This window comes from Oncorhynchus masou, chromosome 5 (assembly GCF_036934945.1).
Source record: "Oncorhynchus masou masou isolate Uvic2021 chromosome 5, UVic_Omas_1.1, whole genome shotgun sequence".
Classification (NCBI taxonomy): domain Eukaryota; kingdom Metazoa; phylum Chordata; class Actinopteri; order Salmoniformes; family Salmonidae; genus Oncorhynchus; species Oncorhynchus masou.
Genome location: NC_088216.1, coordinates 54,473,183 through 54,545,271, shown reverse-complemented (window position 1 = coordinate 54,545,271; position 72,089 = coordinate 54,473,183). Strand labels below are relative to the sequence as shown.

Below are 72,089 nucleotides of genomic sequence, written 5' to 3'. Positions count from 1 at the left end.
CTTTGTTTGGAAGGAACACTATGTGTGGAGAAAAAAATGCACGGAAACATCAAAACCTCATCCCAATGTTAAAATATGGATGGAGCAAGCATCATGGTTTGGAGCTGCTTTGTTGCCTCAGGGCCTGGACAGCTTGCGATCATCAATGGAAAAATTAATTCCCAAGTTTTATCAAGACATTTTGCTTGAGAATGTAAGGCTATCTGTCCTCCAATTGAAGCTCAACATAAATTGGGTGATGCAACAGGACAACGACCCAAAACATAGAAGTAAATCAACAACAGAAGAAAATACACCTTCTGGAGTGGCCCAGTCTGAGTTCTGAACTCAAGCCAATTTAAAATGCTGTGGCGTGACCTCAAGAGCGCTTCAACATCCTAAGAATATTGCTGAACTGAAACAGTTTTGTAAAGATGAATGGTCCAAAATTCTTCCTGACCGTTGTGCAGGTCTGATATGCAACTACAGAAAACGTTTGGTTGAGGTTATTGCTGCCAAGGGAGGGTCAACCAGTTATTAAATCCAAGGGTTCACATACTTTTTCCACCCTACACTGTGAATGTTTATATATTGTGTTCAATAAAGACATGAGAACATATAATTGTTTGTGTGTTATTATTTGTGTTTGTGTGTTTGTCTATTGTTGTGACTTAGAATTTGATCTGATCTTCATCTATGACCAATTTATGCAGAAATCCAGGCAATTCCAAAGGGTTCACATACTTTTTCTTGCCACTGTACTTATGATACCTTCAAACAGGGGACTAGATACATAAAGTGCTTTCATTTATAAACGTTAAAGCAGCAGTGGTGTAAAAATACTTGAAAGTACTAGTTAAGTAGTTTTTTGGGGGGTATCTGTACTTTACTTTACTATTTATATTTTTGACAACTTTTACATTCCTAAAGAAAATGTACTTTTTACTCCATACATTACTCCATACATTTTCCCTGACACTCAAAAGTACTCAGAACATTTTGAATAATGCCGACTTCTCCCACATGCTAAACACTTAAATGCAACAACAAAACATTAATGTTTTTTTAAACACTATAGATTGTTTACAAGCATGATGGCTGTACTTTAGGTTTATTGCAGCATGTTGATATGAAAATAAAGTTGTTGTACTTCAATGTTTGTAAACAGTGTAAATGTAACCAACCACTGTATAGCCTCATAACATGGTTAAAACTATAATGTTGATATCATGGATGGTCTGTCTTTGCATACATACAGTGCATTCGGAAAGTATTCAGACCTCTTGACTTTTCCACATTTTGTTACGTTACAGACTTATTCAAAAATGTATTAAATATTTTTTCCCTCATCAATCTACACACAATACCCCATAATGAAAAACCAAAAACAGGTTTTTTGAAATGTTTGCAAATGTATTAAATATCAAAAACTCAAGTAATTCTACTTCGTTACTTTACACAACTGCTCGTCAGAATCGAGGGAAAGAGGAACGAAGCAAAGTACAGAGAGATCCTTGATGAAAACCTGCTCCAGAGCGCTCAGAACCTCAGACTGGGGGCGACGGTTCAGCTTCCAACAGGATAACGACCCTAAGCACACAACCAAAACAATGCAAGAGTGGCTGTGGGACAAGTCTCTGAATGTCTTTGAGTGGCCCAGCCAGAGCCCGGACTTGAACCCTATCGAACATCTCTGGAGAGACCTGAAAATACTTGTTCAGCGATGCTCACAATCCAACCTGACAGAGTTTGAGATAATCTGCAGAGAAGAATAGGAGAAACTACAAGGTGTGCCAAGCTTGTACAGAGTAAAGAATCTGAATACTTAATGTACATTTTATATTTCATTTTTTAAATTTTTAATACATTTGCAAACATTTCTGAAAACCTGTTTCTGCTGTCATTATGAGGTATTGTGTGTAGATGAGATTTTTTTTAATCCATTTTAGAATAAGGCTGTAACGTAACAAAATGTGGAAAAAGTCAAGGGGTCAGAATACTTTCCGAATGCACTGTATCTATGAATTTGAGTGGTTACATTTCTCCAGGCCAATTGTTCAGTTTATTACCAAGACAGAGACGGGGTGGCCATTTGTTATTGTTTTAGCTAAGTATTCTAGCTTTAACTGCTGCTAATTGACGTTTCACCACCAACCTTTTTACCTTTTCAGCCAAAAGATGACGACAAATACGTTTTTTACTATTACAACCTTTGTGAATATCTAATCTGTCACGCCTTGGTCTTAGTATTTTGTGTTTTAGTCAATTAGCTGGTCAGGCCAGGGTGTGACATGGGTTTATGTTATTGTGTTGTCGTATTGGGGTTTTTGTAGGCATTGGGATTGTGGTTGATTAGGGTTGTGTTTAGTTTAGGTTTGGCTGCCTGAGGCGGTTCTCAATCAGAGTCAGGTGATTCTTGTTGTCTCTGATAGGGAACCGTATTTAGGTAGCCTGGGTTTCACTGTGTATTTCGTGGGTGATTGTTCCTGTCTCTATGTAGTTTCACCAGATAGGCTGTACTTAGGTTTCACGTTCCGTTTTGTTGTTTTTGTATTTGTCTCAGTATTATTTTTGTAATCGTCATTTGTTTCATTAAAAAACATGAGTAACCAACACGCTCCATTTCGGTCCGACTCTCTTGCGACAAACGAAGAACGCCGTTACATAATCAATATTTCTCACATGCTTCATAAACAACAGGTGTGGACTAACAGTGAAATGCTTACTTCCGGGCACTTCCCAACAATGCAGAGAGAAAGAAAATAGATAAATATCAAAAATAATAATATATACACAATGATTAACGATAACTTGGCACAAGTTACAAGGGGTACTAGTAATGAGTCGATGGGCAGGGATACGAGGTAAGAGGTAAATATGTACATATACTGTAATTAGCAATAAAGTGACAGATAGTAAAGTGTAGCAGCAGCGTATGTGATGAGTAAAAACAGTTAGTGCAAAAAGGGGTCAATGCATATAGTCCGGGTAGCTATTTGGTTTACTATTTCAAACTAACTTTTTAGCAGTCTTATGGCTTGGGGGTAGAAACTTTTCAGGGTCTTGATGCTTCCAGACTTGGTGTATCAGTGCCGCTTGCTGTGCGGTAGCAGAGAGAACAGTCTATGACTTGGGTGGCTGGAGTCTTTGACAATTTTTAAGGCCTTCCTCTGACACTGCCTGGTATAAAGGTCCTGGATGGCAGGAAGCTTGGCTCCAGTGATGTACTGGGCCGTACGCACTACCCTCTGTAGCGTCTTACGGTCAGATGCCGAGCAGTTGCCATGCCAGGCAGTGATGCAACCAGTCAGGCTGCTCTCGATGGTGCAACTGTAGAACTGTTTGAGAATCTGAGGGCCTGTGCCCTCTTTACAACTGTGTTGATGTGTTTGGAACATGATAGTGATGTGGACACTGAGGAACTTGAAGATCTCGACCCGCTCTACTACAGCCGTGTCGATATGAATGGGGTCGTACTCTGCCCTCCATTTCCTGTAGTCCATGATATGCTCATTTGTCTGCTGATGTTGAGAGAGAGGTTGTTGTCCTGGTACCACACTGCCAGGTCTCTATCCTCTTCCCTATAGGCAGTCTCATTGTCATCTGTGATCAGGCCTACCACCGTCATGTCGTCTGCAAACTTAATGATAGTGTTGGAGTCGTGCGCGGCCATGCAGTCATGGGTGAACAGGGAGTACAGGAGGGGACTAAGCACGCACCCTTGAAGGGCCCCCATGTTGAGGGTCAGCGTGGCGGATTTGTTGTTGCCTATCTTCACTACCTGGGGCGTCCCTTCAGGAAGTCCAGATCCAGTTGCAGAAGGAGGTGTTCAGTCCCAGGGTCCTTAGCTAGGTGACGAGTTTTGAGGGCACCATGGTATTTAACACTGAGCTGTGGTCAATGAACAGCATTCTCATGTAGGTGTTTCTTTTGTCCAAGTGGGAAAGGGCAGTGTGGAGTGCAAAAGTGATTGTGTCATCTGTGGATCTGTTGGGGAGGTACGCGAGTTGGAGTGGCTCCAGGCTGTCTGGGATGATGGTGTTGATGTGAGCCATGACCAGCTTTTCAAAGCATTTCATGGCTATAAATGTGAGTGCTACGGGGCGATAGTCATTTAGACATGTTACATCGGCATTCTTGGGCACAGGGACTATGGTGGTCTGCTTTAAACATGAACATGAAGGTATTACAGACGGGGTCAGGGAGAGGTTGAAAATGTCAGTGAAGACACTTGCCAGCTGGTCAGCGCATGCTCCAAGTACGCGTACTGGTGATGCTTCTGGCCTTGCTGCCTTGTGAATGTTAACCTGTTTAAAGGTCTTAATCACATCGGCTACAGAGAGCGTGATTACATAATCGTGTGGAACAACTGATGCTCTCACGTATAGTTCAGTGTGCTTCGAAGCGAGCATACAAGGCATTTAGCATCACTGGGCAGCTCTCGGTTTGGTTTCCCATTTGTAATCTGTGATAGTTTGTAAGCCCATGCCATATCCAACAACAGTCAGAGCTGGTGTAGTAGGATTCGATCTTAGTCCTGTATTGATGCTTTGCCTGTTTGATGGTTCATCGACGCACTTATTAATGAAGCTAGTGACTGGTGTGGTAAACTCCTCAATGTCATCAGATGAATCCCGGAGCATATTCCAGCCTGTGCTAGCAAAACAGTCTTGTAACTTAGTATCTGCCTTATTGGACCACTTCCGTTTTGAGTGTGTCACTGATACTTCCTGTTTGAGTTTTTGCTTGTAAGCTGGAATCAGGAGGATATAGTTGTGGTTAGATTTTTCAAATGAAGGGCGAGCTTTGTATGTGTCTGTAGTAAAGGTGATTTTGATTTTTCTCGCCTCTAGTTGCACAGGAGACAAGGTAGCAGAAATTAGGTAAGACGAATTTCAGTTTTCCTGCATTAAAATCACTGGCCACTAGGAGCGCCAGCCTCTGGATGAGCACTATACAGCTTGTTGAGTACGGTCTTAGTGCCAGCATCGGTTTGTGGTGGTAAATAGACAGCTACGAAAAATAAATAGTGGTAAATTGTATGGTCTACAGCCCTCAATCTCAACCCTGGATCTCGAATTCCGTGCCACAGCATTTTTTTTATTGTTCCCATCTAATCAGGGACTGATTTATACCTGGACCACCAGTTGTGTGCAATTAATTATCAGGTAAACTAGAAATCCGGCAGGCTCCAGACCTCGTAGTGTAAGAGTTAAATACCCCTAGTCTAAAGCTTATCATTATGAATACTAACTAAATGTAGCTAGTTTGACCATATTGTCAATGTTAAGCAAGCTAGCTAACTGTATTAATAGCAATGTAAGATAGCTTATGATTTCCCAGTTTCCCGTGAAGCCAGCATATGGTTGACACAGCTTGTTTGACATGAGCCAATCAGTGTTTCTCAACAAGTTCAAAGCCTGTGAATGCATTCAACAAATTTTACGACTTTACAACTGGTAATTACCACCTTCCTACTTGGTTATGAATGCAGCATTAGCTACAACTTCAGAGTCCGTTGGAAAGGATCCAATTGAGCAAAGTGAGGTGTACAATCATTGATCTACAAATCATATTCCCTGACAAATAATAGGTTTTGTGCGATTTAAGATTGCCTGAGACAGGGGAGCCATAGCTCTGCAATCTCAAGCCATGCACACACACAGAACCAGACATTGATTCATTGATTGGAGACAGCTTGTGTCAATTACAGAACATTTCCTAGGATTTTCTACCTGCAGCAACACTAGTGGCTAATGCTGGAAAACGGTAAATGCACAGTGCCTCCATTTCCACACCAAAAAGCAGGGCCTAATATGTGAGTGAGTTAAAAAGTCCAATGCAGCCATTTTTATCTCAATATCTAATAATTTCCAGGCGACAATGAAGTATATTACTGTGATTGTTTTAAAGAAACAAAAATACTTTTTTAGCAAAGAGAAATTTGTCAAGCAAGAATTTAGCTAGGACTGTCTGGGAGTAGTTTGAGTGTGGAGGGGAAAACTAGTCGTTATACCACAATACGAGTACCATTGTATGAGTTATAATAACTATAAAACCTAACGGTCAAACAAGGAAATGGTTCCAATCATTTTTCAACCATTCATTTTTCTCATAGGGGATTTAAAATAATTGCTGTGTTTCGTGTAGGCTTACCTGGTGTGACATTTTGATAACCGTGCAAATCTCTCTAGGACATGGTGGCTTTTATCAATATGGGTGAAGGTGAAGGTGAAGAATCTCTGGATTAACTATCTAATGTTAACTAAATTTAGTAATTAATAAATTGTCAAAATGTCTTTAAATTGACAATTCTGTGAACTGCCTTGTGCACATTTTTTATTGACACAATCCATGTTAGCAAAAGTGTCAGCTGGAGATGATGTGCACGGGCTTGCAGGGATTGGTAGTCTTGCATGATATCTACTTTGCATTTTCAAATCTGAGAGTAAATAGAGCCGAATATATTTATAAAAGTCACCTTGTCCAAGAGAGATTTACATGGTTATCAAAATGTCACGGGAGAGTAAGCCTACACGGAGCACAGCCTTTACTTCAATAGTGTTTTTAAAAAACTATTGAAACTCTTCCCCTGTTTGACCGCTAGGTTTTCTGGGTATTATGACACCTCCACTGTGGGGCTCAATAAGCAGAGATTTTTGGAACTCTCTTTTGTAATGGTCTATTAACTAATTTACCGCCTGGTGTTGTCACAAGTCAGGCCAAAAATCCCTCCCACCAAAACAGGCTACAATTTCAGGCGGTGATTTCAAACAGCTCTTACACTAAAATGGCATTATCATAACAGCCTCAGTGTATCGGGCGCATGGACTCTACAAGGTGTCAAAAGTTCCATGCTGGCCCATGTTGACTCCAATGCTTCCCACAGTTGTGTCACATTGGCAGGGTGTCCTTTAGGTGGTGGACCATTGTTGATACACACAGGAAACTGTTGAGCATGAAAAACCCAGCAGCGTTGTAGTTCTTGACATAAACCCTGGTACCTACTGTACTACCATACCCCGTTCAAAGGCACTTAAATATTTTCTCTTGCCCATTAACCCTCTGAATGGCACACATACACAATCCTTGTCTCAAGGCTTAAAAATCCTTATTTTTCCTGTCTCCTCCACTTCATCAACACTGATTTGAAGTAATTTTAACAAGTGACATCAATAAGAGATCATAGCTTTCATGTCACGAATATTACCGAAGGTGACTCCCCTTCTTGTTCGGGTGGCGCTCGGCGGTCGTCGTCGCCGGTCTACTAGCTATCACCGATCAGTTGTTCTGTGTTCCTTTGGTTTTGTCTGATTGGTATCACCTGTTTCTTGTTTGGTTGTTAGGGTGGGGTTATATATAGTTTGTTCAGCCCGCTTCTGTTTCGTGCGGGCTTGTTCGTCTGTTCTGTGTTTGAGTGCATTTTGTTTGTATTTTGGGTTTCGCGCTGTCCGTTATTATTTTTGATAATTTGTTTTCCTACTTTTGTTTATGTTATTTTTCCTGGACATTAAAGCGTGTTTTTTCCCACATCTTTTGCTCTCTGCGCCTGACTCCACACCTCCTCACTCATTTGTCGTAACATTTCACCTGGATGCACCTGGTCAGTCTACAGTGCATTCGGAAAGAATTCAGACCCCTTAACTTTTTCCACATTTTGATACATTACAGCCATATTCTAAAATGTATTGAATTGTTATTTTTCATTAATCTACACACAATACTCCATAATGACAAAGCAAAAACAGGTTTTCAGACATGTACAGTTGAAGTCAGAAATTTACATACACCTTAGCCAAATACATTTAAACTCAGTTTCACAATTCCTGACATTTTAATCCTAGTAAAAATTCCCTGTTTTAGGTCAGTTAGGATCACCACTTTATTTTAAAAACGTGAAATGTCAGAATAATAGTAGAGAGTGATTTATTTCAGCTTTAATTTATTTCATCACATTCCCAGGGTCAGAGGTTTACATACACTCAATTAGTATTTGGTAGCATTGCCTGTACATTGTTTAACCTGGATCAAACATTTCAGGTAGCCTTCCACAAGCTTCCCACAATAAGTTGGGTTAATTTTGACCCATTCCTCCTGACAGAGATGGTGTAACTGAGTTAGGTTTGAAGGCCACCTTGCTCCTGCTACTCCCGTGCTTCACGGTTGGGATGGTGTTCTTCAGCTTGCAAGCCTCCTCATTTTCTTCCAAACAGTTCTATTTTTGTTTCATCAGATCAGATGACATTTCTCCAAAAAGTACGATCTTTGTCCCCATGTGCAGTTGCAAACCATAGTCTGGCTTTTTTATGGTGGTTTTGGAGTAGTGGCTTCTTCCTTGCTGAGCGGTCTTTCGGGTTATGTCGATATTGGACTCGTTTTACTGTGGATATAGATACTTTTGTACCTGTTTCCTCCAGCATCTTCACAAGGTCCTTTGTTGTTGTTCTGGGATTGATTTGCACTTTTTTCGCACCAAAGTACGTTAATCTCTAGGAGATAGAACACGTCTCCTTCCTGAGCAGTATGACTGCTGCGTGGTCCCATGGTGTTTATACTTGTGCACTATTGTTTGTACAGCTGAACGTGATAACTTCAGGTGTTTGGAAATTTCTTCCTTGCTCCCAAGAATGAACCAGACTTGTGGAGGTCTACAAAAATAATTCTGAGGTCTTGGCTGATTTCTTTTGATTTTCCCATGATGTCAAGAAAAGAGGCACTGAGTTTGAAGGTAGGCCTTGAAATACATCCACAGGTACACCTCCAATTGACTCAAATGATGTCAATTAGCCTATCAGAAGCTTCTAAAGCCATGACATAATTTTCTGGAATTGTCCAAGTTGTTTATAAGCACAGTCAACTTAGTGCATGTAAACTTCTGACCCACTGGAATTGTGATACAGTGAATTATTAGTGAAATATACTGTCTGTAAACCATTTTTGGAAAAATGACTTGTGTCATCCACAAAGTAGATGTCCTAACCGACTTGCCAAAACTATAGTTTGTAAACAAGAAATTTGTGGAGTGGTTGATAACTCCAACCTAAGTGTATGTAAACGTCTGACTTCAACTGTGTGATATACAGTGCCTTGCGAAGGTATTCGGCACCCTTGAACTTTGCGACCTTTTGCCACATTTCAGGCTTCAAACATAAAGATATAAAACTGTATTTTTTGTGAAGAATCAACAACAAGTGGGACACAATCATGAAGTGGAACGACAAGTGAGGATGGATTGACATGTCGTTTAGAACTGTAGCAGTACACATAGCATTCAAAGGAGGATTGAGGAAATAACAACACCATGCATTCACCAAACATTGCACTGAGGAAAACAGATTTGTTTTATAGAAATGGTCTGATTGGGAACTGTCATCGTCTATCAATTACAGAATCCCAAATTAATAAACTGGTCACTGAGTGTATGGCTGTGTGGTTTTCCCTTGCCTTGCATTTTGCTGTCTCTGTCATTCTGCAGTATTCCTGTCCCTGTCCTCAACTGTGTAAGTGTATTTTTAGTCTCCAACCCTGGTGAAGCTGTTGAACGCTACCTGGGGGGTTGATGTGCAATGACACGCGGGAGGTGGTGACCATGCTGAACACCACCCAGAGCTAGGAGCAGTTCAACGAGAACGTGAAGCTCTGTCAAGCAGTGAGGGATACACACACACACCCACATACACATACCAGTATGTCACCCACCTCGTGTTTAATGGTCTTGGCCAGGGAAGAGTTCCATCTTTTCTAGGCAGTGTGTATATACCAGCAGATTTTCTGTATCAAAAAACTAAATACTTTGTTCATTTGCGAAGTCCATTAAGAAAGCACGTGTGGTTTCTGACCCTAAATGTCCCTCTCTCTGTTCTTAGCCTTTTTAAAGTCCTTTCTCTCTACATGTGGTTTTAGACAATCTGGTTACTCTCTGCCCTCAACAACTCTCCCCACCCATCTTAACTTTAACCATTATGAGTCAAAGAGCAAAACCAGCACTGCACTGGGTAGAAAGAAAGTAGATTTCAACAACCCTCTCGGCTAACTGCCTTGTTCAGGGGCAGAACAACAGATTTTTACCTTGTCAGCTCGGGGATTCGATCTTGCAACCTTTCGGTTACTAGTCCAACACTCTAACCACTAGGCTACCTGCCACCACATATGTATGTAATGTAGACTGTAATCTAAAGGTTGGCCTTTTGCTCATTATGCAATTGTAGTTGTATGCGTGGTCTTCCAGGCTTTATGTTATAGAAGGCTTTCTTTCTCAGTGTGCGTGTGCGTGTGTGTTGCTGTTTTCCTGTAAGTTGACTGGTCCCTTTTTCACCTGTGGGGACATGATGCTACAGCATGTTGCTGAGGTCTTGAAGATCCTGGGTGGAGGTGCACTCTTCTTCAGCTTCACAGAGGTCAGGAATTACCCAGACTCCCTACAAGCAAATACACACAACACTCACTCATCCCTAAATGCACATATAGGTCAACACTACCACCTCATATCAGCATTCACATACACACGTGTACACACGCACACACAGTTCTCATGACTATTGTTCTGTTTCAGATCTTGTGTGTGTGGTTAGTAGCCTGTTACAGGAACCAGAAAAAGAGTCAACCCCAGGGCAGGTAGCTTGGCGGGTAGGAGTTTATGGCCAGTAACTGACAGGTTGCTGGATCGAATCCCAGAGCTGAAAAGGTAAAAATCTGTCAATCTGCCTGAGCAAGGTAGTTAACCCACTGTTCCTCGATGACGTGGATGTCGATTAAAGCAGCCCCCCGCACGTCTCTGATTCAGAGGGGTTGGGTTAAATGTAGAGAAGACACATTTCAGTTGAATGCATTCAGTTGTACAACTGACAAGGCATCCCCTTCCCCATTCCTATAGAAGCTGAGAGTGAAGAGGCCCACAAGTAACACAAGCATTATGTACACCAGGGCACCAAACATACACACAAACAAAATACAACATCAAAGATACATGTACACATACACACAATGTGTCAATATGAAAAGAAGAACACACTCACAGCCTGATGCTTCTGGTACCTTCTGGTTATTACATGGGAAGTCATACAAACTCACATCATGCTGCACACACACACTAGAAAGCTCTGGGAAAGAGAAGGCAATGTTGGTCTGTACAGTCTCATGTATGATAGGATGGTTCCACAGCTGTCTAACTCCACTGTATGTCAGTGTTTCTCAATTTATGGTCTGTGCAGCACCTGCAATGGTTCCTGGGATAATGCTGACCGCTCCTTCAGACGCTATATGAATTCAATCTGTTCTCATTGGATGTTTTTAATCAACACAGTTTTCCAAATAGGTATATCTGGGTTTATATTCACCAGGCACCAAATGGAGGAAAACAGACTGAAGCAGGGAGGGACTACCTGAACTTTCCCAATAAGAAACAGTTGTTTTCATTTTCCGTTGCAAAACATTTTGCTACTACGGGTACTAATGAATACGACCCTGTACTTGTTTGTCCCTGGGACCAAACCGGTTGAGAACCACCCCAGTTTGATTCCCGTAGCCCTCTGTCTGTCTGTGGGTTTATCAGAAACAGAACCCTGAGCACCAACTACCAGCATTGCACTGTGTGTGGTGACATGCAGAGATTTTATTTTTTTACAAAGAACAATCTTTTATAATTTAAGAGGTTTTGTCTATGCCACAGAAAGTGTTGCATTTGTGCTGATTTTATATAAACGTACGTGAATCTTTTGTAGCTTAAACAAATAAGTATTTGTGTGTGGTTTGTGGCCATCAATATTTCTTTACCAATAAAAGGGGTGCCCTATAGATCATGTCACATTAGTGCCTTGGGAGGGAAATATATTTTGTGACAAACTATTGATTGAGGTAATACTGAATTGGGTTAAATGCAGAAGACAAACTTCAGTTGAAGGCATTCAGTTGTACAACTGACCCTTTCCTTTCCCTAGTTGTCACACATTCCTTAATTTAACAACAGTGTCAGTGTGGTATCAGTCTGGAAAAGGGGGGTGGTTGGCAGGAAGCCTACAGAGATGCCTCAGACAACAAGCTTTTTGTATATTCATGTTGATGACCAAGAAATGCCAAGTTGAAATGCACTCTTGCTATTTTTATAACATAAGAAGTGCACCAGTCAGGTAGTCTCTCAAAAGTTGAGACACGCTGTAAGCCTGATAATTCAAATGAACTTTGAATGGAATTGATGAGTAATGTATAATGAAGTGGGAAATTGAGATTTACAATACACAGCAATGGGCAGCCCAACGTTTTTTGGATGATCTATCTTTTTTGGATGATCTACCTTCAAATAAATTGACACTGATAACGATTGTGAAAAATGTTTACTCAATTATGATCCTTCAATCTGTGCCAAAAATCTGAGGTGAATTCTGTATTTATCTTGGTTCTAACTATTTTGTTTCCTTTATTGTTGTGTGTAATTGTTTTGTAAATAACTTGAAAAAGTGTTTTCCTAGTGACACTTTGTTTTGATTACCTTATTTATTTGCCTGTCATTGGAGAAAATTATTTGCTAATTGTTATTATTTGCTACTCTACACCAATGGTGTAGAGTAATTAAGTAAACATATTTTAAAGTACTAATTAAAGTACTAGATAAATAAAGGTTAAAACTTTAAAATACTAAAATAGTTTTTTTGGGTGTCTGTACTTTACTATTTATATTTTTTAAACATTCCTAAAGAAAATAATGTAGTTTTTACTTTAACATTTTCCCTGCCACCCAAAAGTACTCCTAACATTTTGAATGCTTAGCAGGACAGGAAAATGGTCCAATTCACACACTTAACATCACTGGTCATCCCTACTGCCTCTGATCTGGCTAAACACACATGCTTCATTTGTAAATTATGTCAAGAGTGTTGGATAGTGCCCCTGGCTATCCGCAAATTTAAAAAACAAGAATATTGCCGTCTGGTTTGCTTAATATAAGGAATTTGAAATGATGTATACTTTTACTTTTGATACTTAAGTATATTTAAAACCAAATACTTTCACTCAAGTAGTATTTTAATGGATGACTTTCTGTTATACTTAACTTAATAGAAAATTACTCATCTTTACTTTTACTTAAGTATGACAATTGGGTACTTCTTTCCACCACTGTCTAAGTCAGCCTTTCTTAAAGATATGGGTCAGGACATGTAAACATTTTAAATAAATAAAGGGCACTCATTAAGATATCATATTAACATGGCTTAAGTCATGGCAAAATGGGTAGAATGTCAGGACATTTGCTGTAAAACTGAAGAAATAAATATCTCTGCTCCATAGCAAAATGAGTTGAATTGCATTTTTTTTTATTGCTAATTGTTCTTTCCACACCATGGCATGTGTAGAATTTCAGGAAATTAACACTTAACTGTATCTCCACTGTCAAGAGCAACGCCACTAAAATGTTTTGCCCGCAAGGTGAAGAGGGCCACCTCACCAAATCTCACTTAGGGCCCCCAAATGAGGCATATTTTCATAAGCTTCAGTCCCAGGAAAACACTGAATTTCTCATTTGGGTCCCAGGGTGAAAAAGTTTAAGAACCCCTTGTCTCATTGATCCTATCTTGGAGGAAGTTTCAAACTATGGATATGGCTTTTAATCACCTATCTAAATACAGTTAATTTGTTTGTCACTTTCACAAAACAGCCAATAGGACACACCTTTTAGAGAAAAGAGTTAAGGAACGAGTTCTATTCAGTATTAAGTACTGCACCTGATGGTAACCCTGCTAAAAGTCCTTGGTTGTACAGTACCTATGCACAGCAGTGGGTTGGAGTTAGTATGTTCAGACAGTCCCCAAGCGGTCACAACACAGGCTGCGTTTACACAGGCAGTCCAATTCTGATTTTTTTCTTTCTCCACTAATTGGTCTTTTGACCAATCACATCAGATCTTTTTCAGAGCTGATCTGATTGGTCAAAAGACCAATGAGTAAAAAAAATATCAGAATTTGGCTGCCTGTCTAAACGCAGTCTAAGAATCAGTGACCCTGAGATTCCAAACGCTCCAAGACTGCTGCCACTTCACATCCTCTGACTCAACGCTCTCACTTCACTTCATCATGATTGACAGAATGACTCACATCTGTCTTGACGAGGGTGGGCTCAGTCCTGGTATTGACTTCCTGTTCTAGATTGTGGCAACGTCTCAGCTTCCCGTTGCCTTCTCTGACCCAAATGGCACCCTATTCCCTATATAGTGTACTACTTTTGACGAAGGCCCGGTTTCCCAAATGCATCGTTGTAACGATCTCCTTCGTTATTAACATTGCACTTAAACACTTGTAATCTAACACCTGCCTCAGACCATTCCTAGAACAGCTAAGTGCGCCGTTAGATGCTTTTTTGCCCTCCCGCGTCACTGTACACACACAAGATCTCGCTAAACATAGAATCACATAGTTTATCTGTATCTCTGTGACCGCTGATAACTTCAGAACAAAGTTGACACAAGATAGAGGAGAGCCTGTCTCTCTTAAGAGATTTTTTTTATTTTGTATTTTGCTAAATATGACCTCTTCATTCAAGACAGAATAAATATGTTGTTTCAGGTGACAAACATGTTTTTGTTTAGTTAATTTTTCCTCAACTCTCTAATTTTATAGCAAGTCAAGCTAGCTAGGCAAGGTTGAAGATAGCATTGTAGCTAGCGATCTCCATTAAATAATTATAAAACAAACATCATTAGCATCAAACTTTAACGTGAGGCAACAGTCATAATATAATTGGTTTAACAGCCAATGTGTATTATTTAACAAGGGGGCGTTGCGTTACCACTCCGTTGTGGACATCCCCACTGAAATGCATGACATCTGGCGCAACGTCGTCGGAGTGCTTATTGGTAATGTGAAGAGGTTTTGGAATCGCAACGCCCCCTTGTGGTTGAAGGCTCCGTTACGCCAGAGTCAGTCAAAGAACAGGAAGATATCAAACCACAGAAGATGAAAATGTTGTTTTCAATCATGGCTTAATGGGATAGCTAGCAACTTGTAAACAATTACCCATTCCTATAAGTGAGTACTATTTTAATAATGTTAAATACACATTGGCTGTTAAGCCAATTACAAACTCAGCAAAAAAAGAAACATCCTCTCACTCTCAACTGCCTTTATTTTCAGCAAACTTAACATGAGACTAACAGAAGTTGAATAACAATCAAAAGTAGCAGTCAGTATCTGGTGTGGCCACCAACGTCATTAAGTACTGCAGTGCATCTCCTCCTCATTGACTGCATCAGATTTGCCAGGTCTTGCTGTGAGATGTTACCCCACTCTTCCACCAAGGCACCTGCAAGTTCCCGGATATTTCTGGGGTGAATGGCCCTAGCCTTCGCCCTCCGATCCAACAGGTCCCAGACATGCTCAATGGGATAGAGATCTGGGCTCTTCAATGGCCATGGCAGAACACTGACATTCCTGTCTTGCAAGAAATCACACACAGAACGAGCAGTATGGCTGGTGGCATTGTCATGCTGGAGGGTCATGTCAGGATGAGCCTGCAGGAAGGGTACCACATAAGGGAGGAGGATGTCTTCCCTGTAACGCACAGCGTTGAGATGCCTGCAATGACAACAAGCTCAGTCCGATGATGCTGTGACACACCGCCCCAGATCATGACGGACCCTCCACCTTCATTCCTTCGACGATAAATGCGAATTTGACCATCACCCCTGGTGAGACAAAACTGTGATTCGTCAGTGAAGAGCACTTTTTGTCAGTCCTGTCTGGACCAGCGACAGTGGGTTTGGACCCATAGGCAACGTTGTTCCTGGTGATGTCTGGTGAGGACCTGCCTTAGAACAGGCCCTCAGTCCAACCTCTCAGCTTATTGCGGACAGTCTGAGCACTGATAGAGGGATTGTGCGTTCCTGGTGTAACTCGGCAACAACAACTGCCCATCCTGTACCTGTCCTGCAGGTGTGATGTTCAGATGTACCAATCCTGTGCAGGTGTTGATACACGTGGTCTGCCACTGCGAGGATGATCAGCGGTCCGTTGTGTAGCGCTGTCTTAGAGTTCTCACAGTACGGACATTGCAATTTATTGCCCTGGCCACATCTGCAGTCCTCATGTCTAAGTCACATTCACGCAGATGAGCAGGGGTCCTGGGCATATTTGTTTTTGTGTTTTTCAGTCAATAGAAAGGCCTCTTTAGTGTCCTAAGTTTTCATAACTGTGACCTTATTTGCCTACTGTCTATAAGATGGTAGTGTCATAATGACCGTTCCACAGGTACATGTTCATTAATTGTTTATGGTTCATTGAACAAGCATGGAAAACAGTGTTTAAACCCTTTACAATGAAGATCTGAAGTTTTGGGATTTTTACAAATTTTTACAAATGCTCTTTGAAAGACAGGGTCCTGAAAAAGGCGTATCTTTTTTGCTGAGTTAATATGACTGTTGCCTCCCGTTTAAGTTTGATGGTAATGACGTTTATTTTTATAGGATAATCATTAGGTGGAGGTCGCTAGCTACAGTGGTATCTAAAACGTAGCCTACCTAGCTAATTAGCTGCTCTGCTCTGCAGTGCAAGCAAGCTTGACATGCTATAAAAAGGTAAAGCAAGAAGTTGAGAAAAAAAGTTAAACGTTATCACCTGAAACAATATATTGAATGAAAAGGTCATATTTTGCTAAATCTCCTCCATCTTGCGTTACAAACGCCAAACTTGTCCGTTCATTAGCGGGGCAAGATCTGAAGATCACATATCGTGTACTATGTCAGGATGTAAACAGTGGATCAACTCCATTGCTATTGGGAAACCAGGCCCAGAGCTCTATGGACCTTGGTCAAAAGTAGTGCACTATACACAGAATAGGATGTAATTTAGGACTGTCCTTATCTCTCACACGTGTTCCTTCTGCTGTTGTACCTGCCTTTCAACTCACTGTGGACTTGATTACTTTAATGGTTCCTTCTCCGCTACAACTTTCCAATTAAAATTTCATGATTCAAGAGCTTGGCTTGTACTATACAGTCCTTTCATTCCTCACTTCTCCAAGTTGATGTGAACCTGTAGTCATTTCAGATAAAAAACAAATTGGCGTACAAGAATGAGATTTCTTAACACACTTTGAATGATCCAAGAAACTGAAAACGAGGGATAGAAAATGTGTTTCCCAATAACATCTTGGGCATTTCTGGTATACAAAAGGTACGATTAGAAACGGCTATTTTAGTTGATGATTGGAGCAGCTTTATTAGTCTTTGCAGCACTTAAACATTGCAAGGTGTTCTTGGAATGAAAGGGAGGGATACTTAGTACAGAACAACACATTATTTGGCCCGTAAACATGTTCAACAAATGCCACTTAGCTAGCGTGTCCTTCCATGTGCACTAAAAAAAAAAAAATGAAGGCCCAGTACAGTCAGTGATTTTCCAGTGTTGTGTGTGTACACACAGTGGCAAGAAAAAGTGTGTGAACCCTTTGGAATTACCTGGCTTTCTATATAAATTGGTCATCAAATTTGATCTGATCTTTATCTAAATCACAACAGAGAAAAATAGTGTGCTTAACTTAACACAAATGATTGTATTTTTCTTGTCTATATTGAATACATCGTTTAAACATTCACAGTGCAGGTTGGAAAAAGTATGTGAACCCCTTAGGCTAATGACTTCTCCAAAAGCTCATCGGAGTCTGCTAACCTGGAGTAAAATCAATGAGATGAGATTGGAGATGTTGGTTAGAGCTGCCCTGCCCTATAAAAACACTCACAAAATTTGAGTTTGCTATTCACAAGAAGCATTGCCTAATGTGAACCTTGCCTCAAACAAAAGAGATCTCAGAAGACCTAAGATTAAGAATTGTTGACTTCGATAAAGCTGGAAAGGGTTACAAAAGTATCTCTAAAAGCCTTGATGTTCATCAGTCCAAGGTAAGACAAATTGTCTATAAATGGAGAAAGTTCAGCACTGTTGCTACTCTTCCTAAGAGTGGACATCCTGCAAAGAGGACTGCAAGAGCACAGTGCAGAATACTCAATGAGGTTAAGAAGAATCCTGGTGTCAGCTAAAGACTTACAGAAATCTCTGGAACATGCCAACATCTGACAAGTCTAAGATACATAAAACACTAAACAAGAATGGTGTTCATGGGAGACACCACAGAAGATGCCATTGCTGTCCAAAAAAAACGACACCATTGCTGCACGTCTGAAGTTTGCAAAAGTACACCTGGATGTCCCACAGCGCCACTGGCAAAATATTCTGTGGACAGATTAAACTACAGTTGAGTTGTTTGGAAGGAACACACAACACTGTGTGGAGAAAAGGGCACAGCACACCAACATCAAAACCTTATCCCAACTATAAAGTATGGTGCAGGGAGCATCATGGTGTGGGGCTGCTTTGTAGCCTCAGGGCCCGAACAACTTGCTATCATCGATGGAAAAATGAATTCCCAAGTTTATCAAGACATTTTGCAGGAATAACGTTAGGCTATCTGTCCACCAATTGAAGCTCAACAGAAGTTGGGTGAATCAACAGGATAACGACCCAAAACAGAAGTAAATCAAACAACAGAATGGCTTCAACAGAAGAAAATATGCCTTTTGGAACAGCCCAGAGTCCTGAACTCAACCTGATTGAGACATCCCAAGAATATTGCTGTACTTAAACAGTTCTGTAAAGAGGAATGGTCCAAAATTGTTCCTGACCGTTGTGCAGGTCTGATCCGCAACTACAGAAAACGTTTGGTTGAGGTTAATGCTGCCAAAGGAGGGTCAACCAGTTATTAAATCCAAGGGTTCACTTACTTTTTCCACCCTGCACTGTGAATGTTTACACGGTATGTTCAATAAAGACATGAAAACGTATAATTGTGTTATTAGTTTAAGCAGACTGTTTGTCTATTGTTGTGACCGAGATAGATCAGATCAAATGTTAAGACCAATTTATGCAGAAATCCAGGTATTTCTAAAGGGTTCGACATACTTTTTCTTGTCACTGTGTGTGTGTGTGTGTATATATATATATATATTTCCACACAGAGGTTGGAATAATACTGTGAAAGTGTGAAAATAATAATGCCCTTTTAGTGTAAGAGCTATGAAAGTAAGAGCCTGAAATGTCAGCCTTTTTTGGTGGAATGGAATTTTGGCCTACCTGGCGACATCACTCGGTGGTAAATTCGACCAATAAGAAAATGTTCCAAATCTCTCTGCCAATAACAGCTACTTTTCAGTTTTCCCATCCCCACTCACACTACTGACAGTCCTAGCAAAATTTTTGCTTAAATTTTTGGTAGAAAAATATCACAGCAAGGTACTTCAATTGTTAAACAGAAAATATTTGATATTGTAATAAAAATGTATGCATTGGATCTTTAAACTATAATATTAAAATAACCACACAGGAGGACAGTTATTCCATGTTGTATGTGTGTTTGCAACCTGGTCTCAGAGCATTTCGTATAATTCTGTACGTAAAACTGAGACACTCCATTTAATATGATGAGTCACGTTTCATATGGTATGAATTAATTTGTGGACTTCAAATAAAATGTTACGAATTTGCAAAATGTATGATATGTTAAGAATTATATCTACGTGGCTAATGTTAGCTTGGCTAGGGGTTAGGGTTAAGTTTAGGAGTTGGAGAAGGGTAGGTGGAAAGGTTAACTAACATGCAAAGTAGCAAGGAGTTGAAAAGTTGCCAATTAGCTCAAAAGTTGTCAGTGACAAGATTTTAAATAACCACCGGTCTTATGTAACCATACCAAACATAATATATCATACTAATTTGAGTGTCTCGTTTTTAAGTTTATTATGTTACGTCTAGTCTATGAGACCAGGTTGGAGAATTCATTTGAGGAAGGTGAGGGGAGTCAATCCTTCTTCAGGTTCATATCCATGTTGGTCCTTGAACTCCACTTCTCTACTCCTATACATTCTCAAGGGGTGCAACTGGCTTCTGTAGTATTTTTTTTTTTTTAAAGGAACCACAAGAGGGATCTGGCCTGAAATGCACTGAATGACAATATACACCAAAATGGAGTCAGGGTTACCATTCCTCACGGTCCCATCCTTCGATGTCATTCACTGCATTTCAACCATTTGTCACTTCCTCCTCATCCTCCTGGAAGTAAGGATGTTCTTGAGCGTTTAGGGCAGAGATTCTTCTTAGAGGGTCAAAGGTTAGCATTTTCTGTGGGAACAAACAGAAAGGCTTGGTTTACAAATGTGACAATTAAAAAAAAAAGTAGCAATTAAAAGTAGGGGTTGTCCTATCTTTATCATAGCTTTTACAGGTGTTGGTCTGGGTAAATAAATACACTTTTAGCCAGGATTCACATATACAATTTTACCATTTCAACACTCCCAAAAAGTTATTTTTTGACCAAACAGAATACACCCCACAGCTGGTTAGAAAACCAAAAGTTTCACCAAAAGCAGCTCTGCCCCCTGCTCATTGATCTCAGGAACGTAGTCTGTGATTGGGCGGGGGCTGATAGGACTGAAGTTGTGTCGTGAGAGGGTGACATCAGCAGGCCACTCCTCCATGGGTGGCAGGCCAATCACACTGTGGAATGGCAGACAGAAAGGAACAAGCCAACCAGTCAGACAAGTGTTTCAGAAAGAATTAACAGAAGTTAGACTGATCCAAAGTGGCAAGGACTGAGTCCCGAAATGCACCCTATAGGCCCTGGTCAAACGTAGTACACTATATAGGGAATAGGGTGCCATTTGGGATACACAAGTGGACATTTCTGCCCATACTCACTTGAATATCTTTCCCAGTTGGTCCATTTCAGAGTCTCCAGAGAACAACGGTCTACATGAGAAAGTTTGGATTTGGGTTAATGCGCTGTTGGCAAACTTCCCCTGCTGTGACAAGCAGTACCGTCTGTCTCTGTCCCCATATAGTCTTGTTTTATTGTGCTGACCTACGGCCATGTCTGTGGGAGATTACAGGGCCAGGGCTGACCCTCCCCTGTGTACACTGGTGTGGCCTGGCCGTTAGCGTGGAGCCATAATGATAAGAGAAGAAACCCTGAGTCCTAGTTAATTGGAGTGCCACAGCAGTAGACTGCTATACTTCGATTTGACCAACTGGTGGGAGCATAATCATAGAAATGAGAGCTCGGTCACACTACAGACAAACAAATTAGGTTTTTCTTGCTCAGTTTCCAATGTGGTAACTTGCTGGGTGGGATATAATCTATTAATCCAGTGGGCATCTTTTATAATATCAGATTTACATACATAACATAACATATACCATAACATACAATTTATAACACAGAGAGAAAATTATTTAAAAATAAATGTCCCAGTATGTCAAATAAGCATTCTCTGGCCCTGACCACTCACTTGCGTCGGAACATCTCAGCAAAGATGCAACCCGTGCTCCAGATGTCCACCGGCGTGGCGTAGGTGGACTGGAGCAGGACCTCAGGAGGCCTGTACCACAGAGTCACCACCTAGGGCAGACATGGAGGAGAGAGACATCAATGGAGGGACAGTTGAGAGTAGGAGAGAGGTATGAATGTGTATGAATATTTATGCCAACTGTAAAGCATAAGTAAGCATTATGGTGAATGCACATAAAGACCCTTTCCATTCTCAACCAGTTTGTGTGTGTCTGTGTTCCTACCACAGGGGTAAGGGCCATGTGGCAACTGTAGATCCTGGCCAGTCCAAAGTCGGCCAGCTTAACCTGACCACGGCTGGTGACCAGGATGTTCTCTGGCTTCAGGTCCCGGTGTACCACACGGTTCGAGTGTAGGAATGACAGGCCGCACAGCAATTGACGCATCAGGTCCTAACACACAAGGGGACACATTTAACATGTGTACCAGGCTCGGTCCACACAACGGTCCAACATATCCAGCCAGATAGAGGGCAACCTGTGGACCTGCCAAACACTGAGATCATTTAAACGTTTGTTTTGGATGTACCTTCCTTTTAACATGGTTTACAGGGACCTACTATGTTTATTTAACATGGTTTACAGGGACCTACTATGTTTATTTAACATGGTTTACAGGGACCCGAGGGGGCTTCTCACTCTGATGTGGCTGGGGGGCAGTCCTGGGGCGGGGGCCTTCTCTAGGTAGGTCTTCAGGTCCTGGTCCACGTGTTCAAATACCAGGGTGACTTTAGTCTCCTGATCTGTCCTCAGGGTGGCACACACGTCCATGAGCCTGATGTACAAACACACACACACAGACAATGAGCCTAGCGTACACATACAGTCAAACTTCACACACAGACACGTCCATGAGCTCAGTGTACACAGTGTGTGATAATTCATCTGAACGTTCCATGGTTGAATTTAGAATTCCCCAAGGTTCTGTGCTTGGACCCCTTATTTTTCTTTATACATGCTACCCCTTGGTAATGACATGCACTTTCATTACTATGCTGATGACACCCAATTGTATTCATCTTTTAAACCAGACGATACTTTAAAGTCAGCCCGCCTTGAGGTGTGCATCACAGACGTTAAATACAGTTATAGTGCACTGGCATTGTAGCTTTTTTGTATATTTTATTTAATGATCTCGAGAATGGATGTGCTCATGGTGGCAATTAATGTCTGTTTTTATGTGGTGAAGCCAAACAAATGTCCACATTACATGGACAATAAAGTTTCTAATTATAAAACATCCAACTTCTTGCATTTAAACTTTCACAAGACTCATTACACCAAACATGGTTGTTAAACATCTTAGTGTCACCTTTGATCCCGGCCTCACTTTTGACAACTACATAAAAAGCATATCCAAAACAGCATCCTTTCATCTCAGGAAAATTTCCAGAATTAGACACTTCATCTCTCAAACAGATGCAAAAAAAATTGGTCCATGAATTTGTTTAATCTCCAGTTGCTCAGACTACACTATTAAAAGCCTACAACTTGCAAAGAACACTGCAGCTAGCATTTTAACCAACACTAGAAGGCACGAGCACATCACTACAGTTTTATCAGCACTACACTGGCTGCCTGTAAAGTATTGGTTTGAAGACCTTAATCTTAACATTTAAAGTGCTGCATGGCCATGGCCTCTTATCTGACAAACGTGCTCGTTCCACACCACCCAATGAGGGTGCTCCACTCCCAAGGAGACAGTTTGAGTTGATGAATCCTGCACATCCCCAACTTTTAAATTTGTGCTCGTCCACAACAGCACTGAAAAATAATATAGGGGAAACACTGATGTGTGGGATCTCTTAATACACAGTCAAACAGACAAGCTCATGGTCAATCACCATAATTTGAATGAGAGGCGAGTCATGCCATGGTGAGTCAGTCACTAGATGATAGCCTTTATAGAACCTGCTTATCATAGACATACCAGTCAGTTTTAGGCATTCCAAAGTTTTATGCTATGTGGGTGTAGGGTTTCACAAGATACAGGTGATCAGGTCAAAACTAAAGTCACAGGCTACAAGTCGCAACAAAAACAACACAATGTGTCAATGAAAGCGTTTGACTGTGATTGTTCGTGTTTACGCATTTCAAAAGGTGCTATTAAGTATGAAGTAGAAACATTATTCCATTATAACATTATTCCACGTTATTCCATTCATTCCCTTTTTACCACTACAATTTTACAGTAGACAGTGAGACTGTGCGGTTTTGTCAGTTAATCCTAGATCTACACAAAAGATGGCGTGGGATGTGAACTAATCTCAAAATTAGACCTCTTTCCTGGCTGGAGAACATCACTATAAATAAAGATTCAATGATTAAATGTGTTCTTCAAACCTCTTTGGAATGGAATGATTGCCAAAGTTTTTGTATGCATTTTTAGCAATACCAACTACCCACTGAAGACATTCTTTAAAAAGAAAGTACACTTGGTCATAAGACTTTATATGGGCAAATAAAATTCATAGAATAAAAAGGAAAGTTTTACATCTTCTTAAGTCTGAGGGTGGTTTTAAACTTATAGTCTTGGAATTGTATGAACAGACAACCCAACTCGTTTACTTGCGACATATAGTTAAATGCACTAAAGAGGAACAATGGGAACATATTGAAGATGCGCACACTCATCCCCAGAATCTTTTTACATGTCTATTTTCAAAAGATACAGCTAAGAACATTAACAACTTCATAGTTAAGAACACTACTATAACAATATGGAAAAATATAAACGTATTCTACACAAACCAATATCACTTCCTAAAACCACAACCGTATGGAACAATCCTTGGATAGCTTTTCAGAATTCACAGATAAGAATGGTCCACGTGGTAAACTAAAGTCAGAGAGCATATCCAACTGACAATCTCTTAGAAAACAAATTTACTATTGGAACCAAGACTTAAGAACTGATGTTGGCACAAGATGGAGGGAAAGTTGGATCATAACTAACAATCACAGTTAACGAAAATGTGAGCTTAATCCAGTATAAACTAATGTATAGAATGTATTATCCAAGAGACAAAATTACAAATTCTACAACAACGGCAGAGTCATGTCTTAAGTGTAAAACTAATAATGACTCAATAATCCATGCTTTCTGGGAATGCTATAAAGTCCAGAAGCTGTGGGCAGAACTAGAAAGTTTGTTGTCAGCAGTATTACAATGTAAACTTACTTTTAATCCATCTGTCTGCATATTTCAAGACATGGCATATGGGGGTGTAGTGAGATACCCGGTGGGTTGGACGATTCTCTTCTCATCACTCATCTTGAAAAAACATATACTAAAAACTTGTAAAATCAATCAATCTGCCATCATTAACACAATGGAAAAATCGAATGATTTATTATTTAAACACTGAAAATGTGTGGGCTACGGAGAGAAACAAAATGGTGCAGTTTCAGGCCATGTGGCGGAAAGTGATGCGGGCGCTGGAGATGGGGGTGTGTGCTAGTGGGTCTGTGTAGGCGTGATGTTGTTGATGTTTTTATGACGTTGTCGTTTGTATTGTTTATAAAAAATGGTTTAAAAAAATGTGTTCTTACTTGACCACGTTCGGATGATCAAACTGCTCCAGTCTCTTCAGCAGGGCCACTTCTCGGACCGTGGAGATAGGGAGGCCATCTTGGTCCGTCTGGACGCGAACACTCTTCAGAGCAACAAACTGGCCACTCTCCAGGTCCCGAGCCTTGTACACCGTTCCGTACGCACCCCCTCCAATCTCTGCCACTGGCTCGTACTGGACCCCACTGCCCTGGGCCATGGTCTGGTTGACACACAGAAAAATAGCTACGTATGAATACATTTTCCTTCTGCAGTAAGACACTGTCCCCTCCAATCCCCTCTCTGTCACCGTGCTCTCCAAAATGGAGGTGCACCTGTCTTAGATCCAGCCCCCTCCTACAATCTTTCACCTTCTTGTGCACTAGACCTCATTAGCTGGGGTCACCTCTGCATTCCAGAGCGGAAGAGGCTGTCGGAAAGTGCGTGTGTGTATGTGACTGAATGGGGTTGGAATCTGACCTGATATTCAATGAGACAAGATTTCAGTCAACAAGACATTCCAGTGGTCAACAACACAGCACAGGCTCCCTGCAAACATAAGTCAGAGAGGGGGAGAGAGAATGACTCAGAGACATTAGACATGGCGCTTTGTATTCCATACAGAATTCCATGCAGAAATAAAGGAAGTTGTGATCAGACTGCATACTGTACAAAGTATGTAAACAAGGAAGGAAGTAGGCTAAATGCAGGAAGAGTAGCCTAAGCCACCTTATAAAAGTATGTAAACAAGGAAGGAAGTAGGCTAAATGCAGGAAGAGTAGCCTAAATCGCCTTATAACAAATAATATATGGGTAATAATGTGGTCAATGTTGTATTGACAGGGTGTATGCCATATAAATTATGTTATCTAAGGGTGCAAACAGAGGTAGTTCCACTGAATGGAGCCAAACAGAGGCTGGTTTCTCAGACAGAGATTAAGCCCAATCCTGGACTAAAAGGCTAATTTAATATAGATTATCCACTGAGAATGAGTAAGGAAGACTAGGCTTGAATCCAGGATTAGTCTTAATCTAGGTCCTGGAAACCAGCCATAAATGCTTTTACCAAAATGCCATCCTTAGCTCCTCCTAGAGCCAGCAAGTATACAATAGGTGCGTGCTCAGCCCCCTCCTGTGCTGACTGTTCACATATGACTGTGTGGCCATGCACACCTCCAACTCAATCATCAAGTTTGCAGACAACAACAGTAGTAGGCTTGATTACCAACAACGACGAGACAGCCTACAGGGAGGTGAGGGCTCTCGGAGTGTGGTGTCAGGAAAATAACCTCTCACTCGACATCAACAAAACAAAGGAGATAATCATGGACTTCAGGAAACAGCAGAGGGAGCACCCCCCTATCCTCATCGACGGGACAGCAGTGGAGAAGGGGGAAAGTTAAGTTCCTCGGCGTACACATCACTGACAAACTCAAATGGTCCACCCACACAGACAGTGTGGTGAAGAAGGCGTAACAGTGCCTCTTCAACCCCAGGAGGCTGAAGAAATTTGGCTTGTCACCTAAAACCTTCACAAACTTTTACAGATGCACAATTAAGAGCATCCTGTCGGGCTGTATCACCGCCTGGTACGGCAACTGCACCACCCACAACCGCAGGGCTCTCCAGATGGTGGTGCGGTCTGCACAACGCATCACCGGGGACAAACTACCTGCCCCCCTGGACACCTACAGCACCCGATGTCACAGGAAGCCAAAAAGATCATCAAGAACAACAACCGCCTGAGCCACTGCCTGTTCACCCTGCTACCATCCAGAAGGTGAGGTCAGTACAGGTGCATCGAAGCTGGGACCGAGAGACTGAAAACAGCTCCTATCTCAAGGCCACCAGACTGTTAAACAGTCATCATTAGCAGAGAGGCTGCTGCCTACATACAGACTTGAAAACATTGGCCACTTTAATAAATTGAACACTAGTCACTTTAATAATGTGTACATATCTTCCATTACTCATCTCATATGTATATACTGTATTCTATACTATCTATTGCATCATCGCCTATGCTGCTCTGACATTGCTCATCCATATATTTATTATTATTCCACTCCTTTACTTAGATTTGGGTGTATTAGGTATTTGTTGTTGACTTGTTAGATTACTTGTTGCACTAGAAGCACAAACATTTCGCTACACTCTAAATAATATCTGCTAACCATGTGTATGTGACCAATAAAATGTGATTTTATTTAAAGGTGGTCAGTCACATGGTTCACAGGTGTACATTATCAATAGGCCACGATGGGGCATATGCAATGCTACATCAAAGACCATCTGTAATTTGTTTTGAATTATTTACTGATGTGGTCCTACATTCTACCCAAGAAAAAAAGGTATAACAACTTTCATTGTTAAATCTACACACCTCCAATAAACAATTTAATTATATGTAGTTGTCCTAGTATTTTCTCATCAAATAAACTTAAGCAAGCAAAATTAGCTAATGCTATCAAAATATTGGACATAGCTCGTGGCATAAAGCATGAAAACGAAAGCACCCCCTCGACACGTGGTGTTCCTCCATAGTTCTATTCTCAGACAACACAGAGAACAGGCCACAACACTTTTCAAACGCAGTTGAACATCTGACGTGGCAAAAAGTCGTATATGTTAAAACATGGTTCTATACTTATTTTTGGCATAGCAAAGCATGTTTTAGCGGCAATAGCAAATTCATGCAACAAGTTGTGTAGAACTTGTGTGATTATGACTTGATATGTAAACAGTGCCCCAAACTAGCAGGAATACATTGCAACAAGCGACATTTGTTTAAGAAGTATTTTACAAGATGATGTGAACATAATGTTTCCTAAATTGTATGTAATAGGCTACTTACCACGTGTCTTTACGTTTTATTTAACGTTAGCAGGCTACACTGCTACATTTAGTGCATGAACGAAATCATGTTTTTCACTTGGTTCTTCTTATCAAACCACAGTCGACACAGGTTTTACACCAAACTGGCAGAAACTGTTGCGGATGTCTTCGATCAAATCATTCGATTTAACTTCGGCCTTACTTCTTTTTTCTAAACACTGGCAAATCTCTAGGTAAGGTGGAGGCGCTTCCTGTAGCCATGCAAGGCGGGGCCAAATATCCATATACCCTCTTAAAAAATCATGACAACTTTGTAGCATGTTTTTTTATTTAGGTGGCCATCCACTAGTACATTACACTCTGTAGAATGATACAGCTGCCAATTACATGTTCAAGTCTTCATAAACATTATGAATGAGTGAGTGCACAGTGCAGGGAGAGGCAATAAGTGGGTATTTTAAAAGTATTGAATTCTATGATGTGCTAATTCTTAGTATTTTTCCTCATGTAAGACTACAAATTTGGTTTATTTCCTCCAAAGACAATGTATATTATATACATTGAAGAAGAGGGTGTGACTCCTTCGCCCCGGGCGCGCGCAGAGCTCCATGGCTTGGTGAATGAGGACCGTGCACCAAACCCCTCCCAGCTCTTTCTTACGCTGCGATTGGCGGGGAACTGCTGTTGCTAGGCTCATACACCAGCCCTGCATTCCAAATGAAGTACTCAGAATGAGTAATTTGATTTTTAGTTCAATTAAATTAATACTATACCGTATTAACAGAAACACAATTCATAGTATAGGGATATAAATCATGCCCTGGGCCTTTGCAATAAAGTTAATCATCATATAAAAAAAGAAACGTGAAATGACCATACTTGGGGATATTTTTATATACTAGACTAGGCTATAATAGGTACGGCAAGATGTGTTTAGTGAAAATCTTTCAATGCATAATTGTTTGGTCCATATAAATAATCACATTCTTTACCCATCTGCCACTGAAGGCAATGGTCATGTTCCTGCCCCACTATGCTGCATTCAAGACAACTCAGAAACTCTGACATTTTCAACGTGGAAACTTGTTATAGAAAGATGAGCTCCAAGTTTCCCACTTGGAAAGTATCAGAATCAACCAATAGGAAGCTCTATGCAAAAGATTCACAAAAAATGTGAAATCGGGAGGCTTTGGTGTTTCAGAGTTGTTTTGAAAGCACCACCAGAAGTTGCATTCCATCAACCAATGGTTGCGTGCCACATCATCGACTGTGCAGTCGGCATCAGATTGCAATATCATATGTTGGGTTTAGCTGATAGTTAAACACATATCCAAGTGTTGTGATATCTGGCAGGCATATGCAATGTAGTTGGACAGGAAAACAATCAATATCAGAGTCACAGACTACTTCAAACCAAAGGTATTCCAAGGTCCAAAAAGTTAAACCCTTCCCGAAATGGACCATGGGCTTTCCAACCCGAACCTGATATGCATATATATATATATTTTTTTTAAATGTAGAGACCTGTTCCGAACGGACCCGAGGACAACTAGACCTGGTCGGATCCAGACCCGATCCGATCAGAGTGAGGGAAGCAAAAGAAAAGGCATTTTTATACCTACTTTATTAACCGGGAACTGATAAAGTGTGAGAGGAGGGATAGAGGTACCGCTCTAACAGCCAGGGGAGGGGCCGTACTATTAGGTAGTGACAGGGTGAGCAGGGAGGGAGAGACAAGAGACACCAGCCAACTCGAGCAATAGTAGACTAATAGCTGCCAGAGCTATGTTACTTATCATCAAATATGATTATGCAGTACCTGTTTTGACTGCATCAAACCCGGGAGAAGATAGAGCGGTTAGAGTGTTTGGACAGTAACCGGAAAGTTGCTTGTTGGAATCCCAAAGGCAGCAAGGTGGAAAAATCTGCCGTTCTGCCCTTGAGCAAGGCAATTAACTCCCACAAAACCTGCTCGGTTGAATGCATTCAGTTGTACAACTGACTAGGTATTCCCTTTCCCTAACAGTTTATAGGTTATTATAGGTAGTTGATGTCATCAATAGGCCTGATTGACAGTTAGCGTTAAGTGATTCTCTTTATTTTGATAACATTGATATCTGAAAGGACCACGCCCATCATGTTATTCATACTCTTCTCATCCACCTCCTGTTTACTCATAAAAAGGACTTCCTTTCTCAGATTATCCAATAGTAAATCATCAGGGAAGTTGATCAGTTGTAATAGCTCCCCCCTAAAGCCATTCATTCAGCGCTGGAAGTTTTGGTGATACTATAGACAAAGATGCAGGGTGGTACAGTATGCTTCTCCATTAACCGTTAACTGCAGTGGGCTAAATCAGGGTCACACAGAGTGTTTCCTGGAAGTCTTAAACAAATCTAATTTGAAACAAAAGTATACACCTCATACACATGGTTATGGGCTTCAAAAAAAGAAGACACCTGTACCATGTCAAATACAGTATAGCGCTAACATGTATTACATTTTGAGTTTGCATCCCAACATTACGCTTTATGTATAGTACCAGTCAAAATTTTGGTCATACCTACTCATTCAAGGGTTTTTCTTTATTTTCTATTTTCTACATTGTAGACTAATAGTGAAGACATCAAAACTGTGAAATAACACATATGGAATCATGTAGTAACCAAAAAAGTGATAAACAAATCAAAATATATATTTTATATTTTGAGATTCTTCAAAGTAGCCACCCTTTGCCTTGATGACAGTTTTGCATACTCTTGGCATTCTCAACTGTGTCATGAGGTAGTAACCTGGCAAGCATTTCAATTAACAGGTGTGCCTTGTTAAAAGTTAATTTGTGGAATTTCTTTCCTTCTTAATGTGTTTGAGATAATCAGTTGTGTTGTGACAAGGTAGGGAGGTATACAGAAGATTACTTTAAGACATGAAGGTCAGTCAATCTGGAACATTTCAAGAACTTTGAAAGTTTCTTCAAATGCAATTGCAAAAACCATCAAGCGCTATGATGAAACTGGCTCTGAAGAGGACCGCCACAGGAAAGGAAGACCCAGAGTTACCTCTGCTGCAGAGGATAAGTTCATTAGAGTTGAGTTTGGGGAATATGGTAGCCTAGTGGTTAGAGCGTTGGGCCAGTAACCAAAAGGTTGCTAGATCTAATCTCCAAGCTGACAAGGTAGAAATCTGTCGTTCTGCCCCTGAACAAGGCAGTTAACCCACTGTTCCTAGGCCGTCATTGTAAATAACAATTTGTTCTTAAGTGACTGCCTAGTTAAATAAAGGTTAAAAGAAAGAGTTAACTGCATGTTAGATTGCAGCCCAAATAAATGCTTCACAGAGTTCGAGTAACCGACACATCAAGGCACACTTAACCAGCATGGCTCCCGCAGCAATATGCCAACACATCTGGTTTGTGCTTAGTGGAACTATAATTTGTTTTTCAATAGGACAATGATCCAAAACACACCTCCAGGCTGTGTGAGGGCTATTTGACCAAGAAGGAGAGTGATGGAGTGTTGCATCAGATGATCTGGCCTCCACAATCATCCGACCTCAACCCAATTGAGATGGTTTGAGATGAGTTGGACCACAGAGTGAAGGAAAAGCAGCCAACAAGTGCTCAGCATATTTGGGAACTCCTTTAAAACTGTTGGAAAAACATTCCATGTGACTACCTCATGAAGCTGGTTGAGAGAATGCCACGTGTGTGCAAAGTTGTCATCAAGGCAAAGGGTGGCTACTTTGAAGAATCTGAAATATAACATGTGTTTTGGTTTGTTTAACACTTTTTTGGTTACTATTTGATTCCATATGTGTTATTTCATTGTTTTGATGTCTTCACTATTAATCTACAATGTAGAAAATAGGAAAAATAAAGAAAAACCCTTGAATGAGAAGGTGTGTCCAAACATTTGACTTGTACTGTGTGTGTATAATATATAATGTCTGTAATGTCTACGATCATATTTTAATTGTAAGGTACTTTTGTCTGGAATGTCTTTTTTCGTTATGTGTCGGACTCCAGGAAGATGAGCTTTTGCCATTGGCGTCGGCTAATGGGGATCCTGCACATTCAACGCTGTTCTACTTGTACTTAACTGGGCTTCTGTATGGTCCCATTATATAGTTCATCATCACCCAGTTGGGTCCAAACACCTATGATGGTTACATTCCAAAGGTGGAGAGCTCTTGTCTCAGTCAGTTTTTAGCACCATGGTAAAGTTGGATGCTCTCAGGCAAACGAACGCAGGACTCCATCCTGTCTGGTGCGTCCAGAGGGCCCTCTGCCAGGACCCTCCCACGATGCAGGCGCATATGCCGGGTCTATTTCACTCAGAATGGTAGGGTGCACTAACGGTAGCGGTAAAGCCACTTAGTTGGGATGACCATCTGTCCACCAGAGAGATATCAGAGCCTAGACAGCCTGCAGCCTGTCGGCCACTAGAGCAGCGATCAGAAAGATCTCCACGATGTTTGAGGGACCCAAGATTTCCTTGCAATGGCTACTTTTAAGGAGACTCGTATAGGTCAGGGTTGTGGAAAACACCCATATTAAGAGCAACCTCAACCTCTTGTATCCTATTTTGTGTCAGAGTCACTATTATAGTTGATTATTCTACCACTCTATTTGTCTGTTTCTGATGGCAATATCTCAAAGCAGAAGCCAATAACAAAGTGGTTGGGCTAATTATTGATTTGTAAGGACTAAGGTTATTATAGTTTTTATTTTTATTTCGTTTTTTGATTTTATTTTGAAATTCAACCTTACTGTGACTTGGATTTAAAATGAATAGCAGAGAGACAGACTGGTGCAAAACAAATATTGTGAAAGAAAACTCTTTTGCTCATGTTTCCATCAATCCAATGCTATTTCATTTTAGTAGTACAGATGTTCTATCTTAAATTGACCAGTTTCTCACAGCAGGAAAATAATCCTGCTGCAGCAGAAAATGGGAATTATTATGTTTATTATATTTGATGTATACTTTTGTAAAGGTTGATGCATTTTCGTTAGTGCAAATCAAGTCCGAAATGTTAAAGTCGAAATGACAAACTTTAGAAGCCTTTTTAAAACTTGATACATACAAGTTTGCATTTCCCGACAATTCCCTGCCACAACAGAGTGATCAAATTAAGATAGTATATCTGTACGCATAAGAAGAATCAAGTTCGCTATCGAGACGATTCCCCCGTGTTATTAGTGATAGCTTGTGATTGTGATGCACAAACTAGGCCTATTTGAAAAAGCGCCCTCTCCTGGCAGCATTTACCCACAAGATTCAGTAGTTTGAACACCCCCACCCCAAAAGCTTGAAAACCATTATTTTTTATGTGAAAAATAACTGTAACTGAACTAATTTTATTATGGTTCTTATTTTATTTTGAAGCCAAAGATAATACTTTCAGTACAGTTTTAGTTTTTCAAACGGGTTTGTTCATTATTTTACTTCAATTTACTAAATTGTTTTTTCATGATTAGTTTTCGTTTTCGTTTCAGTTTTCTTTTACTATAATAACCTTGGTAAGGACCCAGTGTAATGGGAAAATTATTATTGGATGTGAACTTATTAATGACTAGGGGAAAACAAGTCTTGGTGAATGTAATATTTCTGGTAAACAAGCTAGACAGCTGAACTGAGAGAATTCTCTTAGTTTAAACCAGATGCCTTGCCAGCACAATCTGTGTGCATTTGGTGTGGGTGACGTGGCTGAGTGCATAGACAGACTGTGCTCAGCCAGCAGGGGTGGTCACTGTGTATGTGTGTGTTTGTTTGAGTGTCTAAGTGTCTGTTTTTGTGTACCTGTGTTTGTACCGTGTCAGAGTGTGTGTGTGTGTCTTTATGAGTATTTCAGTGTGTTGGTGTGTGTATGTATTTTGTTTTTATGGGTGTTTGTAGATTCAGACTGATGGTCACAAAGCTGCTCAGCTCTCTGTAGATAACCAATGACACATATTGCTAATGTCTCAGTGACACAACCTTGTCCATCTACCTTTGAATGCTACACTATCTTTTCCTCATCTTTCTCTCTTAAGTTGCTTCTGCTTTCTCCTACTGTAGTTATCTCCCTCTTAGTTAGCTAACATTGTGTGCTGTAGTAGTGTCTATAAGAATGACAGAATCTCAGAGTTAGCATGCCTGGACAACCTGCTGGCCTTTTCACAGAACATTACGTTTTACATTTACATTTTAGTAATTTAGCAGACGCTCTTATCCATAGTGACTTACAGTCAGTGTATTCATGTTGGCATGAACTGATGGAGCCTATCCAAACATCATATTCTTAAATTGATAGTTTATGAAATGTGACACAGTCCTGCCTAGCAGTTGTTTCTTCTTCTTTTTTTACACTCGTACAGACAGAGCAGTGGTTGTCAATTTTCCATGACCTAAATCTCTTTTTCTTTCATACATCTGGGCCTCGCTGTCCTTTCATGGCTCTTGTCCTCCACACAAGTTATCTAATTTCAGTACTAATATATCAGCAGATAATTGTACTGGTTACAATTCTATTCACAGTGCTGAAAAATCTGACTGCTCATTTTGCTTATACAGTACCAGTCAAAAATTTGGACACCTAAATTTGGGTTATTCTTTATTTCTTTATTCAATGCCATACAACACTCCTTCCGTGGCCTCCAACTTCTCTTAAACGCTAGTAAAACCAAATGCATGCTTTTCAACCGATCGCTGCCTGCACCCGCATGCCCGACGAGCATCACCACCCTGGATGGTTCCGACCTTGAATATGTGGACACCTATAAGTACCTAGGTATCTGGCTAGACTGTAAACTCTCCTTCCAGACTCATATCAAACATCTCCAATCGAAAATCAAATCAAGAGTCGGCTTTCTATTCCGCAACAAAGCCTCCTTCACTCACGCCGCCAAACTTACCCTAGTAAAACTGACTATCCTACCGATCCTCGACTTCGGCGATGTCATCTACAAAATTGCCTCCAACACTCTACTCAGCAAACTGGATGCAGTTTATCACAGTGCCATCCGTTTTGTCACTAAAGCACCTTATACCACCCACCACTGCGACTTGTATGCTCTAGTCGGCTGGCCCTCGCTACATATTCGTCGCCAGACCCACTGGCTCCAGGTCATCTACAAGTCCATGCTAGGTAAAGCTCCGCCTTATCTCAGTTCACTGGTCACGATGGCAACACCCATCCATAGCACGCGCTCCAGCAGGTGTATCTCACTGATCATCCCTAAAGCCAACACCTCATTTGGCCGCCTTTCGTTCCAGTACTCTGCTGCCTGTGACTGGAACAAATTGTAAAAATCCCTGAAGTTGGAGACTTTTATCTCCCTCACCAACTTCAAACGTGCTATCTGAGCAGCTAACCGATCGCTGCAGCTGTACATAGTCTATTGGTAAATAGCCCACCCATTTTCACCTACCTCATCCCCACACTGTTTTTATTTATTTACTTTTCTGCTCTTTTGCACACCAGTATCTCTACCTGTACATGACCATCTGATCATTTATCACTCCAGTGCCAATCTGCAAAATTGTAATTATTCGCCTACCTCCTCATGCCTTTTGCACACAATGTATATAGACTCCCCTTTTTTGTACTGTGTTATTGACTTGTTAATTGTGTACTCCATGTGTAACTCTGTGTTGTCTGTTCACACTGCTAAGCTTTATCTTGGCCAGGTTGCAGTTGCAAATGAGAACTTGTTCTCAACTAGCCTACATGGTTAAATAAAGGTGAAATAAAAAATAAAATAAAATAAATTTGGACTATTTTCTATATTGTAGAATAATAGAGAATACATCAAAACTATGAAATGACACAAATAGAATCATGTAGTAACCAAAAATGTTTTGAAGAAATCAATATACATGTTATATTTTAGATTCCACCCTTCGCCTTGATGATAGCTTTGCACACTCTTGGCATTCTCTCAGACAGCTTCACGAGGAATGCTTTTCCAACATTCTTGAAGGAGTTCCCACATGTGCTGAGCACTTGTTGGCTGCTTTTCCTTCACTCTGCGGTCCAACTCATCCCAAACTATTTCAAATGGGTTGAGGTTGGGTGATTGTGGAGGCCAGGTCGTCTGATGCAGCACTCCATCACTTTCCTTGGTCAAATAGCCCTTACACAGCCTAGAGGTGTGTTTTGGGTCATTGTCCTGTTGAAAAACAAGTGATAGGGACTAAGTGCAAACCAGATGGGATGGCGTATTGCTGCAGAATGATGTGGTAGCCATTGTGGTTAAGTGTGCCTGGACTGTAAAATAAATCACAGACAGTGTCACCAGCAAAGCACACCCACACCATCACACCTCCTTCTCCATGCTTCACAATAGGAACCACACATGCGGAGATCACGCTGCATCTTACAAAGACAAGGCGGTTGGAACCAAAAATCTCAAATTTGGACTCATCAGACCAAAGGACCATTTATTTGGACTGCAATCTGAGGTGCAGTTAACTCTAATGAACTCATCCTCTGCAGCATAGGTAACTCTGGGTCTTCCTTCCCTGTGGCAGTCTTCATGAGAGCCAGTTTCATCACAGGGCTTGATTGTTTTTGCAACTGCACTTGTATAAACTTTCGAAGTTCTTTAAATGTTCTGATCTTTATGTCTTAAAGTAATGATGCACTGTCGTTTCTCTTTTTTTATTTGAGCTGTTCTTGCTATAATATGTACTTGGTATTTTACCAAATAGGGTTATCTTCTGTATACCACCCCTACCTTGTCACAACACAACTGATTGGCTCAAACACATTAAAAAAGAAAGAAATTCCACAAATGCACTTTTAACAAGGCACACCTGTTAATTGAAACACATTCCAGGTGACTACCTCATGAAGCTGGTTGAGAGAATGCCAAGAGTGTGCAAGCTGTCATCAAGGCAAAGGGTGGCTACTTTGAGGCGGGCAATTGGCCATCGAAGGTGAGCATTTGCCCACTATAGTCTGTTACAATGCCAAACTGCAGTCAGGTCAAGACCCTGGTGAGGAAGATGAACATGCATATGAGTTTCCCTGACACGGTTTCTGACAGTTTGTGCAGAAATCCTTTGGTTATGCAAACCCACAGTTTCATCAGCTGTCCGGGTGGCTCATCTCAGACCATCCCGCAGGTGAAGAAGCTGGATGAGGAGGTCCTGGGCTGTCATGGTTACACATGGTCTCTGGTGGACTTTCCTGCAGTCAGCATTCCAATTGTGGCATTGTGTTGTGTGAAGAAACTGCAACTGAGTCACCTTTTATTGTCCCTAGCACCAGGTGCACCTGTGTAATGATCATGCTGTTTAATCAGCTTCTTGATACACCACACCTGTCAGGTGGATGGATTATCTTGGCAAAGGATGAATGCTCACTAACAGGGATGTAAACAAATTTGTGCACAACATTTGAGAGAAATAAGCTTTTTGTACATATGGAACATTTCTGAGATCTTTAATTTCAGCTCAGGAAACATGGGACCAACACTTTACATGTTGTGTTTATACTTTTGCTCAGTAAGAATGTAAGGAAATACACAAAAAGGCCTAACATAAATAATTGTTTGATTCCTTAAACAGATCTGCTACTGAGATAAACCATTTTTCTTGTTATGTGATCATTGAAATCATCTGTCATGTGACCATATTTTCAATGCATTATTATAATGAGCTTATACTTGTTTCTTTCTTTCATTCTTTCTTATTTCCGTAGGCTAGTTTAAGGATCCGCCCCTTTTTTCAATTTTCACCTAAAATGACATACCCAAATCTAACTGCCTGTTGCTCAGGCTCTGAAGCAAGGGCCAGACAGCGCTCATAATACACACAAGGCTTTCCCTCGCTTCCATATCTCTATGACTAATGTTTTCATCTGGCTGTGATTAAACTCTAATCTAGTTATGGCATAATTAATCTATTTAATCGTCTGATGCTGCTTGGCCGAGTTCTTTGAAATTTGTTAAACATTTTATTTGTGGCATCAAGTACCACCTGGCTGAACTTAATGAAAGAACACCCCAATGGTGGGGTGGCCAGTGAAGCAATGTGCACCATTACAACATCCATGTAAGCCAAGACCCTAGTATCCGTGTAGGTGATAGGCCTAGACTTGTTTGAGAAAACTTTGAATAAACGATGCATAGGCACATGTTATAAGAGAGAGATATTTGATAAAAGACACACCCTATTGCAGTGGCAGACTACTAATGTCCGTCCTTGTCCATACACGGTTTAGATTTCCCGGGATACTCTGTAACACGTGGCCGCAACGTCACATGGAAATCAGCACCTCGGACAGCGGCTTCTGCCAACGCGCAGCAAAACGGTGAAGCTTTTTCCTTTACCGATAGACGGAGGAAGGAATAATCATAAGAAAATGATTCGACAACAACAATATATATAAACACATCTGTTTCAATTCGGCTAGCATGCATTTCCATGGCAGGATCCTCCAGTTATCAGATTTCGATGGAGGCACGTCTGCTGTCGGAAGCAAGTATTTCAGCGTAACCATGTAAATTAAAGCCTTATTGTTATTAATTGAAATGGTGAAATTAGTTATTGGTAGTAAACGAACCCGTTATTTGATGGCAAAGTTTAACTGGCATAGCGAAGTAATCGCTTCGTTCGCCTATTCTGGGGGGTTCTTCCCTGGCATCTTCGTTCTTCCTGGTTTGTGTTGTGCAGGAATCATTGCAGAAAGAATAAAAAAGCAGCATGGAAATTCAATGGCAAAGTGATGTGCGTTTTTCTACACATTTTTGGTGTCTCGTCCGATTCTGTTTAAAATGCAAACACGTTGGATAGTAGTGTCTCTCGGACTTGTGTGGAGGGGGAACCGTGTGGACGTAGCCTATTCTCTATCTATCAGCCAGAAAAAACACGGTAAGGAAACAGGGGAAGAGAAAAACGGTGATCTGATGGCTAGCATGCCACTGAGGGACAAACAAGAGAGATGATTGCCATCTCGTTTTAATTTCAACTGGCCTTTTTTTGTATGGACTAAACAGCTGAAAGCAACACCCCAAAATGACTCGGTGGAATTACTCATGCCATAGCATTCATATAATTTTATATTATACCTGAGACTCCAAAGCTCATCTGAACCCCTCTCAATCTTGCTCCGCTCTCGTCTTGAAATAGAATATCACATTTTCGCTCAAAACCATGTTAAAGGTTCCCCTTAAATACAGCTCCCGTTAAATTCAAGCTTTGGCATTGTCCCATGAGTGACTGGGTCGAAAATGAACGTGAGGGGATTCCGTTTGATCATATTGCTGTTTGGATATGCTAATCGCTCACACTGAAAGCTATCACGATGGTTTTGTATTGGCATCCGTTGACTCCCGAAAAGAAACAGTCTCTGCCCATCCATTAAAAAACTTCCGCATTGGCTATCATAGGCTACACTTGGTAACAGAAAAAATGTATCAAGGAATGATACCATCTATTTACATTGTCATATTTGGATTTCTATTGACCAAGATTTGTGCCCGGCAGCCATACTTTTTATAGACACCTCTGATATTTGTTTTGATACCATAGCTAGAGAAGGCTACTTGAAACAAATAGCCTCGCACTTGGCAATAATAATAATACTACTAACAAACCCCCCTTTGGCTCCAAAATCATGCAAACTAAATGCCTGATTCATCCAACTCCCTTTATTGATACCTTCTATTTCACCCTACAGCTGCATTTTGCCAATGTGGGCTAGTTCATGATGTTTAAGTACCGGATCCGTATGTTTTTCAATGAACTGAAAGTGCTGGTTTTCATGCGGTCTGGCTCAAGACGGGAGACCGATTCAGACACAGACACAGACAGGCGAACGAGCAGCATGCGAGGGCTCGGGGTAGGAGACTGCGGGTGGCCACGCTTCGACTGCTCTACTCGGGACGATGAGGAGGAGTACTATGGCACCGATCCCCGGCCGCGCAGCCTGGCATTCGAGGAGAAGGATCAGAAGCTCCAAGCAGGCCTGGACGCGGTGTCGCTCACAAGCAGCTTGGACAGTGGCATGCGCTCGCCGCAGTGCCGGATCTGTTTCCAGGGCCCCGAACAGGTAGGCTCCCCTGTCCTCAACCGTAGCCCTGCACTTCACCTATCTATCCAAGTCTAGCCTACCCTTCCCCCTGCTCCTTGTGACTACCCATTGTTTCCAGGGTTATTTCTATAAGTTTCTTCAAGGCTTATAAGTTGGTTCTTTGCATGTACTGTATTTCAGGTCTATACATAAGCACACACTGCAGGGAAGCTCAGGTATCCCTCTACTAGGCTATGGCAAACAAGCATGTCTTTTATCAGTTCAAAGATTAAACTGTTTGGATCAAGCCAACCTTTGTCTCCAAAGACCGAGTGGCTCCTCCCGAGTGGCTCAGCAGTCTAAGGCACTGCATCTCAGTGCTAGAGGCATTACTACAGATTTGGGGTCATTCCCTGGCTGTGCCACAACTGGCCGTGGCCGAGAGTTCCATTGGACAGGGCACAATTGACCTAGCGTCACCCATGTTAGGTGAGGGTTTGGCCGGGGAGGCTTTACTTGTCTCATCACGCTCTAGCGACTTCTAGTGGCGGGCGGGGTGCCTGCAGGCTGACCCCGGTTGCCAGTTGAACGGTGTTTCCTCTGACACATTGGTGCGACTGGCTTCCAGGTTAAGCTGGCGGGTGTTAAGGAGTGAGGTTAGTCAAGTCATGTTTCGGAGGACACATGACTCCATCTTCTCCTCTTCCGAGCCCGTAGGGGAGTTGCAGTGATTAGACAATATTGGGTTGGTAAAATATATATATTCTTAAATAATAATAATATGACATATTGGCTCCATACAGACTGTTACATTTTCCTGGAACCCAATAACTAAAATGGATACAAACCTTTTAACTTAAACTTTGTTGACGTGTTTCTGCATCATCATGTTCCAGCTGCAGCCAAAACAGACAGTGATACAGGTTCCTTCTATTGAGGAATTTAAACAGGATTTTGGTTGAATTCATTGTGACCCTATTAGGATGCCAAAAGTCTAATTTCAGAAAGCAACACATAGAATATGGAAATGCCTCCAATGGGTAAAACATTGTTGTTTTGTTGCATACATTGTTCCATACACACATTGTTCCAAACATACATCTTGTTCCATACATTGTTCCATACACATGTTGTAAAAATAAATAAAGGAAGGAATGCACTGCATGCCGAAACTTTGGTTGCATTAAATGTTTGGGAGCATAATTAGGGTATGCGACTTACCTTCTTTATTTTTATAATTTACTTCTCATTAGTCAGCACCTCTATAACGTTTTTGGTGGGTGTGCGTCAGTTTGTCTTTTACTAGACCATACACATGTTGTTCCATACATTGTTCCACACGTACATTTTGTTCCACACATTCATACATACATACATACATACATACATACATACATACATACATACATACATACATACATACATACATACATACATACATACATACATACATACATACATACATACATACATACATACATACAGTGGGGCAAAAAAGTATTTAGTCAGCCACCAATTGTGCAAGTTCTCCCACCTAAAAAGATGAGAGAGGCCTGTAATTTTCATCATAGGTACACTTCAAACAGGTAACAGGTAACAGGTAACGAGTGGAGGACAGAGGAGCCTCTTAAAAAAGAAGTTACAGGTCTGTGCGAGCCAGAAATCTTGCTTGTTTGTAGGTGACCAAATACTTATTTTCCACCATAATTTGCAAATAAATTCATAAAAAATCCTACAATGAGATTTTCTGGATTTTTTTTCTCATTTTGTCTGTCATAGTTGAAGTGTACCTATGATGAAAATTATAGGCCTCTCTCATCTTTTTAAGTGGGAGAACTTGCACAATTGCTGGCTGACTAAATACTTTTTTTGCCCCACTGTACATATATACATGTTGTTCAAGACATTGTTCCATACATAATATTGTTCCATACATTGTTCCATATACACATGTTGTTCCATACATTGTTCCATACATACATATTTTTTCCATATGGTGTTTCCATGTAGATAATTTCAGGGTAAAACAGGCAGTGGTTTCACCACCAAGAACCAGATACAAATTAATACTGTAGGTACATACCATGATTTTAACAGAAGTGTTTTCGATATTAATGTGATTGTTGTGATTTGATTCAATGTCAGTCTGAACCTGACACTACTGTATGACACCAACTGTCTTGAAAGGTTTTCATCAATCGCAAACCTTTTCAGGATTTCATCACAGACAAAAAGGAAAACACAAATAATGTGAAGAGTTGTACAACATGTTAGGGAGCAACAATGACATACAGTAATTTTAACACAGTAGGACATACCTAGTCCGTTGCACAACTGAATGTATTCAACCGAAATGTGCTTCCACATTTAACCCAACCCCTCTGGATCAGAGAGGTATGGGGGGCTGCCTTAATCAACGTCATAGGCGCACAGGGATCAGTTGTTGTTTGGGGGTTAACTGCCTTGATCAAGGGCAGAACGGACAATTTTTCTCCCTTGCCAGCTCGGGGATTCAAACCAGCGACCTTTCAGTTACTGGAACAACACTCTTAACCTCTAAGATACCAGTAGATAAAGTGAAATACAGTTGTAAAGTGCATCCTGGGTAATGCATTTAATGACCTTTGCCCTTTTATAATGACATCCAATCACAATTAATCAACAAAGATTATTGTTTGCACAAAATATTTTAAACATTGTTAAGAAATACTGTACGTATAAAAACAAGTCTAATTCAATCTATTAATGATGGTAGAAAATGTCTGTTACTCTAGCAAATCAACTTCCTGTATTCTTGAGTAAATTAAAATACATTTTGTTTGAATTGGGCTATTTGTCAAAGAGCTCAAAATAAAAAAAGGCCCAAGCTAAGTCTAACTTTGGGCTGTAGTTTTATAGATAGGAACAGTCTCTGTTGCAGCACCATGTCCCGTGATATAGGGATCCCCTGAGGGAATCAAATGAGACAGGACCTTTGAACACTTTTAATTAGGCTTGGTGGTATCCTTTGAAAGGAGGCACGTGGGTCCATTAATAGAGTGGAGATGACAACATTGCATGGAGTTGATTTATAGGAGTGTCGTGATGGGGACTTACTGTGCAGGGAAATAAGAGATGAAGAGAGGACTGTGGAGTCTGCAAGACAAAAACCATGTAGCTAGGGGTATAGTGCCCTAACCTTATCACAAATCTACAGTCAAGTGTATTATTCCACCTCTGCACTGGGGAATGGTATTCCTTCCAAACCTCTAACTGTACATGTATATTAAACGGGTCACATTTTCTCATTTAGCCGAAAGACTGCAGATAAAGAAGAGCTTGGGAAGTGGGTTTCGAATGGGAGGTCGAGGAGCCTTTTATCCTAGATGATAATTCATTTTCAAAGTGTAGCAAGTATGGTTCTAAGAATATCCTTGAAACGGCTGGCTATAGCTCTATGTTATTTCCAGTGAGGTAATGGTGGTGGTGCACGTGTATGGACCCAGGCTCTGCTGGTTGAAGAGTGCTGATGTGTAAGGCATTGGACTGCAGGCAGATTCTGACATTCATCCAACATCACTGGAGAGACATGCTCATGGAACCAAGAGTGCCCACAGTGGATTGTCTAGATGGACAACTCCCACATGCAATCCCAGGGTTTTAGCTGAAACACACCATGAACACTGTATTCCACTCCATTACATTAAAGATATAATCATCTTGAGTCGGTTAAATCTCGTTCTTCCATCTACCTGTATATTTGTTCTCTGAATAGAAACTATACAGAAAGTGGTTATTACCATATGGGTGAAAGAATCTGATCACCTTGTGCATGAATTCATATACACTGTTTTTTCACACTGGTCTAGTCAGAGAGGAATGTTGTAAGTCATGTCTGAGACCAGAGACAATAACAATCTTTCTGTCACCGTCAGGTGTTTCTGGAGCACTAACTTTGTGTAATTGTGCACATGTCAACATATGTGTATGTGCGGTTGTGTCTGTGTGCTTGTGTGTGTGTGTCTCATTATGTAGTACATCCTAAATGATATGAACCAAGCAGAGAGCAAGATAATAAAGGAACGATGATAAGAGATAGAGAAAGACAGTGGGGGAGGGGAAAGAGACAAAGGAGAGAGGGGGAAGTGAGATGGACTTTTAGGTAAAGTGTAGTATGGTGGGAAAAGAACAATAGAGTGGGAAATAGGTGATGAAAAGAAAATGCAGATTTTAGGGATTCTGTTATCTCTTTTAAAACCACATGGTTAATTGAAAACATTCATTTGTACATGTACCTTTCTAGCTTTTGAGGTTTCATTATGATGATTCTATGTAAGCTATTCACAAAAAGGTTACTCTTTGGCTTTGATATTGGTAAGGTTTGACATTTTCAATTTTCATACATCAGCCCTTTCTATAGCCAGGTTATATTCAACTTGATAATCACTTGAATGTCAGTGGTGTTTTCAATTCAGTCAATTCACAAGGTTAACTGGAATTCCAATTCCATTTCCAAATGTTTCTAATTGAATGTCATTGAGGAAAATATAAACTACCGTTCCAAAGTTTGGTGTCACTTAGAAATGTCCTTGTTTTTGAAAGAAAAGCACATTTTTGGTCCATTAAAATAACATCAAATTGATCAGAAATACAGTGTAGACATTGTTAATCTTGTAAATTACTATTTAAAAGAGGGGTGGGAGGCCCAGGTGCACAACTGAGCAAGAGGACAAGTTCATTAGGGTGTCTATTTTGAGAAACAGATTCCTCACAAGTCCTCAACTGGCAGCTTCATTAAATAGTACCCGCAAAACACTAGTCTCAACGTCAACAGTGAAGAGGCGACTCCGGGAAGCTGGCCTTCTAGGCAGAGTTCCTCTCTCCAGTGTCTGTGTTCTTTTGCCCAGCTTAATCTTTTCTATTTATTGGCCAGTCTGAGATGTCTTTCTCTTTGCAACTCTGCGTAGAAGGCCAGCATCCGGAGTTGCCTTTTCACTGTTGACGTGAGTTTTATTGCTTCTTTAATCAGGACAATAGTTCTCAGCTGTGCTAACATAATTGCAAAATGGTTTTCTAATGATCAATTAGCCTTTTAAAATGATAAACTTGGATTAGCTAACACACCATGCCATTGGAACACAGGAGTGATGGTTGCTGATAATGTGCCTCTGTACACCTATGTAGATATTCCATTAAAAAGTCAGCCGTTTCCAGCTACAATAGTCATTTACAACATTAAAAATATCTACACTGTATTTCTGATCAATTTGATGTTATTTTAATGGACAAAAACTTTTGAACGGTAGTGTACATTTCAGTTAATGGGGGCAATCGAAATGGAATTGATCCCAACCTTAGTTATGGTCAGCCTTTTACCCAACATAGTGAGAGGTAACCGTTGGCCTTGAAACAACTTCATGAAAAAGCTGAGGATTTTGAGGAGCACAACATTAATCACATACAGTGCAATAGCACTGCACCTATATATATATATATATATAGATCATTTTTTAAAACCTTTATTTAACCAGGAAGGGCTCATTGAGATTAAAATCTATTTTTCAAGAGCGCCCTGGCCAAGATAGGCAGCACCAAGTCATTACACAGACAGACAACATGAAAAACTACAAGTAATCTATTAAAAAACATTGAATTCACAAGAGTATAAAACAGCAAATTAAAAACATTGACAGGTCAGGGAATCAGCCTCAAAATCCTTCATCAGTGATTCAAAAACAACAATCGGGACAAGTTCTTCCAGTTTAAAAGTATTTTGTAAGGTGTTCCAAGACGATGGGGCAGAGTACATAAAAGCATTTTACCAAATTCAGTTCGGACATTTGGAACAGTTAGCAGGATAAAGTCAAGCGAACGAAGAGAGTACCCACCACATTTCTGAACAATAAAAATGCACAAATAAAAAGGTAATAAACCAAAAATGGCTTTGTAAATAAAAGTATACCAGTGACTGAGCCTACGAGTGACTAGAGAAGGCCAGCCATCCCTGGTATACAAAGTGCAGTGGTGCGTAAGGGTTTTGCAGTTTAAAATAAATCTCAAAATGCCATGGTAAAGGGTGTCAATTGATCTCAAACACTGAGCGGAAGCATTCATATATAAAATATCCCCATAGTCTAGTAAAGGCATAAATGTAGCTGATACAAGCCTCCTTCTGGCTTCAAAAGAAAAACAGGTCTTATTCCTAAAATAAAATCCCTTTTCAGCTTAATTTCTTTTGTAAATTGTTGAATATGCAATTTAAAAGAGAGGTCGTCATCAATTAAAATTCCAAGATATTTATGAGGTTACAACCTCAATATCCTTGCCCTGACAGGTAGTAATAGGTGAAAGGTTCAGAGGTCTTTTTCTTGCATTAGAAAACACCATTAGTTTAGTTTTCTCACTATTGAGGATAAGCTTCAATTGACACAAGGTATGTTGAACCGTATAAAAAGCAGTTTGCATATCACACTTCTATCACAGTTTCTCTATTCCTTCTCATCGATTCTTCAGGTTAAGTGTCTCAACAGGTGAAAACCCGACCTCCGTGGCGCTTGCCATTTATATTCGACAAACACAATTAGCCACCTCGTCAGGAGGTATCAAATATTCATGATCATTAGCAGGCTGTTCTCCAGCGGCTCGGTGATGGGGGTGACTCCCTGTTGACACTGTCAACCTGAGATGGAGAGATGAACATGCTGTGTCACTGTGGGTCAACCGGCCTGGGCCTGTATTCACAAAGCGTCTCAGAGTAGAAAATTGGTTGTAAGTGGTGAGAATAGAGACATTTTACTCCTACTGTTATGGGTAAAAATGAAAGCTATGCATGAAGCCTCTTTAGTCATTGGAGTCACACCTAGTCTAAATATATTTTGGAGACCTCATGAGCTGTCGTAACCAGTTAAGAGTTACCAGCAGGTGTCTTGATTCGGAAAATGCAGTGAGTCAGCAATTCCTGCGCCACATGCAATTGAATTGGAGTTGTTAAAATAATGTTTTGATATTTCTATGAGAACCATAAATAATCTAGACCTATATGCAATAGTATCTCTTTCGCTTTGACAATGATTTCACACAAGGCCTATTTCACATCATATGTACCTATAACCCCTACCCACTGGGCACAGAAGTCAGTTCACCATCTAGTTTTGGAGTTGTCAACTAATGTGAATTCAATGTGAAATCAACAAAAAATGTCACCTTGTCATTGGGTTTAGGTTAAACGTTGGGTAAAAATACGAAATGACCCTACGTTAATGACTTTTGTCAAATTCAAACAGTTTTCCAGGTTGATTCAACATCGTAACAATATATTGTTTTGTTGAAATCTATCACATGGAAACAACGTTGATTTAAACAGTTTTTGCCAAGTGGGTAGGCTATAATAAACAAGTTTTTCTTTTGATTATTTAATTACCTGCCTTCCTTTGACATTGGCGTGACATTTTGATAACCATGTAAATCTCTCTCGAACAAGTTGAATATTACCAATATATTCACGTTTATTTACTCTCAGATTCAAACATGTTAATTAGCATCAAAGTAGACCATGCAAAACTAAAAATCCCTGCAAGGCCAGCTCCTGCATGTCATCACTAACTGAAGCCTTTGCTAACAGGTATTGTGTCAATTGAAAACATGCACAAGACAGATAAACAGAATTGTCCATTTTAAGAAATGTAGCCAATTTATTACATTTACTAAATTGAGAAATTATTACTACATTTAGCTAACATTAGATAGTTAATCCGGATATTCTGACCTTTGCCTCTATTGCCAGTCTTGTGCAGGTCATCATGGCATTTGTAGTTCTTTATTATAGCCACATTAGCAGTAAATTAGCATTTCATTTTGGGGGGGGTAAATACTTGCAAATATATTGATAAAAGTCACCTTGTCCTAGAGAGATTTACACGGTTATCAAAACATCACACTAGTGTAAGCCTACATGAAACACAGTGTTTCTAAAATACCCTATGGGAAAATGAATGGTGGAAAAATTATTGGAACCATTTCCCTTTTTGACTGCTAGGTTTTATGGGTATTATGACTCATACTGTGGTACTCTATGTCATCATTGGTTCACCTGTCTCTCCATAACATCCCATTAACAGATAAATCATTGGTTACTTAGCTGTCTACATGATTTGATTTATAAGGCATTATGCCCAAGGAGCAGATTCACTTACCCTTGAATTAGCCTATATAATGTTGCTGGTTCTTTTTGGACCCAGCTACTTCAGTCCTTGCCAATTGAACCATCAACTGCTGTGGATATTTATATGCCCCGAGACAAATCTTATTTATATTAAGTTGTTATGATGGGCACTCTGTGCGTGTTGAGGTTGGGAATCATGTTTGGTCCCACCCATGCTCAATACTCCATACTTCATCCCCCAAAACATCATAGTGACAGAGAGGCAAAGATACAATCCAGCGAGCAATTGTTGGTTCCCAGAATATTCATAGGGTATTCCAATACTGTTCATGACAGACACATTCCATGAATTGTTCAGGAACGTTTTCAGTACTCTGTGGTGACATTCTTTCAACATTCACTTTGTATATGAAAATAATGTTTTGTCCATGTCTGTGATTGTTAGCTGTTAGCTGAGAATAAGTGTTGATTGACGATAATAAGTATTGATCAAGACTGAGATACAATTGGTTGCAGGATTCAAATACAATATAATGTTCATAGAATGAACTACAGAGACCAATAACACATCTCAATGTAGAAAACAAAATCTGGGCAATAGGGGTGAGAGAAATTAGTCCTACTATTTTGGATGAATTAGGATGTATCACAGTGGAAATGAATCACTGTGATTGAATGAAGGAAAATACCAAATCAAAGCACCAGCACTGACTGCCTATGATTACTCCACATACAGTGCCATCAGAAAGTGTGAGACTTTTTCCTCATTTTGTTCTGTTACAACCGGAATTTAAAATGGATTAAATTTAGATTTTGTGGCACTGGTCTGTACACAATACCCCATAATGTCAAAGTGGAATTTTGTTTGTAGAATTTTTTGGGCTCAGCTGGTAGAGCATGGTACTTGCAAGGCCAGGGTTGTGGGTTCGATTCCCACGAGGGGACCAGTAGTAAAAAGTATGAAAATTAATGCACTCACGAACTGTAAGTCGCTCTGGTTAAGAGTGTCTGCTAAATTACTAAAATGTAAATGTAATAAAACAAATCAAATCTGAAATGTCTTGAGTCAATAAGTATTCAGCCCCTTTGTTATGGCAAGCCTAAATAAGTTCAGTAGTAAAAATGTAAAGTATGTTCATGAAATGGACCGCATAAAAGCTCAAGAGTGTTTTGCGTGCGTAATTGTAAAGTGTTTTTATCCTAAGTGGACACTGGGCACTACATAATTTCAACATGGAAAATTGGGTAACATTTGGTTGAGACATTGATCAATGAGATTACAACCTATATTCACCCACTCAAAAAGACAGTTGAATTTCCAATGCTTTCAACCATCTAAAAGCACAACCAAATTCCAATGGAAAAACAATGTCTGATATTTTTTGGTTAAGTTGTCACACAAATGTCTTATCACTTCACTTTCAACCATTTAAAACGCACAGAAAAGTTCAAATGGGAACAAAATGTCAGATATTTAGTTAATTTATACAGTACAAAAGAGGAATGTGATATCACTGTGCTTCAACTAATATAAAAAAAACAAATGACTTGGATTGCAGTTGAGATGACATTAAAAGTACATGGTGCAAGTGATCAATGCCGTTCAAGATTCTGCGTAGATTATTATAGCGATTTTGAAGATCTCCACAGACCTGCGATGACCTATGTATGCTATTTTGAACATGCAGGCTTTATATGATTACTGAAGAAGAAATGTATAGTAACAGTAACCTCAAAATGTGCCCATGGATGTGTTACTCATTTTACGGTCAAATGTTACATTCATTTGCAAGATCGTTTCTAAGGGCACAAGGCGAGACCCAAATGCAGACACAGGAGGCAGATGGTTGAGCTCCGATGTTTATTATAACAAAAGGGGTAGGAAAAAACAGGTCGGGGACAGGCGAGAGTTCAAAAACCAGGTCAGAGTCCAAACAGTACCAGGCGATAGGCAGGCTCGAGGTCAGGACAGGCAGGGGTTTAGTGATCAGGTTTGAGTCCAAACAGTACAAGGGGATAGGCAGGCTCGAGGTCAGAACAGGCAGAGTGGTCAGGCAGGCGGGTTCGGTGTCAGGACAGGAAAGGGTCAAAACCAGGAGGTCTAGGGAAAAAACAGAGACTGGGAAAAAATAGGAGCTAGGGCAAACACTGGTTGACTTGGCAAAACAAGACAAACTGGCACAGAGAGACAGGAAACACAGGGAGAAATACACTGCTGATAATAAGCGACACCTGGAGAGGGTGGAGACAAGCACAAGGACAGGTGAAACAGATCAGGGCGTGACAACTTTAGGCTATTTCCCATATTACAAAAGTAAAATTGAATTGTGCTTGCATGTTAATGCAGCAAATAACATTTGAAGTTCTGCTTTGATAGTTCCATCTGTGCCACTAACTTAGTCTGGTTTTAATTCTAGTTTGTCAACAAATTAATAATTGACATGTTGGATTCACATCTCCATCTCAACCTAAATCAAATCAAACTTTAAATCACTTTAAATTAAGTTTGATTTGAATTAGTCCTATTCTTTAACTTTGATATGTTGGATTCATGTTTCCATCTCAAACAAACATTTAAGTTATAGAATAGGAATACATCAAATCAGACTTTAAATACACTTTAAATAAAGTTTAATTTGATTTCTTCCTATTCTTTAATTTAGATATTTGGTTGAGCTGGAGATGAGAATCCAACATATAACTATTTTATTTGTAGACAAACTGGAATTAAAGCCAGACTAAGTCAGTGGCACAGATATAACTATCCAAGCAGAAGATACAGTTGAAAGCGGAAGTTTACATACACTTAGGTTGGGGTCATTACAACTTGTTTTCCAACCACTCCACAAATATCTTGTTAACAAACTATAGTTTTGGCAAGTCGGTTAGGACATCTACCTTGTGCATGACACAAGTAATTTTTCCAACAATTGTTTACAGACAGACTATTTCACTTATAATTCACTGTATCACAATTCCAGTGGGTCAGAAGTTTACATGCACTAAGTTGACTGTGCCTTTAAACAGCTTGGAAAATTCCAGAAAATTATGTCATGCTATAGAAGCTTCTGATAGGCTAATTGACATCATTTGAGTCAATTGGAGGTGTACCTCTGGATGTATTTCAAGGCCTACCTTCAAACTCAGTACCTCTTTATTTGACATCATGGGAAAATCTAAATAAATAAGCCAAGACCTCTGGTTCATCCTTGGGAGCAATTTCCAAACGACTGAAGGTACCACGTCCATCTGTACAAACAATAGTATGCAAGTATAAACACCATGGGACCGTCATACAGCTCATGGAGATGTGTTCTGTCTCCTGGAAATGAACGGACTTTGGTGTGAAAAGTGCAAATCAATCAAAGAACCTTTTTTTTAACTAGACAAGTCAGTTAAGAACAAATTCTTATTTTCAATGACAGCCTAGGAACAGTGGGTTAACTGCCTGTTCAGGGGCAGAATGACAGATTTGTACCTTGTCAGCTCAGGGATTTGAACTTGCAACCTTTTGGTTACTAGTCCAACACTCTTACCACAAGGCTACCCTGCCACCCCAGGCAAGGTAACCTTATGAAGATGCTGGAAGAAACGGGTACAAAAGTATCTATATCTACAGTAAAACGAGTCCTATATCGACAACCTGAAAGGCCGCTCAGCACGGAAGAAGCCACTGCTCCAAAACCGCCATAAAAAAGCCAGACTACGGTTTGCAACTGCACATGGGGACAAAGATCGTACATTTTGGAGAAATGTCCTCTGGTCTGATGAAACAAAAATAGAACTGTTTGGCCATAATGACCATCATTATGTTTGGAGGAAAAAGGGGGCGGCTTGCAAGCCGAAGAACACCATCCCAACCGTGAAGCACGGGGTGGCAGCATCATGTTGTGGGGGTGTTTTGCTGCAGGAAGGACTGGTGCACTTCACAAAATAGATGGCATCATGAGGGATAGTGAAGCAACATCTCAAGACATTACTCAGGAAGTTAAAGCTTGGTCGCAAATGGGTCTTTCAAATGGACAATGACCCCAAGCATACTTCCAAAGTTGTGGCAAAATGGCTAAAGGACAACAAAGTCAAGGTATTGGAGACCTCAATCCTATAGAGAATTTGTGGGCTGAACTGAAAAAGTGTGTGCGAGCAAGGAGGCCTACAAACCTGACTCAGTTACACCCGCTCTGTCAGGAGGAATGGCCAAAATTCACCCAACTTATTGTGGGAAGCTTGTGGAAGGCCGCCCAAACAATAAACAATTTAAAGGCAATGCTACCAAATACTAATTGAGTGCATGTAAACTTCTGACCCACTGGGAATGTGATGAAAGAAATAAAAGCTGAAATAAATGATTCCCTCTACTATTATTCTGACATTTGAAATTCTTAAAATAAAGTGGTGATCCTCACTGACCTGCTTTTTACTAGAGGTTAAATGTCAGGAATTGTGAAAAACTGAGTTTAAATGTATTTGGCTAAATTGTATGTAAACTTCCGACTTCAACTGTACATCTCCTTCAAATGTTGATATTTGTTTGCGTTGACAACCAAACACTTCATTATCCATAAATATCATGACATTTTAAATCAACCGGAGCTTGAAACCCTAGGCATACTATATGGTATATTGTTTGTTGAATTCTGGGTTGAATTCAAACAATTGGTGTTGATGACTTATACAGTATGCCTAGGGTTTCAAGCTTTGGTTGATTTAAAATGTCATGATATTTAGTGATATTGAATTGTGTTGCGGCCTGAATAGCATCATTGATCATTGATCAAGTATTGTCACATTTCATTTGATCTGTTAAACCTACCCTTTGGAATTACTTTGATAACAACAAAGAATCTATTTCGTTTTTAAGTGGAGATCTCTCAACAATCATTCTAACGATAGCATATTGGTAATAGTCAGTGACAAATAGCTAAGCGGGGCATGGTTAAAACCTTGGATGGGAGAACATGGGGTAGCTGTAGTTTGGTCAATTCTCCAGTAGGAGGTGCTGCCCTGCCTATTGTATTTTTAAAATTAAGATTGTGGATATAACCTTGAAAAACTATCATTCTTTTTAAGGTACAAATTAAAAATATTTTATACAAGGTCTGTCTATGTTGAAATGTGGCTACCATGAGGGAAAGGGGATACCTAGTCTGTTGTACAACTGAATGCATTCAACCAAAATGTGTCTTCCTCATTTAACCCAACCCGTCTGATTCAGAGGCGCAGGGGGCTGCTTTAATCAACGTCATCAGCACCTGGTGAGCAGTTGTTGGGGGTTAACTGGCTTGCTCAAGGGCAGAACGGCAGATTTTTCCACCTTGCCATCTCTGAGATTCAAACAGTGACCTTTCTGTTACTGGCCCAACGCTCTTAACCGCCAGGTTACCTGCCACCCATGTGTTCAGATCAAATCATGTTGTTGAAATTTCACCCTCAAAACAAGAGTTGATTACTTTTTTCAAATCCAATGCAGATTCTGAATCACAATACATTAAAACAATGTTGATTTAACCTGTTTGTGTCCAGTGGGATGCCATTGGCTTTCTGGATGGCCATGCCGGCAAACAGGCAGTGAGACATGTGCGCTGACTCACCGTCCACCCCTCCACTTCTCTCTCCTCTCCGTCTCTACAGCAGCCCTGTGGCTATCTGGAATCTGAGCACACAAAAACACATTCTCTCTCTCACACACACACACACACACACACACACACACACACACACACACACACACACACACACACACACACACACACACACACACACACACACACACACACACACACACACACACACACACACAGAGAGAGGAGAGTGTGAGAAAGGTAAACAATATGAGGGGGGAACACAGCAAGTGAAAGAGAGAGAAACAAAGAGGAGAAGGAAATGGGCAGTGGGGAACCGTAAGGGCCTTCAGAGAAGGGTTAGGGTTATAATTGTTGTATTTTTTAAATATACATTTAGTTAGAATTTTTATTTAATTCCTATCTTTTCAATATTATTTCAATAAAATTCGGATTTAATGTCTTTAGTTTGTTTTGGAAAGGAAAGGGTTAACATTGAAGAGAAAAAAAGATCCAATCAGGATTTTTATTTGGTGGTGTCTGGGGATAAAAATAAAGCTATCAAGCTTAGCTGTTGGCTAGGCCTTCAGAAGCTAGACAGGAGGTCTTTGCAATTCAACTGTATTGAAGCAGCATCCGCGAGTGAAAGTGGAATCAACCAATCACATTTTGACTTGCAATGGTTGAGACCGTAAAAAAATTATGATAATTGGAAACGGATGCCATCTCGAAAGCCTATAGCCTATTATATTATATTGATCAGATACTCAAGTGGCCGCTCTAACAATGGAAAGACATTTATTTAAAAAATGTATGTCAGTTGGGAGGAGACCATTCTAGCCAATGAGAGGGCAGATGTGTGTGAACAACAGGCACAACTCAAATATAACGTTTTTTATTTTTCAGGATTGCCTGGATGTCTTGTGTCATACTTATATCAATCAGTACACTCATAGCAACCTAAACATTACGAAACTTTTATTAAATCTAATAAGCCATTACAATGTTTTTGACCAAATGCTCAGTAACCAGGTTTCCATCCAACCTTTTTATGCAAGTAAAGTACATGTCGGATAAAAAATGTAATGACAGGCCAGATGGAAACAGACAATTTGTCTGAAAACTTTCCAAATGTCGACAAAACTAAATACGCTAGACGAGGTGGGATCTTTTTTTTGTCTGTAAAATAAATTATGCAAGAAATGTAGGTGGAAAGTTTTTATGCGCATACAATGATATAATAACCATCATATTGAAGTAAACTTGGGAGTCACACGATGACATGTTGTGCGGTCCTCCCAATACAACTCATCCGGAAAGCATAACGTTCATTAGGCGTCAGATTCTCAAATTATGATGAACTTCACAGGTGCAATGTGGCCTCCCGAGTGGCGCGTTGGTCTAAGGCACTACATCGAAATGCTAGCTCTACCAATAGATTCTGGTTTCGAGTCGAGGTTCTGTCTCAGCCGTCCACGACGGGTGGGTTGTGCTTCAGAGGACGCTCGCCTCTCGCGAGTCCGTACATGAGTTGCAGTGATGACACAAGACTGGAACCCACGAAATTGGGGAGAAAAAAGGGCAAAGAAAAAAATAAGTGCAAGTCTGGGAGGAGATCCCTCAGGAGACCATCCAGCCATCTCACCAGGAGCATGCCCAGGCGTTGTAGGGAGGTCATACAGGCACGTGGAGGCCACACACACTACTGAGCCACATATTGACTTGTTTTAAGGACATTACATTAAAGTTGGATCAGCCTGTAGTGTGGTTTTCCACTTTAATTTTGAGTGTGACTCCAAATCCAGACCTTCCATGGGTTGATAAATTTGATTTCCATTGATAATTTGTGTGATTTTGTTGTCAGCACATTCAACTATGTAAAGAAAAAAGTATTTAATAAGAATATTTCATTCATTCAGATCTAGGATGTGTTATTTTAGTGTTCCCTTTATTTTTTTGAGCAGTGTATATACTAGGCGGTGTCAGAGGAAAGCCCCAAAAATTGTCAAAGACTCCAGTCACCCAAGTCATAGACTGTTCTCTCTGTTACCGCACAGCAAGCAGTACCAGAGCGCCAAGTCTAGGACCAAAAGGCTCCTTAACAGCTTCTACCCACAAGCCATAAGGATGCTGAATAATTAATCAAATGGCCCCCCGGACTATTTACATTGACCCACCTCCCATTTGTTTTTACACTGCTGCTACTCACTGTTTATTATCTATGCATAGTCAGTTTACCCATGCCTACATGAACAAATTACCTCGACTAACCTGCAACCTCACACATTGACGCGGTATCGGGATACCCCCTGTATATAGCCTCATTATTGTTATTTTATTGTACTACTGTAACGGATGTGAAACGATTAGCTAGTTTGTGGTGGTGCTAAATAGCGTTTCCATCGGTGACGTCACTTGCTCTGAGACCTTGAAGTAGCCTTGCTCTGCAAGGGCAGTGGCTTTTGTGGAGCGATGGGTAACGATTCGTGGGTGACTGTTGTTGATGTGTGCAGAGGGTCCCTGGTTCGCGCCCGGGATGTGTGCAGACGGTCTAAAGTTATACTGTTACATTGATGCTGTTTTTACTTGAGTTTATTTGGTAAATATTTTCTTAACTCTTTCTTGAACTGCATTGTTGGTTAAGGTCTTGTAAGTAAACATTTCATGGTAAGGTCTACTACACCTGTTGTATTCGGCACATGTGACAAATAAAGTTAGATTTTTATTTGATTTGAATGTGTCAAAGACCCTACTGGCTCCAGCACCGCACGGTATGGCTTGTTATACACTATACATGTATATACAAAGTATGTGGACACCATTTCAAATTAGTGGAATCAGCCACACCTATTGCTGACAGGTGTAAAATCGAGCACACAGCCATGCAATCTTCATAGACAAACATTGGCAGTAAAATGGCCTTACTGGAGAGCTCAGTGACTTTCAACGTGGCACCGTCATAGGATGGCACCTTTCCAACAAGTCCGTTCATCACATTTCTGCCCTGCTAGAGCTGCCCCGGTCAACGGTAAGTGCTGTTACTGTGAAGTGGAAACGTCTAGGAGCAACAACTGCTCAGCCGCGACATGGTAGCCCACACAAGCTTACATTGTCTGTCCTCAGTTGCAACACTCACTACTGAGTTCCAAACAGCCTCTGGAAGCAATATCATCACAATAAATGTTCATGGGGAGCTTCATGAAATAGGTTTCCATGACCGTGCAGCCGCACACAAGCCTAAGATCACCATGCACAATGCCAAGCATCGGCCATTGGATTCCGGAGCAGTGGAAATGCGTTCTCTGGAGTGATGAATCATTCTTCACCATCTGGCAGTCCGATGGACGAATCGGAGTTTGGCGGATGCCAGGAGAACGCTACCTGTCCCAATGCATAGTGTCAACCGTAAAGTTTGGTGGAGGAGGAATAATGGTCTGGGCTATTTTTCATGGTTCGGGCTAGGACCCTTAGTTCCAGTGAAGGGAAATCTTAATGTTACAGCATACAAAGACATTCTAGACAATTCTGTGCTCCTAACTTTGTGGTAACAATTTGAGGAAGGCCCTTTCCTGTTTCAGCATGACAATGCCCCCTCCCTTACAAAGCGAGGTCCATACAGAATTGTTTGTTGAGATCAGTGTGAAAATCTGACTGGCCTGCACAGAGCACTGAGCTCAACTCCATCGAACACCTTTGGGATGAATTGGAACGCTGACTGCGACCCAGGCCTAATCGCCCAACATTAGTGCCTCACAGCAATGTTCCAACATCTAGTGGAAAGCCTTCCCAGAGTGGAGGCTGTTAGAGCAGCAAAGGGGGACCAACTCCATATTAATGCTCATGATTCTGGAATGAGATGTTCAACGAGCAACTTTTGGTCATGTAGTGTATTGTTGTCATGTGAGTAACATTATATCTCTTGAGAGTGTGTCAACCTGGTGCCAATCATCTACAATTAATGTGGGGGCTATGTCAGGATTAACAATGTCATTCTCTCCCAAATCATGTAAAGCTATACAGCTGTACATTCTCTCTCATTAACAACTTCAATCATGAAATGTGAGCTAAATAAATGTTCTGCATTCAACAACTTCCTTGTTCTTTGCCTGTGCTTGGGTGGTCACAGTACAGTATCCTGGTCTTATTATGTACCATAATGCAAACTGTAATGCCCCCCTCACTTATCCAATGGCATTAATATGCCTCTTACTGTACTATACATACCTGCTTCCATCACACAAAACATCACTCACCTTTTATGCACAATCCCTGTACTCCATTTTGTAATGTGTTGTACTGGACTATCCTGGCAAATATATACCATCTTATTACCATGGAAATGCTTGTCCTCTTCCATCCAGACTACCATAGTGAGTAATGTCCTAGACTAGATGGCAGGACTTAATGGAATGGAATAAACCACAAGATGGGGATAAGCCACCTGACCCTGACCTCTAACCTCAGCCAGTGGCTATATGACTTGACATTGATATTTATGTGGATCTCATGTTGAAGGGAATCAAGAATATGGCGGATGCCCTATTTTAGATAGCAATCTAGGAATATTGCCAGATACCAAGGTGTAGGTGTACTCATGTGTGTCACAAATGACTATTCAAACAACACCCTTAAGAAAACCCTGTACCCAGAAGTGCCTCTAGAGATCCAGGTGCACACTTGTTTTTGAACATCCGTGTCAGCTTCACCAACGATTCAGTGCTTAGTGCCTGGTTTCAGGGATTGCAGGCTTTTGTAGCAACCCATCACTAATACACTTGATTCAACAAATCTATGAATCATCCACATCATGCTTAGCTGAATCAGGTATTTTAGTGCTGGTCTGGACCAAAAGTCTAGGATCAAAAGACCGGAGTAGTTGCCCATGCCTTCAGTAGATATTTAGAGAGATTTAACTGAAGCATATGTCTCTGTGTCCTGCAGGGGGAGTTGCTGAGCCCGTGTCGCTGTGACGGCTCTGTGCGCTGTACTCACCAGCCCTGCCTCATCCGCTGGATCAGCGAGAGAGGCTCCTGGAGTTGTGAGCTCTGCTACTTTAAGTACCAGGTCCTGGCCATCAGCACCAAGAACCCACTGCAGGTACAGGATTTGTTTGTGTGTGCGCATGTGGGTGTAAGTGACTACAAGTGCTGCCCTATACCTCAGGGTTCCATACCAAATCAAAGGAATTCTGTGAATGCTGAAACATAGCACTACAATGCTCCGAAAATACATACAAATGTAACAAAACACCCTTTCACATCTTCCTGCCTGCAACTGCGTGACATCAGTGCACAGATAATTATCTCCACCAAAAAGACACATTGATCCACCTCTCCCTCCTTCCACCTCCCTCTTTCTCTCTCTCCACCACCCCTCTCTCTCCCCCTCTCTGTATACCCCCCCTCTCTCCAGTGGCAAGCCATCTCGCTGACGGTGATAGAGAAGGTGCAGATAGCAGCCATCATCCTGGGTTCTCTGTTCCTTATCGCCAGCATATCCTGGCTGGTGTGGTCGTCCCTCAGCCCTTCGGCCAAGTGGCAGCGCCAGGATCTGCTCTTCCAGATCTGCTATGGCATGTACGGCTTCATGGACATTGTGTGCATAGGTAAGCTAGAAGGTTCTATAATGTAGACCTCACTGATATAGTATCAAAGATAATCATAAGCTTTTGTGATTGCAGGTATGAGTAGAGTTGCATATGACAACAAAGGAGAATACCTACATGCTTGTCATGTTCGTCTTATGAAGGAGACCAAGGCACAGTGTGGTATGCGTACATTCTCTTTAAAAGAATGAACACCGAACAAAATAACAAACGAAACGTGAAGCTATACACTATAGTGCTGACAGGCAACTACACATAGACAAGATCCCACAACAGAAAGTGGGAAAAAAGGCCTGCCTAAATATGATCCCCAATCAGAGACAATGATAAACATGTGTCTCTGATTGGGAACCATATCAGACCAACATAGACATACAAACACCCTAGACATACAAAAAAACCTAGACATGCAAAAACCTAGAGTACCCACTCTCGTCACACCCTGACCTAACCAAAATATATAGAAAACAGAGACATCTAAGGTCAGGGCGTGACAATGCTCCCAGAGTTTGAATGTAGGAAGGGTGGTTGAAACGTTCCAGTGTTACAGCACTAGGTCTAGGATCTAAACAGTTTATAGATATTCTACCTTCTCTTCATAAGCTTTTGTGATTGGTCTCCTGACAGTTACTATGTCTGACCTGAACTTTAACAAGGTGAAGCATCTAACAGTTTTTTAATTTCAGTGGTGCAGTTTTCACAAGTATGCGGTACATTTTCATAACTCTTAGTACAAAACTCAAAAACAGATAATCATAAAGGCATTTGCTTCAAAACTCAAAGCACACTTTCAATTGATTAAGTACAACACACAAAATCATACAGTCACTTTTTCTCCAAACTTAATCAGTGTTTCATCTACTGTAGAAATACATATTTTGTTAAACAACATTTTACTGTTACATAATCTGATCACTCTTAATTGATGAACGCTTAAATGTTTGGTAAACCTAAAGATTCTAAATGTAAACCGGTTTGTCTACTACAGATTTTGAGAACTACATAATGAAAATGTATGTCTGCAATGTAGATAATTATTAGATTAATACTCAAATGTACTACTACTATGATGACTGTTGTGATTTTATTTCACAGTAAGTTTAAAAAAATCAGATATTGACAAGACCAGATATGTGCAACAAATCAAATTTTATTGGTTGCATAAACAATTTAGATGTTACAGCAGGTGCAGCGAAATGCTTGTTGTTCTCGCTCCTACAGTGCTGTAACTCAATTTCAAAACAGTAACAATATGAAAATAATCCAGACAGTCCAAAACAAGAAAGAACTGCATCCCTACGGCCAATACCAAGGGTAGGCAACCCTGGTACTGGAGTGCTGCAGGCACGGCATGTTTTTTTATTTAACCGACCTGGAAGACCAGGTGTGTTGAATTTAGGCAATCACTGAACTGATTAATGAGCTCAGTTTGTCAGGTGTGGGGATCTAGTTGGAACAAAATAGTTCCTGCGAATCTTGCCCATCACCGGCAGCTAAAATCAAATCAAATGAGGTGTGTGTCACCCAACACACTCTCTCCTCCTCCACTGAAGTAAAGTATCTGCTCCTTGGTGCCCCTTGGAAGGAACCACTTATTATGGAGAATAGGGGGGTACTCTTTTCCTGGTCCAGTCAGTGTGCCCCTTCCGCAAACTTCAGCTGACAGATCTTTTTATAAATAAATGTTATCAAATGTGGGCTGAAAAATTAACTTTAGTTATTAATTTAACATCTGAAAAATAAATAAAAAACAGGACATATTTGAGGGGCCACGTGCCTAGCAACCTTGCACAATGAAAGGTTTTGAATGTAAGACTGGCTGCATTACAAGTGTAACCAGTTTGGTGTTTTGTAGTAAGAGTTTTGAAAATTCGCCACATTCACCACAAAGCGATAAAAAAACGCTATTAACTATTGATCATTTTAACATTCATGGTCAGTTCTTCTTGAGTTGTCAGCTGTGTGTGTGTGTATAATTTAGTTAGTGAGAGCAATTTGTTTGTTTTGCTCGTTTCTGTTTGGGCTTTCATCTCACTTAGGTCGTAGTCTGTGTGACATGTAATGCTGAAAATGTACAGCCACTTCTCAAGAGCCTTGTACATCCAGACTGTTTAAATATTTACAGCATACTTGTGCAAAGGTAGCCGACAATCATTTCTGCCTTAAAGGTTTTTTTTCCCCCAGAGTGTGTTCTTACTTTCTCCCCTGTCCTTCTCTTTCTCTGTGTCCTTTTATCTGTTTCCTTCTTTGTCTGGCTATTCACACTCTGCAATCTTTCACTTCTCTCCATCCATTTGCCTTCCTCCTCCATCAACCTATTTTCTATTCACTGTCTCTCTATCTCCTACCTCTTGTATCGCTCCTGCATCCCTCACGTTCATACCTGTCCTCTCTCTCTCTCCCTTTCTCTCTCTTACTTTCCCATGTCTGTCTGGTTTTCTCTGTCCAGGTCTTATAATTCATGAGGGATCGTCTGTATACCGGATCTTTAAGCGCTGGCAGGCAGTGAACCAGCAGTGGAAAGTACTGAACTATGAGAAAGACAAGGACCTGGGCGACCCTGTCAGCTCCAGCAGCAAGGGTGGGGGGCGTGGGGGTCGAAACCCTCCCCACAGTTCAGCCGGGGCGGACAGGGGAGGCCGGGCAGGCCAGCGTGTTAGGACTATTCTCAACCACCACTGTGGCTACACCATCCTGCACATCCTCAGCCAGCTGAGGTCCAGCAATGCACGCATCAGCGCCACGACCAACCGTGAGGTGGTCATGAGGGTCACCACCGTATGAGACCGGACTCTGCGGGTGGGAGGGATTTGGACAACAGCCACCAACCCCCCTGATCCACCTCCTTAAAACCACCAAATGACTTTCACCCCCCCCCCCACCCCCGCACTGAGTATCTCCCTAAGCCCAAAGTGTGGCGCAGTGAGAGTGAACATAAACACAACAGCATAGACGCAGAGATCCTGCTTCTGATAACCCTCCTATGAGACACGAGGGGAGGGAGAGCAGCACAGTTAGAGTGTTGTTGAAGTTACAGACACAGACTGTAGGACAAAATCATTAATAAAAAAAGACTAAAAGGAAATGGCTTCGATAAAAAATGAAAAAAAAGCTGGAGGGCTTTCTTTCGCCAGGTGAAATACACAAAGTATTGTCATTATTCCTGTTCTTCTATTTTCTGAAGAAAACCTCAAAGTATTGTTACTGATTTAGATTTTATAATCGAGAACATGTTGAGGAAAAATGGCAAGGGACATTTTCTTACATCTGCCCCCCAAACCCATGCCACCAATTGTGACCCACATCTCCCCCTCCTCAACTCAACTCATCCCTGTATCCCCATACCCTCCCCTTTTCTCTTTCTTTTTCTTCACGGTGTCTGTGAAATACATTCCCTGTCCACCTGTAACACCTAAACTGTCCCTTCGGCGCAAAGCAGACATGGAACCCTCTAAAGGATACGAGCAAAAAAGTGCAATAAAACTATTTAAAGAGATATGACTGACACATCTGAATGAGATTCCAACATTACAATTCATCTTCTGCAATAAAGAAACCTGTACATGTCATGGTGAAACCCTGTGTGACGTCACAGTTTTATATTGTGCACAATATTTGGTATCAATAGTATATGTTGTCTTGATTTCATCAGTTACTGTGTGAAGTTCTGAGATTTGTACCTTGGAATATTTGAATATGTTAAAGTTAACAATAGAAGGTAGGTAAGCATCAATAATTAGAGTTAATCAACAGGAACAGATTTAAATTTTTCTTTAATGGTTTGAATATAATATAAGCTAACCTCAATCGACTGAAATTGACATGGAATTAGCCCCATCTGCCAATGGGTATGGTAAGGATTTAATTGCAGAATGGCGTGTATAATAATTTTGGCCTTTCACAACAGAAATTGTGAAGCTTTGTGAACCAACTATTACCATTTTCTGGATTCTGACTGTAGTTTACAGAATGCAGGAGAGTACAATGATTATGTGTTAGAGTGGACTACTTATACCCTCATTGTTTGTGAAAAGTAATTATTTTCAATTCAGTAAATGCGGAGTAGGCCAACAGATGGTGACAAATGACCAATATAAAAGATGGATGGTCTTTGATGGTCTATGGGCAGCAATTCATGTTTTGATATCTTTAAAACAGATTAAAACAGCCACAATAAAAAGAACATAACCTTTAAGTTGAACCTTTTACTGCAGTGGGCTGAATCAGGGTCACACAGAGTGATTATTGGTGGTCTACTTGATTATTGGTGGTCTAACAAATCTACTTTACAACATTTCACACATGGTTCTGGGCTTAAAAATAGAAAACACCTGTACCATGTCAGATATAGAGTTGAAATATATAAACATTTTGCATTTGCATCCCAATATTACACATTATATACATCACAGAAGACTAAAATATAACAAAATTGTTTGACATAGAAACACTGGATTTTTGTCAGGGTTTCTGAAATAATATGTATGAATTATTATTATTTATTAAATATTAATAACATAATTCCACGCATGAGGCCAAAAAGGGAGCGTTTGGTCATTGACTGCAGGAAAGGGCTACCGTATCCATAATACGGAACAAGTGAAATAGAATAATGTCCAAACAGATGTGTCCCGTTGCAAATAAACTGGTATACATCATTTGCCTTTCAGTGAAGTGACACACATCATGCAAACATTTGCACAGTGGTGGAAAAAGTATTAAATTGTCATAGTTGAGTAAAAGTAAAGATAACTTAATAGAAAATGACTCAAGTAACAGAAAAAGTCAACCAGTAAAATTCTACTTGAGTAAAAGTATCTGGTTTTAAATGTACTTAAGTACAGTGATGGAAAAAATACTCAATTGTCATCAATTGTCAATGCTATACATCAAATTCCTTAAACCAGAGAGCACAATTTTCTTTTTTTAAGCACTCCGACACTCAGACATCATTTACAGATGCAGTATTCGAGTTTAGTGAGTCCGCCAGATCAGAGGAAGTAGGGATGACACTGCGTTATAATGATAGGTGCACGAATTGCACCGTAATTCTGTCCTGCCTGAGCATTCTAAATGTAACGAGTACTTTTTGGTGCCAGGGAAATGTATGGGAGTAAAAAGTACTTTAACATATTTTTACCTAAGTACTTTATACAACTGCATTTGCGTTGATACAATACAGCAGTAAATCCATATCTTCAGTTGAAGTCGGAAGTTTATATACACCTTAGCCAAATACATTTAAACTCAGTTTTTCATAATACCTGACATTTAACCCTAGTAAAAATTCCCTGTCTGAGGTCAGTAAGGATCACCACTTTATTTTAAGAATGTGAAATGTTAGAATAATAGTAGAGAGAATAATTTCTTTCCGCTTTTATTTCTTTTATCACATTCCCAGTGGGTTAGAAGTTTACATGCACTCAATTAGTATTTGGTAGCATTGCCTTTAAATTGTTTAACTTGGGTCAAATGTTTCAGGTAGCCTTCCAAAACTTTCCAAAATAAGTTTGGTGAATTTTGGGCCAATCCTCCTGACAGAGCTGGTGTAACTGAGTCAGGTTTTGTAGGCCGCCTTGCTCGCACATTCTTTTTGAGTTCTGCCCACAAATTTTCTATGGGATTGAGGTCAGAGCGTTGTGATGGCCACTCCAATACCTTGACTTTGTTGTTCTTAAGCCATTTTGCCACAACTTTGGAAGTATGCTTGGGGTCATTGGCCATTCGGAAGACCCAATTACGACCAAGCTTTAATTTCCTGACTGATGTCTTGAGATGTTGCTTCAATATATCCACATAATTGCCCTCCCTCATGATGCCATCTATTTTGTGAAGTGCACCAGTCCCTCCTGCAGCAAAGCACCCCCACAACATGATGCTGCCACCCCCGGGCTTCGCGGTTGGGATGGTGTTCTCCGGCTTGCAAGCGTTCCCCTTTTTCCTCCAAACATAATGATGGTCATTATAGCCTAACAGTTCTATTTTTGTTTCATCAGATCAGAGGACATTTCTCCAAAAAGTACAATATTTGTCCCCATGTGTAGTTGCAAACCGTAGTCTGGCTTTTTCATGGTAGTTTTGGAGCAGTTGTTATGTGCCTCCTCCCTGGAGGGAGGTTCAGGAGTCAGGAGCAGGAGAGCAAGGAAGTCCCAATAGCACAATCATTTATTAGAAGTCCCAACTCAACAACAACAGGTGGAGGAACACGCCCAAACGAAGTCCCCACACACAGGGAATAAACTCAACCACGGAGGAGAAACCTCTACTCCTAATTAGAGTCCAAAACGGTATAACGACCGTGAGAAAGAAAACCCTGTGGCGCAAACACGCACCCCTAACATAGCAACAATAGCAAATAATCCCATACACAGAATAGCAGGCAGCAGAGGTTAATAAACCCACCGAAATTAACAAATAGGACACATTTGTAAAGGATAAACAGACAGACACAAACGAAAAGGAAAAATGGATCAGTGGCAGCTAGTAGGCCTGCGACGACGACTGTCGAGCACTGCCCGAATAGGGACAGGAGCCAGTCGTGACAGCAGTGGCTTCTTCCTTGCTGAGTGGCCTTTCAGGTTATGTTGATATAGGACTCGGTTAACTGTGGATATAGATGCTTTTGTACCTGTTTCCTCCAGCATCTTCACAAGATGCTTTGCTGTTGTTCTGGGATTGATTTGCACTTTTCACACACAAGTACATTAATCTCTAAGAGACAGAATGCGTCTCCTTCCTGAGCGGTATGACGGCTGCGTGGTCCCATGGTGTTTATACTTGCATACTATTGTTTGTACAGATGAACGTGGTACCTTCAGGTGTTTGGAAATTGCTCTCAAGGATGAACCAGACTTGTGGAGGTCTACGATTGTTTTTCTGAGGTCTTGGCTGATTTCTTTTGATTTTCCCATGATGTCAAGCAAAGAGGCATTGAGTTTGAAGGTGGGCCTTGAAATACATCCACAGGTACACCTCCAATTGATTCAAATTATATCAATTAGACTATCAGAAGCTTCTAAAGAAATGACATAATTTTCTGGAATTTTCTAAGCTACTTTCTGGTGCCAACAAACAGTTGTTGGAAAGATTACTTGTGTCATGCACAAAGTAGATGTCCTAACCAACTTACCAAAACTGCAATTTGTTGACAAGAAATTTGTGGAGTGGTTGAAAAACAAGTTTTAATAACTCCAACCGAAGTGTATGTAAACTTCTGACTTCAACTGTAGTAGATTGGCTCCACTACAGGCTGCATTGTATCATAACGGTCTGTGATTGTATCAATGAATTAGGTAGAAGAACTCAGCAAGAATTGTCGCAGCCGAGATATTCTTGGTATTGCGGGATGTCACAAGCAAGAAGCTACATGAAGTACTGGCTGGAACAGTTCCGTCCTCTCAGTTTCCCAGACCTGTGTAGCTCTGATTGAATTGTGAATATATTAGGATTAGTTGTGTTCTGTATTTTGTTTTAAATCAAATCAAATCTCAAATCAAATCGAATTTTATTAGTCACGTGCCGAATACAACACCTTACAGTGAAATGCTTACTTACGAGCCCCTAACCAACAATGCAGTATAAAAATAAAACATTTGAATAAGAATAAGAAACAAAAGTAACAAGTAATTAAAGTGCAGCAGTAAAATAACAATAGCGATACTATATACAGGGAGGTACCAGTACAGAGTCAATGTGCGGGGGCACCGGTTAGTCGAGATAATTGAGGTAATATGTACATGTAGGTAGATATTAAAGTGACTATGCATAGATGATAACAATAGAGAGTACCAGCGGTGTAAAAGGAGGGGGGGGGCAATGCAAATAGTCTGGGGAGCCATTTGATTAGATCTTTGACAATTATTAGGGTCTTTATTCCTTTTGTCCAGGTGGGAAAGGGCAGTGTGGAGGGCAACAGAGATTGTGTCATCTGTGGATCTGTTAGGGTGGTATGCAAATTGGAATGGGTCTAGGATTTCTGGGATAATGGTGTTGATGACAGCCATGACCAGACTTTCAAAGCACTTCATGGCTACAGACCTGCGTGCTACAGGTCGGTAGTCATTTAGGCAGGTTACCTTAGTGTTCTTGGGCACAGGGATTATGGTGGTTTGCTTAAAACATGTTGGTATTACAGACTCAGACAGGGAGAGGTTGAAAATGTCAGTGAAGACACTTGTGAGTGGTGAAACAGTCATTGTTTGTTCTTTTGAGTTTTTATGTTAAGTCTTTGGCTGACAAAGTGATGTTAGGATATATAAGTTATCCTGTACAAGCTTTGGTGCCGAATACATTAAGTTACAAATCAAATACATTTTTATTGGTCACATACACATGGGTAGCAGATGTTATTGCGAGTGGAGCAAATGCTTGTGCTTCTAGTTCAGACAGTGCAGCAATATCTAACAAGTAATATCTAACAATTCCACAACAAATGCCTAAAACACAGAAATCTAAGTAAAGGAATGGAATAAGAATATGTGTTCCATTTATTAAAGTGGCTAATTAATTCAAGTTTATATGTAGACAGCAGCCTTTCTGTGATAGTGATGGCTGTTTAATTTTAACAGTCTGATGGCCTTGAGATAGAAGCTGTTTTTTCAGTCTCTCAGTCTCAGCTTTGATGCGCCTGTACTGACCTTGCCTTCTGGATGGTAGCGGGGTGAACAGGCAGTGGCTCAGGTGGTTGTTGTCCTTGATGATCTTTTTGGTCTTCCTGTGACATCGGGTGCTATATGTGTCCTGGAGGGCAGGTAGTTTGCCCCCGGTGATGCCTTGTGCAGACCGCACCACCCTCTGGATAGACCTGCGGTTGTGGGCGGTGCAGTTGCCGCACCAGGCGGTGATACAGCTCAACGGGATGCTCTCAATTATGCATCTGAAATATTTTGTAAGGGTTTTTGGTGACAAGCCAAATTTCTTCAGCCTCCTGAGGTTGGAGAGGCGCTGTTGCACCTTTTCACCACACTATCTGTGAGGGTGGACCATTTCAGTTTGTCAGTGATATGGAACTTAACCAAGGAACTTAACTTTCCACCTTCTCCACTGCTGTCCCGTCGATGTGGATAGTAAGGGTGCTCCCTCTGCTTTTTCCCGAAGTCACAGGATCATCTCCTTTGTTTTGTTGACGTTGAATGAGAGGTTATTTTCCTGACACCACACTCCCTCACCTCCTCCCTGTAGGCTGTCTCGTCGTTGTTTGTAATCAAGCCTACTACTCTTGTGCTGTCTGCAAACTTGATGATTGAGTTAGAGGCGTGCCTGGCCACGCAGCTGTGGGTGAACGGACTACAGTAGGGGGCTAGCCCCCAGTGTTGAAGATCAGCAATGTGGAAATGTTATTTCCTACCTTCACCACCTGTGAGTGGCCTGTCAGGAATTCCAGGACCCAATTGCACAGGGCAGGGTTGTGATCCAGGGCCTCAAACTTAATGATGAGCATGGAGGGTACTATGGTGTTAAATGCTGAGATATAGTCAATGAACAGCATTCTTACATAGGTATTCCTCTTGTCCAGACGGGACAGAGCAGTGGGGCGGTAAGAAAATTGAAGTGAGTCTAGGGTGACAGGTAAGGTGGAGGTGATATGATCCTTGACAAGTCTCTCAAAGTACTTCATGATGACAGAAGGGAGTGCTATGTGGTGATAGTCATTTAGTTCAGTTACCTTTGCACTCTTGGGTACAGGAACAATGGTGGCCATCTTGAAGCAAGTGGGGACAACAGACTGGGATAGGGAGAGATTGAATATGACCATAAACACACCAGCCAGCTGGTCTGCACATGCTCTGAGGACGCGGCTAGGGATGCGGTCTGGCCAGGCAGGGTTGTGAGGGTTAACACATTTAAATGTCTTACTCACGTCGGCCACGGAGAAGGAGAGCCCACAATCCTTGATAGTGGGCCATGTCGATGGCACTTTATTATCCTCAACATTTACATTTACATTTAAGTCATTTAGCAGACGCTCTTATCCAGAGCGACTTACAAATCGGTGAATTCACCTTCTGACATCCAGTGGAACAGCCACTTTACAATAGTGCATCTAAATCATTAAGGGGGAGGGGGGGTGAGAAGGATTACTTATCCTATCCTAGGTATTCCTTGAAGAGGTGGGGTTTCAGGTGTCTCCGGAAGGTGGTGATTGACTCCGCTGTCCTGGCGTCGTGAGGGAGTTTGTTCCACCATTGGGGGGCCAGAGCAGCGAACAGTTTTGACTGGGCTGAGCGGGAACTGTACTTCCTCAGTGGTAGGGAGGCGAGCAGGCCAGAGGTGGATGAACGCAGTGCCCTTGTTTGGGTGTAGGGCCTGATCAGAGCCTGGAGGTACTGCGGTGCCGTTCCCCTCACAGCTCCGTAGGCAAGCACCATGGTCTTGTAGCGGATGCGAGCTTCAACTGGAAGCCAGTGGAGAGAGCGGAGGAGCGGGGTGACGTGAGAGAACTTGGGAAGGTTGAACACCAGACGGGCTGCGGCGTTCTGGATGAGTTGTAGGGGTTTGATGGCACAGGCAGGGAGCCCAGCCAACAGCGAGTTGCAGTAATCCAGACGGGAGATGACAAGTGCCTGGATTAGGACCTGCGCCGCTTCCTGTGTGAGGCAGGGGCGTACTCTGCGGATGTTGTAGAGCATGAACCTACAGGAACGGGCCACCGCCTTGATGTTAGTTGAGAACGACAGGGTGTTGTCCAGGATCACGCCAAGGTTCTTAGCGCTCTGGGAGGAGGAAACAATGGAGTTGTCAACCGTGATGGCGAGATCATGGAACGGGCAGTCCTTCCCCGGGAGGAAGAGCAGCTCCGTCTTGCCGAGGTTCAGCTTGAGGTGGTGATCCGTCATCCACACTGATATGTCTGCCAGACATGCAGAGATGCGATTCGCCACCTGGTCATCAGAAGGGGGAAAGGAGAAGATTAATTGTGTGTCGTCTGCATAGCAATGATAGGAGAGACCATGTGAGGTTATGACAGAGCCAAGTGACTTGGTGTATAGCGAGAATAGGAGAGGGCCTAGAACAGAGCCCTGGGGGACACCAGTGGTGAGAGCGCGTGGCGAGGAGACAGATTCTCGCCACGCCACCTGGTAGGAGCGACCTGTCAGGTAGGACGCAATCCAAGCGTGGGCCGCGCCGGAGATGCCCAACTCGGAGAGGGTGGAGAGGAGGATCTGATGGTTCACAGTGTCGAAGGCAGCCGATAGGTCTAGAAGGATGAGAGCAGAGGAGAGAGAGTTAGCTTTAGCAGTGCGGAGCGCCTCCGTGATACAGAGAAGAGCAGTCTCAGTTGAATGACTAGTCTTGAAACCTGACTGATTTGGATCAAGAAGGTCATTCTGAGAGAGATAGCGGGAGAGCTGGCCAAGGACGGCACGTTCAAGAGTTTTGGAGAGAAAAGAAAGAAGGGATACTGGTCTGTAGTTGTTGACATCGGAGGGATCGAGTGTAGGTTTTTTCAGAAGGGGTGCAACTCTCGCTCTCTTGAAGACGGAAGGGACGTAGCCAGCGGTCAGGGATGAGTTGATGAGCGAGGTGAGGTAAGGGAGAAGGTCTCCGGAAATGGTCTGGAGAAGAGAGGAGGGGATAGGGTCAAGCGGGCAGGTTGTTGGGCGGCCGGCCGTCACAAGAAGCGAGATTTCATCTGGAGAGAGAGGGAGAAAGAGGTCAGAGCACAGGGTAGGGCAGTGTGAGCAGAACCAGCGGTGTCGTTTGACTTAGCAAACGAGGATCGGATGTCGTCGACCTTCTTTTCAAAATGGTTGACGAAGTCATCTGCAGAGAGGGAGGAGGGGGGAGGGGGAGGAGGATTCAGGAGGGAGGAGAAGGTGGCAAAGAGCTTCCTAGGGTTAGAGGCAGATGCTTGGAATTTAGAGTGGAAGAAAGTGGCTTTAGCAGCAGAGACAGAGGAGGAAAATGTAGAGAGGAGGGAGTGAAAGGATGCCAGGTCCGCAGGGAGGCGAGTTTTCCTCCATTTCCGCTCGGCTGCCCGGAGCACTGTTCTGTGAGCTCGCAGTGAGTCGTCGAGCCACGGAGCGGGAGGGGAGGACCGAGCCGGCCTGGAGGATAGGGGACATAGAGAGTCAAAGGATGCAGAAAGGGAAGAGAGGAGGGTTGAGGAGGCAGAATCAGGAGATAGGTTGGAGAAGGTATGAGCAGAGGGAAGAGATGATAGGATGGAAGAGGAGAGAGTAGCGGGGGAGAGAGAGCGAAGGTTGGGACGGCGCGATACCATCCGAGTAGGGGCAGTGTGGGAAGTGTTGGATGAAAGCGAGAGGGAAAAGGATACAAGGTAGTGGTCGGAGACTTGGAGGGGAGTTGCAATGAGGTTAGTGGAAGAACAGCATCTAGTAAAGATGAGGTCGAGCGTATTGCCTGCCTTGTGAGTAGGGGGGAGGGTGAGAGGGTGAGGTCAAAAGAGGAGAGGAGTGGAAAGAAGGAGGCAGAGAGGAATGAGTCAAAGGTAGACGTGGGGAGGTTAAAGTCGCCCAGGACTGTGAGAGGTGAGCCGTCCTCAGGAAAGGAGCTTATCAAGGCATCAAGCTCATTGATGAACTCTCCGAGGGAACCTGGAGGGCGATAAATGATAAGGATGTTAAGCTTGAAAGGGCTGGTAACTGTGACAGCATGGAATTCAAAGGAGGCGATAGACAGATGGGTAAGGGGAGAAAGAGAGAATGACCACTTGGGAGAGATGAGGATCCCGGTGCCACCACCCCGCTGACCAGAAGCTCTCGGGGTGTGCGAGAACACGTGGGCGGACGAAGAGAGAGCAGTAGGAGTAGCAGTGTTGTCTGTGGTGATCCATGTTTCCGTCAGTGCCAAGAAGTCGAGGGACTGGAGGGAGGCATAGGCTGAGATGAACTCTGCCTTGTTGGCCGCAGATCGGCAGTTCCAGAGGCTACCGGAGACCTGGAACTCCACGTGGGTCGTGCGCGCTGGGACCACCAGATTAGGGTGGCCGCGGCCACGCGGTGTGGAGCGTTTGTATGGTCTGTGCAGAGAGGAGAGAACAGGGATAGATAGACACATAGTTGACAGGCTACAGAAGAGGCTA

At 41.4% G+C, this 72,089-nt stretch overlaps 2 protein-coding genes across 4 annotated transcripts; one reads left to right on the top strand and one right to left on the bottom strand.

Moving 5' to 3' along the window:
- Window positions 1–17,154: 17,154 nt before the first annotated feature.
- On the bottom strand, window positions 17,155–28,009 carry LOC135539878 (cyclin-dependent kinase 4-like). Of its 2 annotated transcripts, XM_064966070.1 has the most exons (9): window positions 27,758–28,009; window positions 25,384–25,452; window positions 24,906–25,126; window positions 21,993–22,128; window positions 21,579–21,746; window positions 21,296–21,405; window positions 20,706–20,756; window positions 20,369–20,504; window positions 17,155–20,129 (listed from the first exon to the last, which is right to left on the bottom strand). In XM_064966070.1, exons 3-9 carry the CDS (start codon window positions 25,121–25,123, stop codon window positions 20,031–20,033), a joined length of 918 nt encoding a protein of 305 aa, XP_064822142.1. In that variant the 5' UTR covers window positions 25,124–25,126; window positions 25,384–25,452; window positions 27,758–28,009; the 3' UTR covers window positions 17,155–20,030. The 2 variants fall into 2 exon arrangements, with proteins under 2 accessions (XP_064822142.1, XP_064822143.1); XM_064966071.1 differs by lacking the exon at window positions 25,384–25,452.
- Window positions 28,010–38,401: 10,392 nt separating this feature from the next.
- LOC135527315 (E3 ubiquitin-protein ligase MARCHF9-like) lies at window positions 38,402–63,204 on the top strand. 2 transcript variants are annotated; one of them, XM_064955889.1, is made up of 5 exons: window positions 38,402–38,597; window positions 39,406–39,777; window positions 58,381–58,536; window positions 58,852–59,044; window positions 61,494–63,204. In XM_064955889.1, the coding sequence occupies exons 2-5, from the start codon at window positions 39,433–39,435 to the stop codon at window positions 61,826–61,828; spliced, it is 1,029 nt and encodes a 342-aa protein (XP_064811961.1). In that variant the 5' UTR covers window positions 38,402–38,597; window positions 39,406–39,432; the 3' UTR covers window positions 61,829–63,204. The 2 variants fall into 2 exon arrangements, with proteins under 2 accessions (XP_064811961.1, XP_064811960.1); XM_064955888.1 differs by having other exon boundaries at window positions 38,402–39,777.
- The last annotated feature ends 8,885 nt before the right edge of the window (window positions 63,205–72,089 follow it).

Excerpts from the sequence above, each read along its gene's own strand:
- LOC135539878 (XM_064966070.1), bottom strand. The coding sequence starts at position 25,123 with ATGGCCCAGGGCAGTGGGGTCCAGTACGAGCCAGTGGCAGAGATTGGA. Across the intron at positions 21,406-21,578 it reads ACATGGCCCTTACCCCTGTG|GTGGTGACTCTGTGGTACAG; the intron begins GTAGGAACACAG and ends TGTCTGCCCTAG. Across the intron at positions 20,130-20,368 it reads AGGGGGCAGAGCTGCTTTTG|AAAATGCTAACCTTTGACCC; the intron begins GTGAAACTTTTG and ends TTGTTCCCACAG.
- LOC135527315 (XM_064955889.1), top strand. The coding sequence starts at position 39,433 with ATGATGTTTAAGTACCGGATCCGTATGTTTTTCAATGAACTGAAAGTG. Across the intron at positions 58,537-58,851 it reads GCACCAAGAACCCACTGCAG|TGGCAAGCCATCTCGCTGAC; the intron begins GTACAGGATTTG and ends CCCTCTCTCCAG. Across the intron at positions 59,045-61,493 it reads CATGGACATTGTGTGCATAG|GTCTTATAATTCATGAGGGA; the intron begins GTAAGCTAGAAG and ends TTCTCTGTCCAG.